The 71,207-nt window shown below is 45.1% G+C and overlaps 1 protein-coding gene across 5 annotated transcripts; it reads left to right on the plus strand.

Annotated features, from left to right (window-relative positions):
- Positions 1–919: 919 nt before the first annotated feature.
- Positions 920–32,083, plus strand: XPNPEP1 (X-prolyl aminopeptidase 1). 5 transcript variants are annotated; one of them, XM_086900374.1, is made up of 21 exons: positions 920–1,158; positions 2,762–2,857; positions 5,517–5,647; positions 11,178–11,241; positions 12,952–13,056; positions 13,319–13,411; positions 14,269–14,412; positions 14,768–14,863; positions 17,080–17,161; positions 18,121–18,331; positions 20,957–21,046; positions 22,351–22,401; positions 23,512–23,570; positions 24,253–24,330; positions 24,846–24,917; positions 26,540–26,600; positions 27,445–27,514; positions 28,655–28,828; positions 29,689–29,765; positions 30,391–30,489; positions 31,536–32,083. In XM_086900374.1, exons 3-21 carry the CDS (start codon positions 5,531–5,533, stop codon positions 31,662–31,664), a joined length of 1,872 nt encoding a protein of 623 aa, XP_086756500.1. In that variant the 5' UTR covers positions 920–1,158; positions 2,762–2,857; positions 5,517–5,530; the 3' UTR covers positions 31,665–32,083. The 5 variants fall into 5 exon arrangements, with proteins under 5 accessions (XP_086756500.1, XP_086756499.1, XP_023785598.2 ...); XM_023929830.2 differs by having other exon boundaries at positions 1,146–1,459; XM_086900373.1 differs by lacking the exon at positions 2,762–2,857 and having other exon boundaries at positions 926–1,158.
- Positions 32,084–71,207: the final 39,124 nt, after the last annotated feature.

The raw sequence follows: 71,207 nt of genomic DNA on the forward strand, positions 1-71,207 counted from the left end.
AAGGAGCCAGGCCCTTTCCAGATGTGTACAGCAAAATGTCACAGGGCAAGCTGCAATGAGGGAAATCTACCTGGGTATCAGAAACAAAGCTTTTTGCTCCAAGGTGGTCAGCACTAGCACTGGCTGCCCAGGGTGGCTGTGCTTCTCCTTTCTTGGAGATACTCAAAGCCCCCATACAAACTGCTCTAGTTTTGAAGCTGGCCTTGTTTTAACAGTTGGACTGGAGAGGTCCAAAAGCTTGCTGCTGCAGGCAACCTTCTCTTGCCTGGACACAGTCACAAAGCAGTTTTTTCTTTTGTTGTAGCCTTTCTTGGTGGTGATTTTCTCATGTCTGCCTTTCTGTGACAGAATCATGTTTCTGTCAGTAGGGTTCACTTAGAGCCCACGTGTGAAAAACTGCCAGGGCAGAGCAGGGCAATGGAAGGGCTTTTTGTTAGGAAGCATGCATGGCAAATAACCAGATTTTCATAGACCACAGAACAGTTTGGGTTGGAAGGGACCTTAAAGATTATCTTGTGTCAACCACAGGCACCGGACCAGGTTGCTCAAAGTCCCATCCAGCCTGGCCTTGAGTATTTCCAGGGTTGGAGCATCCACTTCTCTGGACAACCTGTTTCAGTGCCTCACCACTGAATTCCTTCATAATATGTGATTTCAACCTGTCCACCAGCGTGGTGCTGGGGAGCAGGTGTGAGCCCCCAGCCTCTCCTGTCCTGCCCCGGCTCCTCTCCGCCCTCCTCGGAGCCGGGCGCGCTCCTGAGCGGCCTCAATCGCTCCTCCACGATTTTTGGAAGTTCAAGAGCGAAGCGGATGGCGGAGGCGAGCGCAGACCGAGGTGTGGGACAGGCGCTCCGCTCCGCTGCTCCGGGCTCCACAGCGCCTTCCCCTCACCCGGGACACGGAGCCGCGCGCCCACCGCGGGGCGGGGCGGGAGCTCCCCGCAGGGCTCGGCTGGCGACCACGCCGGGCAGCGCGGCGGTGCCGGTGGCGGTGCCCGTGGCGGTGCCGGTGCCCGTGGCGGTCGCGGACGCGGTCCCGGTCCCGATCCCGGTCCCGGTGCCGCCCGGCCGGCCCGTGACCTCACAAGTGACGCCATGGGGGCGGCCCTGGCGGCCCACGTGGGCGCTGACGTGGCGGCGGCGGGCGGGCCGGCGGCAGGTGAGGCGCGGCGAGCGGGGGCAGCCCCGGGTGGGTGCCCGGGCTGATGGCAGAGAGCGGGATGTGTGCCCGGGGCCCGGCCGAGGGGGCTCGGCACGGCCTGGGCCTGGCTTTCCCCTCCAGCCCGTCCCCGGCGGGTCTCCAGGCCCAGCCAGGGCGCCCAGGCCCTGCAGGGGAGCCAGCACTGACAGCCGGGCCCAGCCGGCGTGGCCAGGCCCAGGTGGCTCCGTCAGTCCTGCGGAGGGCTGGGGGAGGCTTTTAGCCCAGGTGGGCAGGAACATCTCAGTTATGAGGAGATAAGGTGAGAGCTGGGCCTGTTCAGTCTGGAGAAGAGAAGACTGAGATGGGGGGGTCTCATCAGTGCATATAAATGGTTTAAGGGTGGATGCAGGAGTTTGGTGCCAGGCCCTTAGACGTGGTGCCCAGTGACAGGACGAGGAAAAATGGCCATAAACTAAAACACAAGAAGTTCCACCTCAACATGAGGAAGAATTTCTTTACAATGAGAGTAGCGTTGAACAGGCTGCCTGGGATGCCTTGGTGTCTCCTTTCCTGGAGACATTGAAAACCCACCTGGATGTGTACCTGTGTCACCTGCTTCAGGTGACCCTGCCTTGGCTGGGGGATTGGACCAGAGGTCCTTTTCAACCCTAACGATTCTGCCATTCAGTTTGGTGAGTTAGAGGTGCTGCAGGTACTGTGGAGAGGGGACAAGCAATGGGGTCATGCCTCGGTGTATGGCTGCTTGGGCTGCCCTGTGTGCAGCCAGTCCAGGCCAGAGAAGCCTGGCTTTGAGGTGGTGCTGCTGGCTCCCGGCTATGCAAACCGAAGTGCTTATTTTGAACAAGACTATTTATAAAAGAGAAAGCGGAGAGGAAATTATCATAAGGACGAGCGTATCTGAAGAAAACGCTACAAACACTCAGGGTGGTCTAACACAGCAGCCTCTGGCAGACCCAGCTGCAGCCAGCCCTGGCCTCGCCTCCCATCCCCACCGTGGCACTGACACACACCCTGACACAGTGGGCTTGGTGGCCCTGGCTCTGCTGGGGCTTGCAGCAGCCCATTGCTGTGTGTGCATGTGGGAGGCAGGAGGACGTGTCTGGTTCCTCTGGCAGCATTTTCGTGGTTGCTCTTTGCCCCGTGTGTCTGATGGAGATGCTGTCCAGGCAGGATCTGCTCTGGGCTCTTGGAGAACTGCCTCCTGCAGTCTGAGTGAGGTGTAGATAATATATGTCTAGACAGTGACAGATTTTGGGATCCATCTCTGACTCTTGTCATACTACAGTGGTACTTTGTATGCTACTCCTGCTTTGCCTTAATTTCTCCATCTGTAATATGGGGAGTGGCCTCTGACAGAGTGACTGAGAAAACAAATGGGCATAAACCAGCACTCTTGCAAGATTTAATCAGAAATCTTGACAAGCAAATGCCTGACTCTTGACATTCCCTGTTCCCTTATGGTTCACCCTCAGTACATCTCTAATCTTAACCACCAAGAACATAGTATTAATGCATTTTCAGCTCATTGCTGGGGGATGAGAATGTTTTATGGGAGGGCAAAGTTTGTTAGCCACTTCAGTTTTGCACTTTGCTTTCTCAGGCACAGTGGAGCTTATGAAAGCCAAGCAAAGAGCTGGATGGTATTTTGTGTGAGCAGAGACAAGTGGCATCCAGGTGTGGGGAACTGCAGAGACAGGTAACAAGGGAGCCTGATACCTTTGAAAATGTTAGGGCAGGAAATGGGACTGGTTCTTGCACTGCTACACCCACTACCTTAATTTCAGCCATGTTTTGTTTTAATCACTGGATTGATTAAATAATGATAGAAATAATGATAGAGAAGCTGTTTCAACTTTGTAGAAGTTTGTAATTATGGTCAAGGGAGGAAAAGTCACACGTTAAGACTTATAGGGGTGACCAGAGTAAATGGCTGCCAACTACCTCTGAGAAAACAGAGGTAGTTTTATTTCTCTAGAAACTGAACACAATTTTTATTGTAAAGTTTGTGAAGGATATTTTGAAAGTAATTTCTTATACTATGGGGTTTATCCAAAATAGAAGTCCTCCTTAATACGGGTTTTGTTGCTAATCTACCTTACTTGTGTTTTTAATATCGCAAGCAAATCTTTCAACAGTGAGAGTACTTTTTAAATGATTTTTTTTTTGTCCTTGAGCGGATCTCATCTTGCTAAGAAAACCATGGCTTGTCAGTGAGGGACTTTATTAAAAGGCAAAGCCTTGTCATGCCTTGCCTATTTATATGAGACTTCTAGACTGCTGGAGACAAAGCACAGTTCAAGAAAAGAAGCTGTGTCCTTATGAGTTTGTAGAAAGAGATTCTTTTCTGCTGGCTAGTCACTAGGTTGTTGCTCTCTCTCCTGTGTGTTTCACTCTATCTGAACATAAATCAGCAGCAATGTTATAGAGTGTTACAGCAGCTCGCTGTAGAGGACAAACAGAAACAATCACAGTATTATAAAGTTCAGTGTAGCTTGCAAACACTGTATAAAGCCATGAAATTTGTCCTGGAAATAAATCTGAGGTGCAATCCCCAGTAAAGGGATGAGATACCAGTTTGTGGATATAGTGTATGGTGCCTTTTGAGCTTGACTTGCTTATTGTGGTCTGGGTTTTAAAAGACAGTATACCTGTGGGCAGAGTCAGTCTCACACAAGTCTGGTGTGCTGTAAACTTCCTGTGATGAGACATGTGAATGGTGGTCTTGGGTTTTCTTTACACCTGAATGCATCAGATCTTGGCTCAGTTTGTGATTTGGTCACAGTGCTACTGTGTGACCTTGGTCAAATCAAACCTTGTGAAAGGGAGGAAGCTTTTCTGCCTTCCTGTTTAGGTGGCAAACATCACAGGGCAGGGACTGTGCCTTATTGTATTTTGCCGTAAGACTGGAATGTCATCTGGGACTCTTGGTAGCTACTGAGGTGTAAATAGAATAAATGCCTGGATAAGCAAAAAATGTTTGAGACTTGCATGCTGTTTGCTTCTCATGTCTATGACCTGTTTGTAGACATGGCTGTGAAATGAGGTGTGAAATTAACTGGTCAGAATAAAATACTTCATAGCATGGCCTTCAAGCAGCACATAACCCATCTTGCCCTGGAAAGTGATAGCATTAAAGTTATAAGAGTTCTTCAAAATGTGAAGGGAGTGGGGAGAAAACCGAGAAGGAGATTATTCCACTTTGGGCATGCTTTGGCGATATGAGTGAAGAAAAAGGTGGAGTACCTCTGGAAAGGTTTAGGCTGCTTGATTCTCATAGTTTTTCTGGCCAGTCATCCACTGCAGCCATTTCTTGTGCCAACACAGCAGCAGGGCCTGACGCATCATTGTGGCGGGTGCTCACAGCTGGCGCTGGCTGGTGAGGGTTTTGGGGGAGTACATTGAGAGGCTGGTGTTAACTGCAATGCCAAGGACACATCCATTGCAAAAACACAGCCAGGAAGGGTGACTGGCCTGTGCCCTTGTTTTTCCCTCTGATCTGCTGTGTGCCATCCAGACTGAGCCCCACCCCTGCCTGACACCAGCTGAGATCTGCAGAGCATTTGCCAAAGGTATTTAGAGAACATTCTTATAAGCATCCTTAGTTATCCTCTGGCCTTGTGAGAGCTCAATGGGCTGTTCCTCCTGTTACAGTTGTGTTCTTGCTAGGTGAGCTAGTATACAGCCCTGAGGTCAATGTGGCCATTGAATTCATCCCTCTGAATGTCCTTGGGAGCAGATTTCTTTTCTCTGAGTTAATTCAGTTACCAGTTCATCATGAAACTCAGGGCTACAGTAAAACTTCCTAAAAAAAACATTTATAATTGATCCATTTCTGAGTTCCTGGTGTGCATGTCTTCCTCTCCTAGCAGCCTGTGCTCCTGTGGTGTATAAGCTGCAGCATCCCCGGCCCTAGAGTAAAGACTGAAAGTTTCTCTCAGTGCACTTCATAGGTGGGGCTGATTCTGATCTGTGGGTACTTGGCTCTCATGCCAAGACCTTTCCTGGCTGTCATAGGGTATGTCTGAGCTGCTTTGTTCCTGTGCTGTCCACATACAAGAAGGGGTTCACCAGTGCATTAAGGTTATGTGTATCCCCACAGGGCATGCCATCCTTCACCAGGTGGGAAGGATCCTTTCCAGGACAGGGCAGCATTGACTCCCTGGCCTTAACCTGATTTCTTGTTCTCAAAGGACATGAATGAAGGGACAAGACAGGTGAAATTCTGGTCCGAGAGGGATGATGTTGGCAGTGTTGTTCTCAAGGGAAGTTTGCAGTGGAGACAGCTTCTTCCAGCCTGTGCATGTGGGTGATCTGGGATGGCTGGAGAAACACTGAAGTTTTATGCTTTGTTTTAGTTGCAGGTAGGAAGATGAGTCCGAAAATTACAACAGAGCTGCTGAAGCAACTGCGGCAGGTGATGAAGAATCCCAGATATGTACAGGAGCCTGTCCAAGCCTACATAGTGCCCTCTGGAGATGCCCACCAGGTATGGATGGATGCATTATGGGAGTGGTCATACTTACCTTCCCTGCAGAAAATAAAAGCCAAGCATAACTAAAATCATCCTTTGTTCACTTGCCTTAATGGTTCTAGCATAAAAGTCTGGGAAACATGAGAAATACTGCGTTGGAAAACATTTCTGGGGTTTGTTCAGAAGACTGAGGTTTTTATGTTCTTGGAACAAATCAGAGTGAATGTTCCACCAAGAGCTTTTCATCAGATTGTCTTCTGACAAGGAAGCTCACACTGCAGGAAAGGGAGCTTGCCAGGGCACTTTCTATGCCCATCCTGGCTGTTGGGAAGAATGGGTTTACTGGGGGAGGAGGAACAGTCCTTATCTGGGCTTTACTTTCCCCAGTAGCACCTCCTGATAAATACATACTCTCAAGCAAGGTAGCAAAGGTTTAGTTGCAGAGTTTTCTCTTTGCTAGATTCAGTTCTTGGTGGAATTTGTTGCCTTGTGCTAGAGCCCTTCAGATCCCACATGGAGAGGCCTTAGAGAGGCTGGGAAGGAACAGGCCACAGTGACGCTTCCCTTTCCATGCTGCTCTGCGTCATGTTCTGTGCACTAAAGACAGGAGGCAAGGGTACAACAGTAACTGCTGTGTGCTGCTTCCACTGTTAAGAGTTTTGTAGTCCATGATATAAATTTTAAATTGCTGAACTGCCTTTCACCTCCCCTGCTTGCTCATGTGCAAGTTTTGCTCTTCTGTTCATTCTGTTAGGAGACCTAAGAATTGCTGAGGGCTTTTCTCTCCTCAGCCATTTTCAGGAAACAAAAGACCTAAAGCTTTCCTGGCTCACACCCAAAGCTCCCTTTTACCCCAGGGTGCACAAGAGCAAAATGCAACTGAATCAGAACCTTTGCCCTTGACTTGGCACTGGGGTGAGCCAGGTCCAGACTTGCCTGTGCCCTGGGACCATATGTGCAGCATCGTGTTTCCTCATAGGGAGGTTCAAACTTTGGCAGGTAGGGGGAAGGCGTTTTCTGCAGCTGCTATTGTCTGCTGCATTCCTGCCTCAAGCTGCCTCTGTCCATATATAACTCTGGTTTCATTTCACTAGACATTAAATGCTGTCATGTGAGTTGAAGAATGTGACCCTCAGGACTTCTGGGTTTTTCTGTTGCTTTCTTTCCCTTGACAGAGTGCAGTTAAGCAGAGAACCCCATGTTGCTATTTCCTGCCAGGCGAGTTGGTCAGGTTTCTCTGCAGAGGGAATCTATCTGAATAGAAACGATTACTAAAAGCTGCTGATTCTGGTGCCTCCTGAATAGCTGGTGCAGGATTTTTTTCTCTAAGGGTTGGGAATTGATGCAGTGTTTGCCAATGACAGAAACCTCTTGATCCCAGAACAGGCTTACTGATTCCAGGTAAATTGTGATGACCTGTGATTTGAAACTTCTCCATGTTCTAGGCAAGGGTTTGTTTCCTGTGTGCAAACAAGAATATTACAGCCTTGCAGTCAGATTTTGCTCTTAGGCAGCTCCCTCCATGACTCAGAATACTGTGATTTAATGATACCCAAGTGTTTAGTGGCCTAATCCATTTCCTCCCCACAGCCCAAACAAGCTATGTATTGCTGTCCTGGCCTCTCTCAGCCATTCCTGAGGCTGTCCTGGCATCCTCATCACAGAACTCATCAACAAAAAGGGCTTTCCCTCCTGTGGTGTTGCCACAGGGTTTAGATTGGGTGAAACTTTATTCCCTTCTGGGTTGCAAAGGAACCCCTGGATTGGCCTGATGCTGATACACCCTGATGCTGCAACTTGCTGACTAATTTCTCTTTATAACAACTGGGAATGTTGATGGGCTCTGAGTTCTGTGATGCTTTTAATATTGGTTTTCCTGCAAGGCTAGGCGGCTTAGATTATCATACTGCCAGGAGTCTTGCTACCAGTTGTATCCTTTGCTATCCATGTTTAGTTGTGTAAGGAAGTGAAAGACTTGCAGAACTTCTCAAACACAGCTGGCTCTGACTCAGACTTAACCAAGGCTGCCTTGGATTTGTGACTCTTGCACTCAGCCCTGGATGTTGGCTGGCTCCTTTAATTTTTGGAAACTTTGATGCTGGTGATAAGAAGTCAGCAAAGCAGATTCTTTCCTTGGGGACCTGGGTGGTGCAGAGGCTGATGAGAAAGTAAGACAGTCCCAGCCAAAAGTGGAATCAAGCCCAAATAGTCCCCACTTATTTTCATGTGTGCTGGGTGGCTACAGGTGCCATGAGGACCATGAAGGGATGAAAAGCCATGCTTTTAGGAATGAGGCACTTAAGCCCTTTGTGGTTTGGTTAAAAGTGTCAGAGCTTTTGGGATGTTTCAGCAATAAAAGCAGGATCCATTTTTATGTTGAGACTATGTGTGTTTACATTGAATCTGGAGTTTGCCCATATGGGACTATTCAGAGATTGGAAGAGCTGCTTCTTAATGGGAGGGAATGATGTTTGGAATAGAGCTTGGGTTTGGAGCCAGTCAGGGCTTAACTACAGCTGGCTTCACCCTCCAGGCCTTGACTCAAAATAAATTTGGTCAGATTTGGCTGGTCGTCCACATGAAGGAAACACCTGCCCAGCTTAGGGCCCTGTGTTTGGGTTGGCAGAGGCGCTGTCTTCTGCTCAGGGCTGGCTCCTCTGACACACACTTGCGCTGAGCTGAGGAATCAGCTGAGTTATAAAGCAATAGATGGCTTGTGCACAGGTTGCTCTGACGGGTTCCAGATCTCACCAATGCAGTTAGGTTTTTGGCAGTGAATACCTCCCTCCCTCCAGGTACACTGCAGTGTTTATTCTTTAATGACACCAGTGTTGAGACTCTAAGGGTAGCCAGATGCACTTTGCATTGCTGATCTTGGTTGACGTTAGACTGGAATGAACTTCAACCTGTTTACAGCACAACCGTGCAGGCTCTGGGGATAAGCAGGTATTTTGGGTGTTCTTCCTGGTTTAGATGAGGGATTTTTGTGATGTAGCCCCCAGTTTTGTCTATGTGACTGACAGGTGTGGTGAGCAGATGTGAAAGGACTGAGGAGGGCCAGGTTGAAGGCCATCAGAGCTTCAAGACAAGCCCCAGGGAAATACCTTGTTCTCAGCATGCTGTGGTCTGTGCTTTGTGTGGCATACACAGGTGCTTCCCATGTAATTTTAGCTTGTGCAAAACATGGGCTCATCTTTGCACAGTGGGGGTTGCTGCATGGAGCAGAGCAGGTGGGTATGCAAGAATTCAGACTGACAGATGAATGAACTGTCTATCCCTCCAGATCCCTGATACTCCCTTTTAAAGCCCTTCTGCCTCATTGTAAACTCTCAAAACACTCCCTGGATTTGTCTGTGAATGGGATGGCATCAGGTATGTCCATGGAGTCCAGGTCTTTGCTTATTTGGGTCAGCTTTTACCAGACCTAAAATTCATACACTTCTTTTTCTTTTGTATTTTTTAAAAATTGTTTTCATCTTTTTCATTGTTCTATGGTGTTAACCCATGCTATGAATGCGGGGTTGCTTGACTTCACAAGTAAACTAGCCTGTAGTCTCTGCTGTGTTGGTCAAGAGAAATGGAAAAGAAATCACTGCTCTCATTTGTACTAAAATAGATCATTTGGGATGTACTTAAGTGATGTGATCCATGATGGGAAATTCCCACTTACCTCCTGGTGGCATTGGACCCTGGAAGATGATGTCCCACCTTTGGGCTGGAAATCTTGGAGAGAGGAGTCATAGCAGTCAACAGACTGAATAGTCTCTAGGGAGTGTTGAAATGAGGAATCCTCAGGTCTGGCATCGCCTTGCCTTCATGTTCTCTCCCACTGCTCTGAGGCAGGCAACAAGGAAAACAGACAATTGATTCTGTTCCCTCAACAGCTTTGTCCGCTCTGTCTGCTGATGCCTTTGCCATTATTTTAAAGGGGCTCAGTGGTGATAGTGTGCTGTGTGGGGCTGAGAGATCCACCCCATCAGCTGGAATTGTGCCAAGGGCAGTCATCCTTTCCCAAGGTGGATATCCTGACCTACCTTCTCCCCACAGCTGCTGATCATGTCACAGCCCTGTGAGGCTGGACAAGAAAAAGCACAGGAAACTAACTGGGTCAAAGAGGAGGGCACATATAGTCTCCATACCCTCCTTATTTCTGCCAACTTTCACTAGTTTTTGGATAAAATGAAGGATTTATTTGGAGCATATGCCAGGAATCTTCCCTGGCAATTTGGAGCAAAAACCACTCAACAAGATCCTCTTTTGGGCCATGAGATTTACTATCCCAAGGATCAAGTTTCAAAATGTTAATGGTGAATGTTTGGTTGGCTTCTCCCAGGAGGGAAGAGACATGGCTGTTGTGGAAAGGGTTTGGTTGTGGTTTGATTTGGAGCAGAAATGGAGTTGGTTCATTCTATAGTTTGTGCTGCTCTCTCACTTGTGCTTTGAACCCTCTGTCTTCTTTATAACTGTGAAGAGTAAGAGATTTGAAGGGAGTATTTTTTAACAATCAGGTGATACTATCACAGTAGAGACCAAAAGCACCTGAGAATTGGGCTGTGATTTCTTAGCTCAATTCCTAAGATGCTTCTTTTGCCCCAGCACAGCTGGGGGCAGAGAAACAGACTTGGATTTCAGACCATTTGTAAGGTACAAATCCAGGGGTTTTGCAGCTCAAACGTCAGTGCTGTCAGCCTGGATTAAGCTGATTTGCTGATTTGCACTAGTTCATTAACAGGCCTACTCAGCAGTTCTGACCTACAAACTTGCCAGAATGGAATCCCATAAAAAAGTCATGTGGGCCATGTGAAGATTCAGTTGTTCTTTTAATTCTGGCAGTCCCTGTTAATATCAGATGTCTGTGCCTTCTACAACATTCTGAAAAGATGTGTCCAGAAGCACAGGTTGTGACAGATTTAGGATGAAGATGGACTTTGATTCCCTCTCATCCATCAAATCATGGTCTGGTGGTTTTGGGTGTAGTCTGATTTTGAGTAGGCAAGGAAGAAGTGAAAGGATCAGTATCTATTTATGAAAGGTCCCAAGAGTCAGATTTTTTACAGTCTTACCATCTTGATGATTTTTTTCAATGTCAATGTTGCAGGAAAAAAAAAAAAAGTCCTAAAGGAATTCTTATAAATGCCAGTGAGGGGACTTGAGTGGAGATAGTGAATTTTCCAGATTTTATGTACTGATTACCCCAAGATCAAGGGGTACTTCTGTTTTCCCTTCCCTTCATGTTCAGCTTCAAAGGCATAATTTGTTTGTTGCCCAAAGGGGAGGCTGAGTGTGAAATAAACGTCTGCAAACTCTGAAGCACTTCAGTGTTTACAGATGTTTGTGGGAGAAAAGTGCTGCAGCTTAAAAAAACCCACCAGTTGAACATAAATACAGTATAATCACAGCGGAGTAGAGCCCAGGAATTTTTAACTCATTTTGTTCTCTCTGTGGTGTCCTTTAGGAGAAAAAGCTTATCAAAGTATTTGTCATCAGCTGATTGTTTTTTTTTCCCCCGCTGCTATAAATAATTGCTGCCTCTTTTGTTTTCTAGAGTGAGTACATTGCACCCTGTGATTGCAGAAGGGCGTTCATCTCTGGATTTGATGGCTCTGCAGGTACCTTTCCAGAACTTGGGTTCTTGCATAATTCTCCTCTAAAGAAATAGTTCCTTTCATGGCATAGAGGCAGGATGGAAAAGAAAATCTATCCAGCTTGTTTGGACGGTTTTATTCCCATTTCAGCATCTGCAGAATTATGTCTTGGCTACCCGCTGGAATTATGTAATATCAGTGGAATAACAAGTTTTCAGAAAATGTTTGACCCCTAAATGAACCTCTCATAAAGTAAAATCCTGTTAACTCTTTAATGTGATGCCTGTAACCTGCGGTCATTTCTTTTGATGTGCAGCTAGTATGAACAGATTTTTACATTGCCTGTTCGGCCTGGGTGAATAGTGGATGGACTTTAGCTGGCCTTTCTGTTTAAACAGAGCCAGGGCCAGAAACTCTGCATTTGGAAACCGAGCACTGTGGAAAAGTTTGCTTATCTTGCCGAGACAGGATGTTTTCTTGGCTGTAGGATAGGTCTGTGTTTCAAGAGACCTAGTTTTTACCCTAGCTGTACCCTAAGCTGTGCAAATTACTCTGCTCTGTGGTTGTTGGAAAGTCACTTTAGTCTGCTGAAGTTTTTTTCCCTTCTAATTGTATTTCACTTTAATAAATACTGGTACCTATGTTTAGAGGGTTTATTCATCAGTTCCTATGAGCTCTGGGACCTCATTTGGAAGGTGATAAATCCAGGGCTGTGGGCTGCTGTTAATGGCTAACATGAATCCTGCATTAATTTTGCCCCTTCTGCACGACCGCTTCATAACCTTCCTCTCTAATTTGTGCCCTTGTTATGTACTTGGAAGGTCTGTTCCCAGCCTAATGTGCAGCAAATCAGTGAGGTTTCACACAGGGGCTCACCTTGTATTTCTTGCTTTATCTTTTCAAGCTGAAGCAACTTAAAATGGGGTTTATGTTGGCGGAATTTGGTAGAAGACAATGAGTTAATAATTGGAAACTCTGCTCTGCTAATCTGAGCATCAGTTCTTTGTAACAGAGGGTATGGTAAAGATGCAGACTCCAAAGACTTGGATTCAGTTTCAGTTTGTGCCGTGGTTTGTTTTGTTTTATATTGTCAAGGGCAAGGCAGCTTGAGTGCCTTGCTGGGATGTCACTGCTCCTCAGCTGTCTGCTTCCATCCCTCCATCTGGAGTCAGTGGAATGGGACAGAAAATAAAAATAACAGAACTTTTTGTTCATGTTTTCTGTTCAGTCATCTCTGCTAGACTTGTAACACTTGGGAAAGGGGTGCAGCTGACAGCTGGGAGTGATACCCATGTCTGCAGGCCTGGTATCTCAGCTGTGTTTTGTGGGTGGCCAGAGCCCAGACTTCCTCCCTTCCCAAAAGAGGATGGGATGGACTTCAGGGATGTACAGTATATGTTACTGTGACAACAGCCAAGTGTAGACTATGGTTTCTGTTACAGAAGGTTTGGAAAGCCCCACCTACCCAGTTCCACTGGCTGGCTGAGTTTTGCTTAGGTTGAGTTCATATGAGGCAATTCATTAAGGTGCATCCTTGTGCATACTGTCTCCAATAGGATTTGGAAGGTCAGAGTGCAGGGGAAGCAATGAATATCTCCACTGAAACAGGAATAACTTTTGAACAGTGATCAGAAGTGCCTTTTAGGGAATTAGGGTGAATTTCAAACACTGTCCCTGCTGTGTCTCTGCATGGTGGCTGTCTACCCTGAATCACCTTTCTGTCTCCCTGCCTAGGTACCGCCATAGTCACTGAGCAGCACGCAGCCGTGTGGACTGATGGACGCTACTTCCTGCAAGCTGCACATCAAATGGATAGCAACTGGACACTCATGAAAATGGGTATGCAGGAGCCTGGGATACTGCTCCACTGATAGTGGAGAGCACTCTACACAAGTACAGCTTGAGCTGTAGGGGTATCCCATCATGCAGGGACTTAGGGACATACTGGATACACGTCTTCTGCTTTAGTGTCCTGTGATAACTCTTGCCTGTGCATCTAGACATTCATTAGACATATCTGATTAGCTTGGACTTTTTGCATAGTGTGGGATTGTTTCAATGTGACTGCTTCTTTGAACTCTTTTTTTTTCAATCCTTGAAGGTCTGAAAGATACACCAACTCAGGAGGATTGGCTAGTGAGTGTCCTCCCAGAAGGCTCGAAGGTGGGAGTGGACCCTTTCATTATTCCAGCAGGTTGGTTTTACTTTGTATTTGACTCTGGGTTGGGCAACTGGATTTTGCTTCCTCGCTTCTCTGGCTGAGCTGTTGTGTGACTGTGTGCAGCTAACCATGTTTCAGATATAGTGGTGGTTAAACTGTTATGCAGAACAGGTTGGATTTTGGTTTAACCATTTATCATAAGAGTTCCACAGCAGTGCGTTGACTTCAGAGCACAAGGGATGAGAACCACTTTCTAGGCTTGCAGTGACTTTACCTGAAAAGTGGAATCCTGATCACCTCTTTGTCTGTGCTTTGGCTTGTCATGGGCACTTCATGCTGAATGCTGAATGCCTTGGTCAGCATGTGAGCAAGAACACCCAGGCACAATTCATGCTGCTACTCCTACTTGGTGGTCTTGGGATCTCTGCAGTTTTCCCTGTAGGAAGCACAGGGAGGGGTATCATTTATATCAGAGTATCCATCTATTCATGTTTCAAAACATGGGGCACAATGCAAAGGTCACTGGAGGCAAGGGGGATATTTGCTAGTTCAGATGGATTAAGGACCTGTGTTGGGAGCGACACTCATCTTGTCTAGCTTAGATCTAGCATGATTCTGCACTGGGGAAGAGGAAATCCTCAGGGCAGCTTCTACTGTGGCCTCTTCCAGAGACTTCTGTCTCCCAGCTGGAGTAATTCTTCTTCAGCTCAAGCTTCAGGACTGTGAGATTCTGTTCCTGCCACTGGCTACTGTAGCATGTTTATGGATTTTGCTGTCTTTCTTAAGGGAATGGGAAGAAGGGAAGGCGGGAGGGAAAAGGGAAGATTCTGCTGTTGCTGAACTTATGTGTTTCTTAAAGCCACCACTCTTGACTTTCTTCCCTTTGGCAGACCAGTGGAAGAGAATGTCCAAAGCCTTGAGAAGTGCTGGCCATGACCTTGTGCCTGTCAAAGAAAACCTGATTGATACAATCTGGACAGATTGTCCTCAACGCCCCTGCAAGCCTCTCATCACGCTTGACTTGAGTTACACAGGTGAGAAGCTTAACTCCCAACAGACATGGGTTGTTCCTGTTGCCCTATCCCCCTTTTGCTTTTCTCTTACAAAGGAGAGAGTAAAACAGTACCACAGCACAATGTGGTCACTGTGAATAGGTCACTAAGGTGATCAAACCTTAGCTAATAACCTCTCTACCCTCAAATAACCATTTTCTAGAAGCTGGGTGACTTCAAAACAAATTCATGGATATCTAGAGGGCAGTTCATCTGAGATAGTTTGTATCAGTTATTAGAAAGGAGTGAAGAGCACAAGCACCATATATTAGTTTGTGTTTACATCATCATCCCCAGCAAAGCTAGGGGCTGTAGCTTTTCCCATTCTGTTTTGCAGGGGTCAGCTGGAGAGACAAAATTATAGCCCTCCGTTCAAAAATGGCTGAGAGGAAAGTCATGTGGTTTGTGGTAACGGCCTTGGATGAAGTAGCATGTAAGTCTTTGCATCTCCTTTCTCAATTCTTTCTACAAAATAAATGTTCTTCCTGCCTTGGAAAGGAAGAGCCATGCCAGGGTGAGAGACCCTTATGACAGCATGTTCGTTAGACATCAATTAACTTCTTACCAAGAGCAGTGGTGGTAAGAGGTCACAGACAGCAAGCCTGTATTTCTGCACAGTGCCTCATTACACCAGTGCAGCTTCTGAGTGCATTTTTGGCCCAGGAAATGCAGCAAATCACCACCTTTGAAAAACAGTCCAGGCAAAGGGAGAGGAAGGTCACATATAAAGCCTGAGGCTGTGTGATGGAAAAAAAAAAAAAAGACCTGTGAGATTTTCTGACTGTAAAATATCCTGATGCTGCCTCACCCATTGGAAAGATGGAGACTATTTTCTGCTGTGGAGTCTGGGCTATAAACAAAGCAGTGCAACATGTGGCTTTGTATACATAAAGCAAGGGTGGGGTACACCGCATTCACAGTAATCTTCCTAATTGTCACAACTTCTTAAGTCAGTCTCTACCTCTCCAGTGTTCAGCCAATGCCTTGGTTAAAACAAGTATGTCAGGGCTCAACTTGTTTTTCCAGATCATTTCAACCCAGGGTCTCACTAGAGTCCCCTCTGTGTTTGGGGCCCCAGGATGGCTGGGTCTCCACACCCTGGCTCCCAGCCCAGTGTGTAGGAAGGGAGAATGGCCAGAAACAGCAGTGGTTTCCCCAGGACTGCTGTTCCTAGTACTGCATGTCCTTTTTGCAGAAATCACCAGTGCACACACTGGTATAGGGGGAATGTAACACAGGCAGGATGTGAGTGCTGCTGTGCCCCGTGTCTAATCTAAGGTAGAAATAGAGGTGGTGTTTTCCTCACTCCAGCACTGCCAGCACAATGTCCCTGGCAATGGGTAAAGCCAATTTGATGAGGTCTGTGGGCTGTTCTGGATGTGGGACACTGAGCAAAGAGCTTTTTTTGTGAAAGAAGTACTTCTGAGAGTGGTGAATATGACTCCTCCCTGGGGAGGCCTGCATGAGCAGAGATCGTATGTCTCACCTTTTCAGGCGCATCTCCAATTAAATTAATGATAAATTGGTGCCCTGAGGTGGTTTCAGATTAAATGTCTCCAGCACAGTGAAGCTTGGTTATGAATCAAGAGTGTTAAGATGAACCAGAGAAGGTCATGAGAGAAGCTCATTTTTGGGTGCCTGGTTGATTTCTTATCCTAAAGGGGGAAGGGGAGTTGTTTTAATTTTATCCAATTCAGTTCACTGAATTAAACTCCAGACGAGTTTTTGGGGACAGAAAAAGAGTCACAAAGGAGATTGTTGCCTTCTTACTGCATTGGGAGTTGGCTGAGCAAGGAAGTTTGTACCCATGCAGTAAAAAGTTCTTTGTGGCTCTTTCCTGCATTCAAGTGACCTACTGTTTCCCTGAGGAGAATTGAGCTCTATTTTTACTTTCATGGCAGAATTTGCACAGTTCGATGAATACAGTGCTGGGTTGTAATTTAGGACATGTTGGTTCTTTTCCCAGCTGTCCTGCTGGCTGGCCTTATTGGCTTGAGCAACTCATTTCAGCTAATTGGATACCCTGGAGTTTTTATTTGACCCTAAAATCAGGATTTTAGAGATGCTGAACATCTACTTCCCCTCTTGACTTTGTCTGGAGTTGTATGGGCTAAAATCTTTGTGAAAAATAGCTAAGACTGTACAGTCTGAATCTGGGATATTGGAGGGCCCATATGAGAGGCCTTTCTGGGGTATTGTGGTCTTGTCTATTGTGTCTTCCTCTTACCTCAAATGTCAAGAGGATTGGAATGAAATGATAGTTTGTAACTTTGAAGTTTTCTGGCTGTTAAGAAGTGAGCTTCTATTGCCCTGTGCAGACCAGAAAGGGCAGACCCTACTTTTTGTACATGTGTCCTTGTGTTTCCTTGTCTGTACCTGCTTTTTTTCCAAGCCAGCCCTCCTTTAGAAGTTTAACACCAGTTTAAGCACTCGGGAGTATTCACACTGTGGTTCTGGTGCCATCTCCTGGCAGAAACTTAGGATTGCCAGGAATGCAAGGCCGTGGGACAGCTGGGTGGGAGCTGGACTCATGGCCTGCACCTGTAATGTCTCATTGCTTACCTGTGCTTTTGTGAGATTATTTTTGACTTTCTCTAATGTTGCAGAAGATGAACCAGAAGATGAACTGTGGTTTTTCTTATTTTTCAGGGCTTTTCAACCTTCGAGGTTCTGATGTTGAGTACAATCCTGTGTTTTTTGCATACGCCGTCATAGGAATGAACACAATCAGGTGCTTGTATTCCCTTCCTCTCTTCCCAAAGATGCATTTATCTTGGCGAGAGCTGTTCTAGAAAAGTATCTGTCTTTTCAGAAACGTCTATGCTTGGGTACTTTAGTGTCCTTTCTGAGCTCTTTTGTCTCCAACATTAGTTACTCTCCTCCCCTGATCGGAGCTAGAGAGGCAGCCAAGAGCTCTGCTGCACTCCTCAGCACCTTGGCTGGCTTGCTGGGTGACCTTGGGCACGATGGCTGGGTGCTCTGTCTGTCACCCAGAGATAATGTGTAGGGCCCTTGAAGCTCTGGGTTAAATGTGGGTAAGAGCCAAGCCTGGACTGGACATTACAGACTTTAGGGAAAGGTCTAATTGGTCTAATTGCTGGGTCACTTCAAAACTGCAGGGACTGTGCAGGAAAGTTTCAGGGCTGGCTTATAACAGAAGGCTTCTTTCCTGCGACTGCCCCATATATTGAGCCTCAGCAAGCACAGTTCTTTTGGAGGCATCTGTAAGCTGCTACCTAGATCCATCTAAGGTAAAACCTGGCTGAGTGAGTACAGGTTGTGTGTGAAGGTTGAACTGAACTTTTCAACTCAGTGAAAGCCAGAGCAATGTGATACTTAGAACTACAGTACATCTCTTTCCAGATGTTGCTCTTAAAAGTTAGACAGTAGCTGTTACTTGCCTCTGTTACTTTTGTGTTTCAAGCACAGTATTGGAATGTACCCATTTTGACTGTCATACAAAAAGAAATGCTATAATCTCTTTCCTCTCAGTGGGGTGGCACATCTTAATTTTAAGTTGGGATTTAAACTATGTGAAAGGTGGCGGTTAAAATGACATAGGACAAAGTAGAGTGCATAATGCATGATCTCCTTTCTCCCTGAAATGTTGCCAGAATGTTTTTTCCTTCCCTCCTTCTGCCACTGGCAGATGTGGTCTCACCTATTGGATCACTCCAATTTGTTTCTCAGGCTCTTCATTGATGGTGACCGGATGACAGACCCAGCTGTGAGGGAGCACTTACAGCTTGACTCCACCCTGGAACCCGAGTTCAAAATCCAGGTGATGCCCTACGGATCTATCCTGTCGGAGCTGCAGGCTGTTGGTGCAGGCCTCTCACCCAAGGAGAAAGTGTGGCTCAGTGACAAAGCCAGCTATGCTCTGACTGAGGCCATTCCCAAGGTCAGTGGCCCTAGCAAGGGAAAATGCTTTTCTCTTCTCTGCTCATCGTGGTTAGGAAGGGTGTTAATGAGGGCAGCTGGCCTCAGTTTCCCCTCTGCAAAGCCCGATGCAGGCTGGAGCTTGTGCAGAAGGGATCCAGCCATGCTGAGATATCAAGGGGTTGTTAATCCTGGGGTAGCTCCTGCTGGAGCTGCCCTTCCAACTCGCTAAGCCGATTTATCCAAAGAATTGTCAGCTTAAGATAAAACAAGTGCAGTGAGAGAGGGGAGGGAAGAGGCAGCAGGGTGAACTCAGGTCATTCTGCCCACGGGTGGAGCATCAGCCTCATGTGGATGAGCAGAAAGAACTGGAAACTTGCAGAAATTGAAGCAGGAAAGTTGAGCAGGACTTCTGGGAAGGTGCATTTGGCTTGCTTGGAGTGTATGAGGGTGGTTGCCCTTATTTAGTTCAGTGGCTTGAGGATATCAGGTAATATGTGATGTCTTTTACTGCAGGCAGTAAAAGATGACAGAGTTGTAGCAGGGAACCTTGTGAGGACACAGATAATCTGCAGGCACTGGTTGTCCATGCAGCCTTTGCTCTGCTGTGTCTTGCTATTCTTTTGAACCTGGCTGCCTGGGACTCCCACTGTCCACCTAATATTCTAAAAGCCATAAAAGATACTTGGGGAAAGACACAACAGTTGTGGACAAGTGAGCTGGTTTCCATACATCTCGTGTACATCTCTTGTTTGCTAGAGATCACTTTCTCTGGAATACCGTCCAGTTTACAGTGATGTCTAGTAACTAACAGATACTGTGAGTAAATATACAGGGTTTTGTCCCTGTCCAGAGTTAAATCTTCAGACACCATCAAGCTATTTCTAGGCCTCCTAATACAGAATACTGACAGCATTAGTGTCTATGGAACATTCAGGATAAATTGTTGTTCTTTTGACTTCAGAGTAGAAAGCTCCTTGCTGTGGTTGTAGTCAATAGTCTATCCCCAGTTTGGTTAAGCTGCTGTAGTTGGTTTATGTAGAGTATATTATGGAAAAGTACAGAAGCTCTGACGTAGAGAAAGGAATATAATGAGTTGGAGTGGCATTATTTACCCTGTGAGCACTGGAAAAGTGGAAGTTTTGGTTGATAGTGAGTCATTACAGTGCTGCATGCCCTCTGTGTGCAATGGGGAGAGTCCCTGCCTCAAGGAGCTCTGTGCAATAGAAAGCAGGCAAGGAGGACTGAATTATCTTGATTAAAAGCCACTTAGAGACTCTCTGGAAGAGCCAGAGTTTTTCTAGTTCCTCCCTGGCTCTCCACCACTTCAAAGCACTCCAGGCCAGTTGCTCAGCTGGTGTGAAGAACACCAGTGCTGGAAGTCCATCTACTGTCTGTCTCCATCAGAGCCAAATATTGACACTGGCAAAAATCCATTCCATTATTAAACACAGATCTGCAAACCCTTTATAGATTTGTTTACAGCTGCATGTAAATATACTTTTCACAGAAGATTAATAGTACTTACTAGTATCTATAAAGGGCAAGCCAACCTAAGAATCTGTGTATTTATCCTGACTGATAAAAGGACTTTTCTGACTTTCTTGTGACTTCTTCTGTAATTTAGTTTCTGCATTATGTAGTGTAATTATTTTGCTGTTTTCAAGAATTTGGAAATTGTAAGCCTGTAGGATTTTTGTGAATTTAGTCTTTGCAGAGGGTCTATTGGGCCTTTCCTTGAATTTGAGTGATATTTATTTATTTGTATACTGATGCATTTAAAATAGGAAACAACATGTTGCTTGTGCTGTGCTTCTGTGGGTGTCCATCCCATCTCCTGATATATAATGGGTAGAGCAGAGAACTGGGCAAAAGTCTTGGTTCTGCCTTCTTCTGATGCCATGTGTGATGACATTTGGGCGAGCCACCTCAACTGGTGAATTTCTGATGATGGGCTGAAACCAGCCAAGCATTCCTGCTAATCTGAGGACAGCTGGTGTTTGAGGAGGTGTGCAGTACTAAGGGATCAGTTACTGGTTCTTAATGCAGGGTCACCCCATTCAAGCACAGGAAAGCTTTGTCTCAAACCACCAATGTAAGCTCCTTTCAGAACTAGCAGCATGTAAAGCTGATCTTTGCAAACGCCTTTCATGTTTCCTTGAGCCTTGATGTGTTTGTCAGAGCTGCTGATCATTAACAGTGGTGATGCTCAGTGCTTGGTACCTGGGCTGGATGCCCTTTGCTACTTGAGGGTGACTGTCAGGTAACAAGTCAAGGTGGCTTTTAGGTCTGTATCTACAGCCTAAGTTCCACCATAGCATCAGGGATTAGTGTTTCTCATTGGCCTCTGGGCCTTCAGTGTTCATCAGCAACAGGAATCTATGGCTCAGACATTGATGTAGATACATGGTATTTATGATATCCAGATCTTCACCCTGTTTCATGACAAGCTGTTGTTTAGTTCTTTGGATTTCCCTATGGCTGTTCTTCCTTCAGTCAGGGACTGAAGCATTGGCAACCAGCATTTCATAGTGCTGAAGGTTGAGAGAGGCTGCCAAAGTACAAATTGTGGCCAGGCTGAGTTATTAAATCTGTAGGATTATGTAGTCTGACTAATCCACAAGTAATCCCTGTCCTTCTGCTGCAGGCTTACCGATACCTCACCCCATATACCCCCATCTGCATTGCAAAAGCTGTGAAGAATGCAGCAGAAACAGAAGGCATGAGAAGAGCACATGTAAGTGAAGCCTTGAGTGTCTCCTTGCACATGGCACCAGGTTTGCTTTACCTTTAGGGAAAGAAATAACATTTTCTTTTCAGTTTTAATGTTTTGGATAAAAAGCAAATAAGAATTTGGATGGCAGGATAAAAAAGGTTTTCTGTCAGACATCTACTGCTCTTGAAGCAGGTTTTTTGCTTGTTTTGCGTTCCCTTGAAGAACAACATTTGCAATAGTGTGAGGAAACAGTCTTGCTCTGTGGGAAGACTGTGTAGACTTGAGAAGTGTTGTTTGCAGTGTGGGCTCTTAAAGGGATGTTCTTTCCCCTTTGCTCGTTCTGTTGTGTTTGTCAGTGGAGTTTTCATATCGTTACCATTTGAATAAACACAGCCTAAAGAACACGGAGAAATTCTTCGACACATGGTGCAAAGCACAGGCCAAGATGCTCAGAAGCAGCCAGAGTCCTCAAAGCACTCTTTAGTCTTGTCTTCATGACACTGGAAATGAGTCTGATTTCCTAGGAAGTTTCATATTTTTAAGCAAAGAAGCTGCCTGTGAAACAGGTTCATGGTGGGGCTGAACTTTTCTCTTATTTATTTCCTGTTAGTTTTCAAGCAGTAGTTTCCACAATAAGAGAAATGTGCCAGTTGAAGCAGGGCTGGCAGTTTTGGGCTTGTCCCATATTTTCTGCAGCTTCTTGGGAACCAGTACTTTCTATTTCAATGCTTTTCTCTCCCTGTTAGTTACGGGGAAGTAAAAATAGTTGTACTGAGAAGAGGAACTTTGTCACCTGCCACCTGAGGACAAAATTGTGCCTTGTTCTTGTACACATCTCCTGCTTCTTGCCCCTACATGCTGCAGGCATGTAGAATAAAAAAGGAACAAAAATGAGGGTCATAAGGCAAGAGGGCCAGAAGCTGTGTGACAGAGACTGCGTGGTGGGCGTGTGCCCAAAGGACATGTTCCCCTGTCACATCACCAGATGTGTCTTGTGGTTGCCTTCTGCGATCTGAGATGCAAGATAAAGGTTTATCTGTTAAAGCAAAATAGTCTTGAAAGTGATGTGTGGGGTAAAGCCAGACTTCACACAGTAAGATATGTACCAGCAGTAATTACTAACATTCATTTAACTCTCCAGATACATTTCCAGGGTTTATATTAATTACAGGGTGCAAAACCTGAAAATACCTCTTGGATAATCTCTTAGTTTGTGTTTCTGAAACTTACAGGTTGAATTCTTTTGCATCAAAACCTGTTTATACTGAGGCTTGATAAGTCTTTCTCCTTCTCAATTCCATTTTCTTGTCCCTATTTTAACATAGATTAAAGATGCTGTTGCCCTGTGTGAGCTCTTTAACTGGCTGGAAAAGGAGGTATTGTATAATTTTTTTTAAACTTGGATATTCTATTTCTGTGTAAAATTCTTCATTGGCATAAACTTTTCATTAGACTTTATAGTGCCTTTAATAAAAGTGGGGAAACAGTTGGGGGTTTATCTGGTGGTTTGGGGTTCTTTGCAAGGATTTCAAACATGCTTTTATCCAAGGCTTTGTTTTTTTGAGAACATTCTCCCATTCATTTTACACAGACCAAAGCTTGAACAAGTGAGAAATGACCTGAACAGGGTTACTGTAGTGTTAATGCTGTCTTATGCTGGTTTGGTAGTGTAAATCATGAAATAATATTCAGCTTCATACAATACTTTGGAATTATTCTCATGATAATCAGTGTTGTCTGCCAGTTTGAAAAAATTTGGCATTTATGAATGGGAGGTGCAGTGAAAATGGGATAAAAACAAATTACTTGTGTATTCACAGACTTAGAAGTACACAGTGGATGTGCTAGAGTGCTAAGTGTTCCACAGCAACTTAGAAAGCCATGCCACTGCATGTCTGAGTCTATTGACTTAATTTATTGAGAAGGCTTGATGACTTCCAGAAGGTGCCTTTTTACATGTCTGAGTACCTCAAGAAGTCAGCCTCAGGGGTTTTGTAACCTAGCTCTTACCCTGCTTCGCCTGTTTTCCAGTCCGGGGAAAGTTGTGTCACAGGTTTGAATTTATCAAATGCCTAAAGTAAAATTTAACACACTTTGTTTTTTCTACAACTACTTTCGTTCCTGATTTAAAAGGATAAAATTTCTAACAGTATGGGCTGTTGAAGAGAGCTACTGAAGCTTAGTGCCACCTGACTGTGAAGTGATGTTGCCTTGTGAGATGTTACCTCTGCACATCTCAGTGAAGTTAGTACTGCACTAACTGCTCCCTAGTCAGGGTTCAGCAGTCTCGCTGTGATCGCCTCCACTTCCTTCTTCTCAAGTGCCCTGCACAGTGGTGCTGGGTTTGTGTTTGTCATTCCTGAGGAATGAGGACAGAGAACCTGGAAAGAAGCCACTTCCAGGGTTTCATAAGGCACAGACAAAACCCATACAGCATTTTCTTTGCTTGTTGCTGCACTAATCCAACTCATGTTGTTATCCACCAGGTTCCAAAGGGAACAGTAACAGAAATAGTTGCTGCAGACAAAGCTGAGGAGTTCCGCAGGTAAAAAGTAAATCTACTCTGAAGAGGTTTTCTGGGTGGCATTTTTTATCTGTTGTTTTTATTTTATTCTTTAGAATAAAATTTAGAAAAGTATCTCACTTGCAGATGTATTTTACCTGAGGACAAACCTTTACTAATGGATTTCTTTGAAAACTTGAAAGAGTTGGATCTTGTGGGAGATACAAGTCCCAGCCCACTGGATCCTGTCCACTTTCCTTTTGAGATAGCAATGAGGAGTGCTGCAGGCTAGGACACTTAAATACAAGATGGTTGCTTCCTTACCACAATGTATGTCAAAGCTAGATTTCTTCCTCTTCTGATAGAGAAGGAACACCATTTATTTTGAGAATTACTCCCATGGGTACATCAGCAGGACCTCTAATGCCTTTGAGAAAATAAATAACAATGTAGAAAATGTTCAGCACATCTCTTCCTGGCTGATTTGGGTAGTGAATTTTATTTTAAGGAAAGAGAAGATCTGGAAAACAGGTTTCCACATGGTTGGGAGAAGAGGGCTTCAAATTCTACATTTCTTCTACCCTAATTTGCTTGTCCAGGTGGCTTTCAAGGCCAAGGGGAAGGCTGAGGTGATGTGGAATTGAGGATGGCGCACTCCAGGTGCCCTAGGTGCTTGGTTTGCTCCTCTCACTTGTGCTGTAGTGATCACAATCTTTTCTTTCAGTCAGCAGAAAGACTTTGTTGAATTGAGTTTTGCTACGATATCAAGCACAGGTCCAAATGGAGCCATCATTCACTACAAGTAAGAGAAACACAGCTTCTCCTTTCATCCTTCAGCAAAAGTAGTTGGAATGAGCTGTCTTGCCTCATCATGGAGTCACAGCAGAGTTCTCCAGGGAGATGTTGCTTGCTATCTTTCTTTACTCCACACTTACTAAGTAAAGATCTTTCCCTACTGGCAGCATGTATGTATTATGATGATGATGATCTGCTCAGGGCCAGAGAAAAGGGCTATTTTGGGGCTGGAAGTCTGGGAAGGATAAGTATGAAGTGCCACAACTCTTCTGGAATACATCCAGAAGCAGATGTTGAGGGTTTTGCTGGAAGCAGCAAAGCTCTGTACTGTAGTGCTATTTGCTGTATACAAATCCTCTCCTTGGTATGATCCCTGGCTCAGCATGTGTGGGATTTCCATCACTGCCACAACAAATCAGAGCTGGCACATCCAAGCTTTCACTTAATAGGGTTTCTGGACTGCAGATGTGGGCTGGAGATCTTAAAACTGTGGAACAAAAACCTTTGTGTTTAACTGAACAGGCCAGTTCCTGAGACCAACAGAACGCTGTCGGTGAATGAGATCTACCTCCTGGACTCAGGAGCACAGTACAAGTGAGTGGATGAATGGTGCTGAACTGCCATATGTTCTTTTACCCATGACCCCTGCAGGGTCAGCTCACATTTGCCTTGGCAAGCAAGGCAGTCTGGAGTTTGGAGTAGACAGCAGGTCAGGGCTGCTGACAGGCCTTGCTGGGGTCAGGGGCAGGATGTCAAAGTACAGTTCCCATCTGAGTGCCATCCATTCCCAGTGTGCTGGGAGCTGTCTAGCTGGAGGTTTTGATATGAAGTTGCAGGAACAGGAGCAGGCCTGACTGCCCTAGCTTAGCCTTGGGCTGCCTACTCAGCAGCCTGCACAGCTGGGTGAGGCACCTCACCTACCCTGACAGGATCTGCCCTGTGGGTAGACTGATACTGAGGTCAGAACAAGGTGGGGTGAAGAAGCAGGACAGCAGTGCCCCATGGTGCTCTCTGCCTTTTCAGAGAGACTCAGAGTCAGGGTTCCTCATCCCAGTAGTCACTTGGGTCTTGGGTATGTTTTTGGGAAGGCATCATGTCTGAAAACACACTCAATGCTATTTTGACAGTGCCTTTCAGTGGCCTCAGTTCCTTTACTGTGGAACTCTCGACTCCATGTAAAATAAAAGATCTGAAGTTTTTAACCAGTGTAAATAGATGAGAAGTGGCTTGTTCAGGAAGATGCAGGACAAGCCTGGCTGCTCCTTTGAGATGAGCTTTGTCTTTAAAGCTATGCCTTTTTGTTATGTCAGTCAGGAAGAGCTTTGAAAAAGAACCATACAGACATCCTTTGATAAGATTTTTACAAGGAGATCTTTTTTCCTCCCCTCTGATGGACTAATTAACGATTTCCTTAGTGCCACTATGAAAAGCAGCCCTTTGGATACAATGTAAGCTGGACATCAATGGCACTTACCACAGCATTGTGACAGGGATGCTTTGCTTGTCCCTGCTGAGAAGTTAAACCGTGAGTTCTTTGTGACCACGGCCTGTGTGTGCTGGGGAAGAGCACAGGGACAGGAGTGAGCATTTCAAAGGGAACTCATTATTTCAAGAGCCATTGTGTTTTTGACAGCAGGCTCAAAACGCTGTTTGCAGAAGGAACTTAGAGATAGTTTCTGACGTATTGGATTAACCCCTATCCACATGCAGGATGATTTATAGAAATCTTAGCAGAAGACATCCTGAGGATGAAAGGGATAGTATCTCCCCTTACACTTCCCTTTACTGAGCTGGTAACTGTCATTTTTGCAAAAGTGTATGTTTAAAGCTGTTAATGAATCGCCTTCCACACAAATAGGCTAAATTTGGCCTGTTCTCAATGGACATGTACCTGTTGCTAAACCTCAAATTAGCATAGTTTTATGAGCAGTTTAGATTCTAATTTGGGAAGAGCTTTGGGATGCTTATGGTTGAAAGGTAACAGTGTGAATCGTAAATCATTATTGCTACATCTGGGGCATTGTGTTCAGGAATTTTTGAGATTAGGAGTGGTTATCCAAGACACTACATCATCAGTCTTGTGTAGCACAGAGCAGATGACTATCCATTTATGAGCTCGGTTTGCTGCAGTGTGACTGGGTTTCCTGTGAATACTCACTTTGATCTTTCTTTTTCCCCCATCCCTTTGGTTCCTGCATCTTTCTTTGCCTCTGAAGAGATGGTACAACAGATGTAACCAGGACAATGCATTTTGGCACACCATCAGCCTATGAAAAGGTAAGTTGGGATCACAGTGTGGTTTGTGAGCTGGCCCTCATTATTCGAGATACTTAAATTAGTAATGTGCTCTATTGCTATGCAGTCAAAGCTCTCTATCGAGTTTACCAGTACGTGGCAGCATTTGGCTAAGGATTAAAAAGGAGACTCTCATACTTCAGACTTCCAAAATATAAACTGTTTCCAAGAATTGACACCTTTCTATCTTAAAATTCACAGCTCTCATCTGCAAAATTACATGTTTCCTCTAAGAAATAAGAAAATCAGCAGTCTGAGGATAAACATTACTGGTTTGTCCAATAAGGGATCCAGGGGGATCTAATTTAGTGCAAAGCTCAGTGTTTGATGCAAGGCTCCAGTCAGATAGTGCCTAGTGTACAATATTAAAAATGAGTCTCAGACTTACCTGAAAAGGTCTGTGTTGGAAATTTAGCACTGTAATTTTGTTTATTTTAAATTGCTTCTTTAACTTTTTATTAGTCTTAGCTGAAACTAATTTCATTATTATAGTTCACATAGTGAGAAAAATATGCTGTAGGGTATGCCCAGGAAGTTAAAGTACAGCCACAAAGAAAATCAGTCATGTAGATCAGGTGAATGCTGATGCTAAACCTGCAGTCTGAGTTTGTGATAGTCTGTCTGAAGTTACTGGAGAGGGATCTTCAGAGAGATTTTAACTGCTTCTGCTCAAGGTTTGTTTTGGCATTACCAGCCACAGGAGAGCATGACCAAGTTTTTCCATATCCTCTGCAATTTGCTACAAGATGCATCCTTTCTTTCCCTTCTTGGGGAATACAAAACTTTTCCTTTCCCTCTTCACTTACAGCACACATTTCTTTGACAGGAATGCTTCACATATGTCCTGAAGGGACATATAGCTGTGAGTGCAGCCATCTTCCCAAATGGAACCAAAGGTGGGTTGGTGAGTTGGAGTGTTTTGATCTCTGAAGAACTGTTAGGTGGTCTGAGAATGTTATGATTGACAGGCCTTGGCAGATTAGGCAGATATTGATGTAACTGTCTGTTTCCATCACAAGAGTTTGAATTCTGGGTTACTGATGCCTTCTGTCTCAGTATCAACCAGTGCTGAAAATTCTGAGGGGGACAGTGTGAAGGATGTTGGTGGAAGTGCTCTGGCTCTAGGCTGATAGTGACTTTCATCAGGCAGTAGCACTCTAACACATGTACTTGGAGGTTGTGTTCTTTACTAATGGCCCTATCAAAGAGAGAGGTCACTTTCCAGCTTCTTAAGGACTGGCTAATTCTCTTCCAATTACTGTGGAACTTCTTGTATCAGTGGGAAAGTACATGGGAAAATGATACACAAAGGAGCTGTTTTTATTTTGTGCAGGGAAAGTTGTGACTTATCATCAACCTCTGGTGAATTTGTTACAGAATTGTTTTCTCCCTGGTCACACCTTATACAAAACGAGCTCTTTTTAGAGATTGCCTTAGTTTGCATTCTTGGGTAGGCAAGAGTTAGAAGCAACTGCACAGTGCTATGAGAAACCCAAACTGAAAATGAAGGGTATTTGAACTTGGATACATGGGCTTGGTGTTCACATGCAGCCGTCAGAAATTCCGTGCCCTCTGGTTGAAACTGTGAAATGAGTGGCCTTCCAGGCAAGAAGCCTGGCTGATTAGTTCCCCAAATACGATTGGCAGGTCTCCTATTTTCAGTTCAGTAAGTGCAGCTCCTTTTAAGACAGGTACTGAATTTTCTGTGGAACTTTTAACCATTAGATTATTTCATGAAAATGTCAGTGGAACAAGCAGCAGTGCAATATTTCTGTTACAACCATCTCTTGAAGACCTGTAATGGAAGAGAGAAGGGCTTTTTAGCTGAGAAAGGGATTGAATATCAGAAATGCCAGATCTGCCCTGTGACTTCTAGCCATCCAATGACTTGCTTTCTTTGTGGGTGATGAGGCTTTTTGAGGAGCTGGTGGTAGTTTTCTTTTTGCATGTTTTCCAGGTTTGAACCTTTAGTGTGATTATCAGTGTCCCTGAAGGAGCCTGACTTGATTGAATTCTTTCTCCTTGTCTGTCTACAGGTCATCTTCTAGACTCCTTTGCACGTTCTGCCTTGTGGGACTGTGGCTTGGATTACCTGCATGGGACAGGACATGGAGTTGGCTCTTTCCTAAATGTACACGAGGGTCCTTGCGGCATTAGCTACAAAACCTTTGCAGACGAGCCCTTGGAGGCTGGCATGATTGTCTCTGATGGTATTTACCACTGGTGATTCTCTCTGGTCACTGGGAAGGGACCAAACTCTTCTAGATGCAGAGGGAATAAATGTGACAGTCATGTAAAGGAACGGCTGGATCAAAAGCTCTGGGCCTGCCTCCCCAGCTTGCTGTTTTAGTTATCATTTAAGCTCTCTAGATAAGGACCCTCACATTAGCTTTTCACCTTCCATGATGATGCACCTTTGCAGTGGGGTGCTGCAGGACTGCTTCCTGCTCTTTACAGCACAGGTCTCAGAAAAACTGTGTTGACCAGCTGGCTCTGGCACACTGTGGAAGAGCTGGCTGCAGTACAAGGTGGACACCAAGCTTTCAGTAGCTAATCCTGTCTTTGCTATGGGCTATTCGAGGCAGCTGTTAAATCTTTGCATGCCTTATTCTTCCAGTAGTAAATTAACAGCCTGCTGGGGTTTGTTGAGAGACCTACATTCCTTCAGGGCTGCAAAGTCCTCTCAGGAAGTCAGGATAACAGTCTCTAAGAGAGTGTTTTGAGGAAGGGGTTACCCACCTGCCTTTCATGAAGACATTAATATTTTCAGTGTTTCTGGTATTTGAACACAAGTATTCTGTGGTCTCTCTTGAATTCCAAGGAGATTCTGAAGCTTGAGCGCTGTCTGTCTTGTTTCTTCTCTCTGTGAGAACTTCTGCTGTCACCTTGCTTGGGGCTTCTGTGCAGATTTTGTAGTGTCAGAAATTTGTTTGCCTCTGTGGTTGCCTGGTGTCAAGATTGCTTAGTGACTTCAGTGGACTGAAGACATAGAGGGGAAGTTTGGCCATAGGGAATAAGTACTTGCAGAGTGCAGCAATGTGGCTTAGTTAATTACTGTCTGTTTCTGCAGAGCCTGGCTATTATGAAGATGGGTCCTTTGGGATCCGAATAGAAAACGTCGTCCTTGTGATCCCTGCTGAAACCAAGGTGAATGACCTGCTCAGGATGCACCTTTCTCCATGACTTGCTGGTTATAAAACTTGAAGTACTGGAACTTGAGGTGGGACCATGCTGCAGACAGTTAAATCCTACCCAAGATTTCTGGTCTCCAAAACCCCTTATTGATGAGCACTGGTTCTAACGGGAAGACAGTTTTGCTTCTGCAGAGTTTCCATGGGTTGAAATGTGTGTCTGAGAGTTGTTTTAAATTGTTTTCAGCCCCTTGGAGTCATTGCTGTAGAACTGGTTGATCTCAAGTTGGGATTTGCCTCTCTGGTAGGGAGCCCTCAGTGGCAGTAGAAACAGACAGATTTTGACATTATAGTTGCCAGTCTGGCTGGGTTAGGCTTTTAGAAATGCCAGACTGAAAATGATCATATAGTCATCAAGCTGAAATCCTGTACAATTCTGACCTTTAGAAAGTGATCATTGAAAGAAGTAACTGAGGTTTATATCAGGATTCTTTGCCTGAGCTGTAACAAAAATTATACCATAAGTTGCTCATCTGAATGTTACCTTGGTTATTCTGTAGTGATGACACAACCAAGGAGTAAGTGTGATCTGGGTGGAGCTATTTCTAAAATTGTGCAATCCATTTGTCTTTCTGCTGCAGTACAATTTCAAAAACAGAGGGAGCCTGACCTTTGAACCCTTAACTCTGGTTCCAATCCAGACAAAAATGATTGATGTTAATTTGCTGACAGAAAAGGAGGTAAGTAAAGCGGGATTGCATTGCCATCTTTGCACTAGAACCAGATTATTCTCTTCTGTTTGAAGGAACCACTGGCCTTTGTTCCTTTTCGTAGATCCAGAGAGCATTCCTGAGCACTCAGACTTATTTTTAAGCTTGACCCATTTTGAAGTGAGAGGCTGGACTAAACAAGCTTTTCAGATGTCCTTCCTATCTATGTTATATGATGAAGACAGGATCTCACCAATTAGGTTGTTTTGGTAGTTCCCTTGATATGATACTTGCTGCTATCATCTCTATTCCTACTCCTGCCTTAAGTTGCTTCTGTCAAATGTCTGTCTTGCCATGCTATCTCCCCAAGGACTATAGTAATGACTGTCCTGTCTTGTTTTCTGCATCTGCTTGTGACCAGGCCCATTCAGGCACACCCCATGCTCAGTACATATGAACTCTGAGCAGACTCCTCTGATACCTGCTCAGCAGCATTTATTTCCTGAACAGCTTCATACTCTAAGCTTCTGTTTGTTTCCCACTACCTTCTCCATGGCATATTTCATCCTGTTTTTCTACCATACTCCTTATTTTACATCAGCACATGCTCCTTTTTGAATGATAATGCTATTTCACATTTCACATTTGCTGAATAGGGTTGTGAAGGGTACCAAGATCTGCCCTAGGGTTGCCTGTTCAGATCAGTGGGGCAGATTGTGCCTCAGGAGTGCATTGTCCAGTTACAATTTTGCAGAGCTATGTATTAAACTGTGCCAAGGTAGCTATTCAGACTTGCTGGAGGCAGTGATTTGCAGAGACTTTACTCGTCAGCTGAATTGACCCTTGGCTCCTCTGAAAACCCAGGATGAATTTCTTCAGTTCCTACCCTCATCAAATTTACAAGTTACTTCCATAGAATAGAGATCTGTCTCTTCAGGACAGGATTCCATGCCAGCCTAACAGCTCAGACCCAAAGAGCACGAGGGCCTACAAATGTTTTTGGCTGTACGTAACTTGTAAGATCACAAACTCTCTTCTGTGTTCATGCTGAATGTCCTACCCCTCCCTTTCTCCAGTGTAACTGGGTGAATGAGTACCATCAGAAGTGCAGGGAAGTGGTTGGAGCAGAGCTGGAGAGGCAAGGCCGGCACGAAGCTCTTCGGTGGCTCCTCCGGGAGACGGAGCCTCTGGCCCGAGTTCAGTAGCACCACCACTGGCTGTAGAGCATCACGACAGCTCCGTGTTCCGATCACCTGCGTCTTCCTGGAGCTCGGCGCCACTGGGAGGATGTTTTCCAATAAGCATTTGGAAATCAGGAAGGAATTTCATGTAGTGTTTCTTGCCCCACAACATGTCTGGGTCATGTGGGGCTGAGGAGGGTTACTGTCTGAGTAAGTGTTTTGGGGGGAGGGGTTGAGCATAGAAAACAAACGAAGTAAATAAGCACGTTGCCTTTGAAACAGGGGTCTTATTTCAATAATGGTTCTAAGAGGCAATACTGGAATATTTTATACTGTCTGGTTTTTCACTGTGAAAACTCAGTATTTTTGCATACTTGGGTTCCAGTTGCTAAGATGTTACCCACACAGCAGGACTGATTACTGAATAAAAGATTCCAATCCGCTGCTTGCTCCATCTGTCTTCTCTTGCAGTCAGTGATGTGTTGGGTTTGGCAGCTTGAAGAAGGACAGGAACCTCATCTTTCCACCCTTGTGAGTGCATCTAACTCAGGCAGGAGACAAATATGTTTAGAACTGCCTGGTGCCAGGCGCTGGGCAGAGGTTATGGAGAGAGCTGGCAGGAGCAGTCAGTTCTTATTTGTGACAGGTCCTGGAAGGATATGGAGACACTCGGTAGAGGTTTGTGTGCACAGAGCGCCAGGGCCAGTACTTCTGTCTATTGTTATGTCTTACTGAGTGCTTGTGTAGCCCGCGGCAGTGCAGGATGCGTGGGCAGTATCATGGAATTGCAGCTCTTCCTGGACACAAAGCAATTAGTAAGTTAAAATAAATAAATATGCCCACAATGGACAAAGGACGCTCCGGGCAGGGCCAGCGCGGCCGGGCAGGGCGCAGGGACACCTGGTGGCCGAGCGGGGTAGTGCAGCTGAGCGCTTTCCTCGGGCACTGCCGCTTGTGCTGCAGGCGGCTGATGGAAACAACTTCGGTATCAGATGTTAAAGGAGCAAATCAAATTCCTGATATTTCAGAGAAACTTCCTGAGCAAATGGAAATGTTTGTGTACACGTAATTTTCTTTCCCTCTTCCCTCCCCTTGCAGAATTTCTAAGGGAAATACTAATCTCTGTTAAATGGCATGAAATAAGTATTTGTCTCAAATCAGAAGGAAAATTCAGAGGCAGTATCATGCAGTCAAATGAAAAAGGACTGGGAAGAGGAACAAATTTCCTGGCCTCCTAGCTCCTTTCCAAGGAGGTGATAAAACAGAAGTGCACTAAGTGCTTTAAAAGGTCATTGTCACCTCCAGCCACTGCAGACAGGTACATGTATTTAAATATTCAAATGGTTTGTCACCATCCGCTGGAAGCATCAGCTTTCAGCTCAGCTGTGTTTGCAGAAACCCAGCTCACACCTCAAGCACTCCCAAGTGTCTCATGAGTATGTGTTGTCACTTAAAACAGAAGGGGCTAAACCTTTCTGCCGAAGGAGCCTGTTGTCCCTGTGTGTACAGGATCAAAGGACAAGCGGGGCATCTCTAGCCAGGCTGTGCTGTGACAAGGTGGGCCTTTCCCAGGAAAATCCAGGTGTGTTCAGTGAGGCTGAGCTCGGGAGGCTGGCAGCCCAGTGCTGTGGAGCTGAAGGAAGGCAGCTGCTCTGCAGGGCAGTGCTGGCAGCTTGAGCAGGCTCTGCTGCTCGCCTGTGGGGGGATTGCACTGCTCTCCCAAGTGTTCCCAAGGTGATTCAGCATCCCAGATCTCCTGGCAAAGACCCAGCCTGGAAATTGAAAGGGCGGGTGTTTCCCACAGGAAGGCGGATGAGGAGGATTTGTGCCAAACAGAGAAACACAGAAGCCAGAGGCACTTTTGTCCTGGTAGCCTAAAGCCAGTGAGGCTGGCTTGGACACTTAGGTGTGAAGGGGAAGCACAACACCAAAAGCAATTTTCTGGGATTGAATAGCTTTATTAGACCTTTTAGACCTTATTAGACCTTACTCACCTCAGTACCCTCCTTACAGCCACATGCCCTGGGACCATTCCCATACAGATCACAGAAATTCATGGCTCATTCCCATCCCGAAGTCTTCACTGGGCAGGACCAGAGGTGGGGCAACCCATACTTCTCCTCTAGGCACCAGTCCTGAGAGTGTCAACAGATCCCTCCCACCATTCACTTCCCAGCCCACCCTCCCACACCACACAACCCTGTGGGCTTTCCTTGCAGGGAATCTGGCACCAGCTCTTGGTCAGTTTGGAGATCTTTGCCCCTTTCTCAGCTTTGGCACCTCGGCAGGGGGACACGGTGTTTCCTAGGGCAGGGCTGCTGACACATTCCTAACTGAGGCATTTATCTCTCTCCCTATTCACTCTTTGAAAACACGACTATGTTTTGGATCCTGTCCTGTCTGAGCTTTAGGTTTCAAATGGAAATGAAACTTGGATTCTTTTTTTTTTTCCCCTTCTTTCAGGTTTTGATTTATCCCATTAGTGCCTGCTTTTCCTGAGTGGTCTCTCCCTTCCCCTCTCCGGGTGGAAGGAAAAAGTTGAATGGCAATCAATGGCAGGTTTAGGTTTTATTTTTGTATGAACCATCCATGGGAGCAGCCACAAAATTATGTTCTTCAAGTGAAAAAATTTATTTAATTCTGAAAAAAACCAAAATCCATGGAGGCTTGTTTTTGTGGGAAAGCAGGAAGGAAGGAAGGGGCATTTTCGATAACAACGTACTTAATGGTCTATTTTACTGCAAAACCATTTTCTTTTGCAGTACTTTTAACCTAGTGGGCATCTTGCAGCTTTAGATCATGCTGCAAAGCACATTTCTGTGCTGAGATAACATCTCTTACAGGGCTGCTTACAGCCCATCCAGTCCTATCCCCACACCAACCCAGGAACTTGGTGGTTGTACCTCACCACCACCATGTGATCCTCTTTCTACCCTTGGGGCACGACTTCAGCAAATTCAAGCCATACTCAAGGTCCATGTGGCCACTCTGCTTTATGTCACTTCCCTCTCTGTCCCCTTCCCAGCTGTTTGTTAATGTTTGTGCTAGAAATCTCCAACTACACTATTGCTGTGTTTTGGGGCTCTGGAATTCTTTGTTCCCTTGCACTAAAAATGTTACAGCAGGAGACAGACCTTATTTTCCCGTGAAAGAGAAGCCACCTGAGCTTCACAGCTCCATCACGAATCATGATGCATGCATTGGCAGTGTGCCTGTTGGTGTACAAGGCTTTTGAGGCAAATAAACCATTTCTCCTTGAGCTGAGGGATTAATATTCATTCATCACCAGAAACACATGCTCCTTCCCTCCATAGGCCAGGTGACTGCTTGGCTTCTCCAGTCACCCCTTCTACCTCAATCTGTGTATTACCTTAAGTGTGCTTGGTAGCAGTAAAATTTAGTTGTTTTTTAACTTAAATGGTTCATTACTCACCTATAATGGAAACCCCACTGTTGTTTGCATGACTATTAAACTGGTCACTTCCCACAACAGCTGTTAGAGAAAGTTTTGATTTACCCCAGCCCAGCATTAGAAAGAAGAAAACTTTTAAGAACACAGTTGCTGAGGGCCTCCTCAGCAAATCCATCAAACCAGCCTGATGTGCAGGCTGCACACAGGGAAATAGTGAAGGGCTGAAGGGTGTGGGACATTGGTGCTTTTTCTTGCGCTTCCTTCAGCAGCTGACAGTGAGAGCCAGGTGGTGGGAGCTCTCCTGAGCTGGGATCCAGAGATGCTGTCTCTTTCCTTTGCCACTTCTCTTCCTCAGGAGTCTCCTTTGGGTGGTGTGAGGCAGAGGACAGCATGGAGCATTTTGGAAGATACCTGTGGTATGCTGAATAAGGCTCTGTGGTCATTCAGGCAATGGATAAAACCCCCACCAGCTTGTTGTCACTTGGTCCCTGCAGAGGACCTGTCTTTGCCCAGCACCATCTCCTGACACACAGTGGGAAGACTTGGCTGCTGGTGCTAAGGACTGTTGACATTTGTTTTTGTGGACTTGTAGCAATTCACACCTTGTTCCTGGAGTCTTCTGGCTTGTTTTTGGAGAAGAAACTGCAGGCCTGGACATCTGGCAACGGTGTCTGGAGATCAGGAGTTAAATAACTTGCATGGTGTCACTGCCCTCAGCTTGTTTTACATGATTAGGACAAAACTCCCCATGGCTTTGGATGTAATAAGAAAAAAAAAATGAAACAAGAGCCTCTGGAGGGCAGAAATATGAACTGTGTTAGTGCTTAATTAAGTTGCCTATTAACAGTTGTGTAGTGGCCTGGAAGAATTTTAATGTACCAATTAAAGCAAGGAGCTATCTCCTCAGCTTTCCACCACCTCTAGGGACGCTGTCAAGAGCCGGGAGCTTGCAGATCAAGTGTTGTTTATTTTGTTGCTTCCAGCTTGTTAAAAATTGTTCTAATTTTGGGAAGTGGAGGATGCCCATGGATGTGTTTGCTTCCACGAGGCAGCAGTGATGTGTGTCTGATGGGGATTCACATGGAAAAGAAGCAGGGTTGTAATGCTGTCTGACCTCATAAACCCCCTCTTATTTCTTAGGGTTCCTCTGAGTTGCTGCAGGAGGAGGAGGGGGCTGGCAGCCTTGGGCAGCTCCTCACTGACACTGGGGCGTGCTGGTTTGGCACATCCAAACTGGACATCTGGGTGTACCAAGTTATCCTGCCTGCTCCCTGGCTGTCCCATCACTGTGTCACACTTTTCAGGGGTTTCCCCCTGATTTAAGCCACAGGGATGGGATTTCCCCCTGCAGTCTTGTGTGAAGTGGTCAGAAAGTGTGGCTGCTCTGATGCCTAAGATGGCTCTGATTTACAGCCAGAAGGTACTTAAGGCTATTTCAGTGCCAGCAGATATCAGCCTAAGACATAGCAACAGACAGAGAGAAATGCAGTTTTTTAAATTTTAATTTAAATTGCTTGTATTTTACTGGCCTGAGGGCTTGTGAAGGTTGCAGGAGAATTGGTTCATCAGGGCTGCCCACTGCCACGGGCTGCTGAAGAACAGTGTTGCCCTGCTCCCAGGAGACACCATGTGCACAGCTACCTCCATGCTCAGATGGCATTTGAATTAAAAAAAAAATCCATTTCCGTCCACTTTTCATGTCCCTGCTGATGGATAGCTCGCTCTGGTGCCTGGTGTCAGGGCAGGGTTTGCCCACAGAGCCTGAAGGTGGCTGGCCTCCCATGTGAGTGCTTGGCTGTGAGCCCTTTCTTGCAGCACTCAGGGCCTGTGACTGCCATGCGCAAACCTGCGTTGGGCTGATCCTGCTTAGAAACCAGGCTGGGGCCAGCACGTTGTAAACATCTCCCAAAACAGAACATTACCCAGCTGGAGGGTGCCTTCTCTGTGCCTTTGGTATCCCCCTGTCTCTCCAGCATCACGTCAGGCTTCCCTGGCTGGGCATCTCTGGAGCTGGAGCCCCACTCACTGCACGTTGTCCCTCTGTGCATCCTCTCTCCTGCACAAATGCTGCTCTGCCCTCTGTGGGAACAGACAGTGCCCTTTGCTTCCACCTGCTCCTGGAACACATCTTCCAACAAACACTACCACCTTCCTCTTGGGGTCTGAATACAAAATGAGCTGGGGAGTTCCAGACAAAGGCAGCATCAGTTTGGAGCACCATGGTCTTCCAGGAGGGGATTTAAGGAGCTTAGAGTGGTTGTGAGAATATCTGTGCTTCAAATCCAAACAGGCAGCTCAGTAAGTGCAAAGCTGAGGAATGTGTCCTCTTCTCCTTGTATTCTATTAATATTTAGGGCTGGGCTTCAATTATTCATTCCTTCAGGGTGTGCTTTTATCATCTCAGTGCTACAGCATTAGCTTGTGCACTGTCTCTGGGCACTCAGAAAAGACCTTTTCATAATATTTGTGAAATTTCATATCTGAGAGGCCTTTTGCAAGCAAAATGTATGCTATGCCATTAGTCAGAAAAAGCAAATCTTCCTCATCCCCACCCTGGGCTTTTTTAAGCCCACACAGAGCTCAGCCTCTGTAGACACACAGGAGATAGCCTTGGCTGGGGATGGGCTAATCCAGCACTTGTTGGTTAGAGATTATTTCTTTTTTTGTACAAAACCAAGGATATATGTAATGATATTAGATAGACCCAGACCAGTTCCATACACACCCTTGGCACAGGCAGCTCGTTTGTCTGAGCTGAGGACAAATTGAAGTGTGCTGTGATTAAATACTCCAAATTGTTGACATCTGTGCTGTAAATACCTGACTTGTTAGCAACCTATCTTCCTGCTGGGGCACAAAGCCTGACAGTCAGTTTGCTCAAATGAGGATAATCAGATCACATGTTTCTGACTGCAGCTTGATCAGGGCAGGGTCTGGGAAGAATTCTGCCTTATTTGCACAATATTATTTGGGCAAGAATATTTTTATTTCATTAAGTAAAGCCAACCATGAAATTAGCATTCCCCTTCTCCCTTCAGGGGCCTGATTGCCCATGGGAATTCAACACAGCAGCAATTTCAGAATTGGTCAAAACATGGAACAAACAGAACATCTTTCTTTTTTTCTGCTTTTTGAAAATATTTTGTAGGTCTATTCCGTTTTGGGATGAGATGATAAGGTTGTGAAAAAATTTGCTTACAAAAAGCATGGAAAAATTATTGAGCTGAAAGAGTCACAACCATCAAGTATTTTAATTTTTATTATTATGAAGATTATTTGTAAATACTGACTATTCTAACTAAACTGAAAAGATTGGATTAGTTTTCAAAACAATAGGAAAAATATTAGTTAGAGTATTTCCATTTATCATTTGTTGAAACAAGGTAGCCTGACATTTTTTGAAACAGCGTTAAAATATTTTTTGACATAAACCTGATGAAACCTGGCCCTAAACTCCTGTGTGGGCTGAATTTTGAAGAACTTGAACTTTTCAGATAAGAAACACAAAAGCATAAAAAAAAATCCCCCGAAGTAAAACATTTTGATGAAAAACTTCTGGAGTGATTGCACTGCTTCTGAGAAGAAGGAGTATGAGCTGAGACATCCAAGTGTGGGTTCATCCTGTCGGGGCCATGACCTTGTGCTTGCACAAGGTGCAGCTTACCAGGTGAGCAGCTGGCTGCACCATGCTTGTGGCCAGCAGCTGTTTGGGCATCCCTGCTGATGCTGAGAGCTGCTGTGGAATCTGGGCAGCCAGCACCATGTGCCAGCACAGACCCGTGAGCAAACTGCATCATTCCACCCCCACAGCTGAGCTATGGCAGCGTGTGTTTTGTCTAACCTCTTGCCTAGATTATGGCAAGGCAGTTTGAAAGGGCTCCCCACCTGGGGCAGAGGTAGCAGGTGCTGTTACTGTCTTTGGGTTTGGCACAGGGGAGTAAGGCCAAATGTTTCTGCTTGGCAGCACAAATAACCCTGGGCACTGCTGCTTCTGTATTTCCCTTGCTGAAGGCTGTGGGCACCTGCACACCTCGCAGTGCAGGGATGGGATGGAGATGTCTCATGCAGTTTGCCTTGCTGCTGCTGCAGAGTGGAGGTGATGGGAGGCAGGTGTCTGGGCCATTGCTTACAAAATAGCCCCTCTTCACCCTTTAAAGAAAAGTGCACTGGTTTTATTATTACCACAGGAGCAAAGCTGTGTGTTTCCATACACCATGAGGGGTGAACTTGTGTTTGTCTCACAAACACAAAAAAAGAAGTCAGCAACATAAACCTCTTCCTGGGCAGGAAGCAGCAGGTGAGACCATGGCTATTTTGGGGCAGCTAGTCCCTTATGTAGCCAGGCTGAAATACAACATCTCTTGCAAAAACTGCTCTGAAAGCACTGTGATGGAGATACACCCATCAGCCTCCATCAGCCTGATGGAGAGATATCCAGCTCCCTTGCCTTTGCTCACAGGGTCTTTCCACCAAAAGCTGCAAACCCATTTTATATTAAAGGTTCTGCACAGCTACAAGGAGGCTCAGTGGGACTCAATTTTCCTTTGTGAAATATCAGTAGAGGCAGCTTTTTTGCATGTTCTCTGCTGTTCCTGCAGCAATGGCTATAATTTCTTATCACTCTGGATTCTGCAAGCAGCCCCAGCTGAGCACCAGGGAGGGGCCAGCATTAAAGAGGGGGCAGTGTGAGCCCCAACAACAGGGTGGAGAGCAGGAATGGTAACTGGCAGTAAAAGCTGACAACCATAAATTAATGTTCCTTTTAAGAATCAGCTCTCAGTAAAAATAAACCTTGAATCCTACCAGGCATAGCTGTAAAATTGCATGCATCTCTCTTTAATTGCCAGCTGAGCACCCTGAGTTCTCTGCTGCTGTCTCGGGGAGGATGGCACAATGCCCGTCTGTCTCATTTAATAAAAAGTGGACATAATGTGAATTCAACACTCTAGGAAAGGGTGTTGGCACTGTCCAAATGCTGGCTGCCCCCAGGGAACAGTCTTGTCCAGGAGCAGTCCCAGTTGTATCAATGTGGCTGCTGTGTCCCGCCACTCCTGTTCTGGGATGGAAGATCAGCTCCAGGGCAGGGCTTACCCATCAGAGGAGTGTCTCCCTGCCTGTGTTCTTCCTCCTGAGCTGTGCCAGCCATCCTAAGAAGGGTTGGGACACCCATCTTTTCCTTGAGCCTGAAGATATGAAATTAATTGCAAGGTGTGTGATCACAGGCAGTTGTGCAAGATCTGGATAAATGCTAAAGCTCCTGAAAAAGTAGGAGGCTTTTCTGCAGGAGGAAAGTACAGATACTGGGACAGAGGAGGCTGTTCTAGAAGGTGTTCCAGCTCCATTTATGCAGCTCTCTGTGTGCAGAGGGACATCACTCAATCACAGCTCAGATATTCTTTGTAGGGTGAAACATCAGGGACACAGGGACGTAGGGACAGTTAGATGTGCAGCAGGAGAAAAGAGTTCCCAACGTGGGGTGGAAAAACTGTAAAAATTCAGAAAAATTCAAGCTGCTGAATCAAGAAGTAACATGCCATGTCACCAGATAAGCAGCAGAGTCACAACCTACCTGGTAATGGCCCTGAGTAGAGCAGGTTCTCTTTACCTTTAAAGAACAAAGCAAGGGAGTGTTCTGCTGCTACAGCCAAGCACTTAAAAGTGCATTTCATAAACACAGAATTTTTAATACAAGCCATCCCACCATTAATGACAGTCTGCCAGCATTACAAATTGCACAGCAGATACATGGTTTTGCCAGTTTTGAAACATCAGCTAATTTAGTTTTAATCTGCTGTAGAGCTAGAAATAGTCCCTGTAAAGATGACACTGTTTTGCATTCAGTGCGTTTATTGAGATGAGAAACCCAGCAAGCATTAATTTAAAGTGATTAATTCAGTAACATGCAAACGTGAAGGCTGTGTGGAAGCAACAGATCAAGTGCTGCAGAACCAGAGTTTGGTTCCTTGGTTCCCCTGGGTTCAGCACCCCAGAAAAAACCTCCTGCACACAGGGAGAGAGAAAACACAGTGTGAAGGAGAAGTGCTGATACCAAGGGGGGATCCAGGATGGGGTTTGTGTTGGCACCTGGGTGGCAGAAACCCATCCAGAAGGGTGCTGGGCAGTGAGCTGGACATAATCCTGGCCAGGTGGGACACTGTGGTCCAGAGACTTCGTGCACAAGTGGCCTGAAGTGCCTGAAGTGAATCCTCCCCAAAGAGAGTATGGGGGCTCTCCTTTTAGGAGGAAAGCAGAGTGACCTAGCCCTGCAATGTATATTGCATATTGAACGTGACTCTTAGCTATCTGTAACATTTTCACAGGACTTGACAGTGCCAAACTGCTCTTAAAAGAGAGGAAACAGCCCAAGGAGAGGAGCCTTTCCACAGCCCTCCTACTTTGCTGGCGAATGGTCAAGGGACCTATGTGAGCTCTGCCCTGGTGAACGGGGCAGCAGTAGATTCAAGCCCAGCACCAGCTGGTCTCCATTCCTTCTTGTTCCTCAGGCTCAGGATGACTTTTGGGCAGACATAAGTCTTCTCCATCCCATTGAGAACCCTCTCCATCCTGGCTGAAATAAAGAAACCACTGTAGTGATTTGCTCTCCACTTCTGAGAACGAAACCTTGGCTTGGTCTGTAACACACGCATTCCAGCTGGCAAAGACAAACTGGGTCATTAAGAAAAGAAAAACAACAAACGTATAGAGAAACATGAAAAAATGACCCTGGGATGCATTCACATTTTATGCATTTGCTGGGATAAAACCTTGAGTCTATAATATTAAATCAGAATGTCAAAGAGATAGCTTATGCTAATTTAATTAAAGACAGCATCCTGGCGCACATGGGTAAGGACCTGAATTAATATTGTGCACCACCCACTAATTTTGCCTGCTGTGGGTGTGCTAAGGCTGGGTTGTCCTGATGTGCTCTTGGCTTTGTTTTTTCTGGACAGGATGATATCCCTGCACACACACGGTCTACCAAAATTAGACAGAGTCAAATTTAACACTTTTAAGTCCCAAAGATCATGAAATCTGTGATAATTGCACCTTTAGGCACCTGGGCACTAATTTGTCCACCTGTTATAGGGAAGTGGGAAATGTTGCCTGCCCTGGCTTCCTGTCAGGGGAAAAAGAGAGGGGTTTCTCGAGGAAGCCTGAAGTTAAGGACTGTGAACTCCCACCCCCTGTCCCTTTCCCTAAGTATGAAACAGCATTGAACCCTCCTGGAAAAGAAATCAACTTGTTAATGGAGTTTGAGACATCATAAACATATTATAAGCCTTCAGTTTCACATTTCACATGTCTATATCCTAATTTTGCTTTGGGCATATTCTCTTCCTTCATGTGTTTTGAAAAATCATCCTTCAAGAGCCACTGTGGGGCGTGATTTTGGAAAGTTTGACCTTTACCTAGGAGCCAAGATAGAGCTTCATTAGCTGGTTGGCAGGCCAGGGGATGGTGAGCTCTGCCATTTGGGTGGGGAGATGTATCCAGCCACTGCTCTCCTCCCTTCCAGGCCTGTCCCCCACTCCTGGCAGTCAGAAATTACAGGTGTGGATGTCCCTGCTATTTATACATCCACAAAGCAGGAACAAACACCTCACATCCTTATATGCTGGACCTATTAAAAGCTAGGGGATTCTTTAGGAAATAGTCTCTGAGTGCCACTCAAACCTCATCCAAGCTAATGGGAAAGTTTTGGTGGACCTCAAAGGGATATGGATCAAATGGATCCTTGTCCCAGGGTTGGATGCAGAAAAGAGCTCATAGCTTCTTTGTGCAATACACTGCAATGTGCTGAACTTGCTGAACGTGTTGAAGTCCCTCAAAGTTTCTTGGTAGCACAAAAGCTGCCAGACAGCTTCTGAACTGCCAGGTCCTCACTGCTTCTTCTTTGGCATGGTACTGCTTGTGAAACAAACCTATTTTTCTTTCCCAGCCTGGGTTGTGAAAAAGGACAATAGGCAATTAAAATATTGTTGTGTAAAGCCTGGTATCAATCCATAATACTGATTTCACATTTGGATCTTCAAATCTTCTTGCAAGGATTTTGTTGAATGCTTTTGTCCTCTGCAAATCAGGCAAAGAGCTTGAGTATATTGCAGATGGAGCTACTTGGGGCTGAACCTGTAGACTAATTTGAGCCCATCAGAATCAGAATCAGAATCAGAATCAGAATCAGAATCAGAATCAGAATCGGAGGCAGTGTGTTTAGCAGGGCACAGGCACTCCTCCAAAGTGCTTGGTGGTTAAGGGTGCCAAGAAAGTGGAGTTTCATTACTAACTGTGAGAATTGTGGAGGGAAGTGCATCTCTGAGGGTGTGAGGATTGCCTTGCTGGGGAATAGGGCTGTCCTTATAAGCTTAACTGGGACAAGTTTTGATGAGAAGAAAGTAAAATAGGAATAAATTGCAGTATAAAGTTTCCTCTTAGCACTCTTTTTCTAGGCAGAGGAAGCACTAAGCATGAGTGTGCTGTAAGACTGCAGTAATACCTTCTGCTGATAAGTAATAAGAAGAGCAAAGCATTCTCAGGATGGCACCTGTAACTCCTCTCTGTTAAGCTAAAAATGGCTTAGGGATGTGTAAGTGCCTTTGCAAAGGCAAGTGCTTGTGTGCAGAGATGTGTGTGTTCTGCAGCAGACTCGGTCACAAGGCCAGCCCTGCCCATTAGCTGTGAGCATACTGAAATGAGTTATTGTGGAGCAAAGTGTCCAGTCCCATGTGAGGGGCTAAGACTGAGCTCTAAGACAGTCCAGGTGTCAGTGGGAATGAGGGGTCTTTGCCACCATCAGGGATATTAAGATGGGACTTTTCTGGAGCATGTCACTGCTGGAGCACAGCAGCTCCCTTTGTGTGGTCTGTAGAAGAGATGCCTCAGAGTTTTCTGAGCTGCCATCCTCCCTGGTTTGTAGAACACCTTCCTGTTGCCTTATAGCACTGGCAGAAAGCTGGCACACTGCCCCTAGAAAAAGTGCAGCTGCAAACATCTGCATTCAGCAAACATGAGGACTTTTATTCTTCCATTAATGCTGAGCTACTCAGGTGCTATGAGAGCTGGAAAAAGCTAATATGGAAAACCAGGAATGAAATCTGAAATACTTGGGACTTGGATTTGCACTTAGCTCTGCTTCCCACTAAAGGATGTGAATGAAGCAACTTAATAACTTACTTGTCTGAGGAGTATGTAATGTAAGACCCCCAGAGGAGTTGGAAGGACTCCTCTCACCCCTCGAAATTTCCTGCTGGCTACCAGGTATCCTTTTATCATCACACTTTAAAGTGAAAGCACTCTACATTATTTCTCTATGAACTGTATTGCAGAAACATGACTTGGGAATGACCTGAATAGGAAGGTCTGGAGATTGCTTTTTCTAAAGGCTCTTCAGGGAAAAAAGCAGATATGACCCTCTGCTAAATTATACCTGTGTTGCAGTGTATTGCCACTGCTATTGACAACTTTGCACCTGGCTAAATGAGTGTGAAAGAAGGACTGGGACCAGCATCAAATTATTTTCCACTTAGCAGAATTGCTATGGTCTCCACTAAGCCCAGGGGAGTTTAGGAAATCCTCCTAACCTTCTTGGTTCTGACCTCCTTCCCCCAGGTTTGACAGGTCATTAGAGATAGTGAATCATCCTTATCTTCAATACTGTGATTTGGGACACTTAGAATGTAAACAGTGTTCTAAATAAGATTTCATTATTTTGGATTACATCAGTGGGAATGTGCTGTAGATGATTTGTGAGAAAAGTATTTGAAGACAATTTGTTGGGTATGGGCTGCTGAACTCATGAAAATTGCTGTTGGTCCATCCCCTGCCCACTACACTAAGATCATTCATCCTTTTCCCATTCTGCCTTTTCTTCCTGTGTGGGATTTATGTTTGTGTCCCTGTTGAGGGGAGGACTTATAGATTCATTTCCCTAAGGCTGGGGAGGAATAGTGTTTTCCATTCATGAAAGTTCAGATTATTTGGCAGCCTGAAAACCTGAGTGCAGGCTCAGTTATTGTGTTTTGTGTTTGGGTTATGACCTGCTGAGGCCCTCCCTGCTCGGAGGTGGAGGAAAGGAGGCTGTGGGGCCACACTGCCACCTGCACTATTGTAGGAGCAAGTAATGACCCTGGGCATGGGAGTGTCTGCACTGTCCTGGTACTTTGCTGCCTGCCCCAGCGGGCTGTGCACCACCATGGGATCAGATCCCACACAGACACAGAACCCCATCTTAAAATCACAGAATCATAAAACTGTTTAGGTTGGAGAAAACCTCTGAGATAATTGGTTCCAACCATTTACCCAGCATTGCCAGGACCGCCACTAACGCTGTCCCTAATCACCACATCTACACTTCTTTTAAACGCCTCCAGGGATGGTGACTCCATCACCTCCCTGGGCTCCTATTCCAATCCCTGACCGCCCTTTCGCTGGAGAATTTTTTCCTATTTTCCTATTATCCAATGTAAATCTTGCCTGCTGCGACCTGAGGCCGTTTCCTCTCATCCTGTCACTTGTTACCTGTGAGAAGATGTTGACCTTCATCTGGCTACGCCCTCCTCTCAGGGAGTTGTAGAGACCGACAAGGTCTCCTTATTCTCGTTTCCTTTTCTCCAGGCTAAGCACCCCCAGCTCCCTCAGCCTCTCCTCGTGTGATGTGACCCTCCGCCGGCTCGCTGTGCTCCCCTGCGCGCTCCGGCACCCCGGAACTTCCAGCTCTAGAGCTGAGAACAAGCGCAAACACAAGGGAGGAGACCGGGTCCAGTGCTGCTGGAGCGGGGGGCGAGCACAGCCCGGGCTGGGTGCGGGGTGCGGGGTGCAGGGACAGGGTGAGGGGTGCAGGGACAGGGTGAGGGGTGCGGGGACAGGGTGAGGGGTGCAGGGACAGGGTGAGGGGTGCGGGGACAGGGTGAGGGGTGCAGGGACAGGGTGAGGGGTGCGGGGTGCGGGGACAGGGTGCGGGGTGCAGGGACAGGGTGCGGGGTGCGGGGTGCGGGGACAGGGTGCGGGGTGCAGGGACAGGGTGAGGGGTGCAGGGACAGGGTGAGGGGTGCAGAGACAGGGTGAGGGGTGCAGGGACAGGGTGAGGGGTGCGGGGACAGGGTGAGGGGTGCAGAGACAGGGTGAGGGGTGCAGGGACAGGGTGAGGGGTGCGGGGACAGGGTGCGGGGTGCAGAGACAGGGTGCGGGGTGCCGGGGCTGGGTGCGGGGTGCCGGGGCTGGGTGCGGGATGCCGGGGCTGGGTGTGGGGATGCCGGGGCTGGGTGTGGGGATGCCGGGGCTGGGTGTGGGGATGCCGGGGCTGGGTGCGGGGCTGGGTGCAGGGTGCAGGGACAGGGTGCGGGGTGCAGGGACAGGGTGCGGGGTGCCGGGGCTGGGTGCGGGGTGCCGGGGCTGGGTGCGGGGTGCCGGGGCTGGGTGCGGGGTGCCAGGCCGGTCCGGGAGCCAGCGCAGCCCGGGCTGGCCGGGCAGGTAAAGCTCAGGGACATGCCCAGCTCCGCTCCGCTCCGGCCGCCGCCGGTTCCCATCGGCAGAGGGACCCCTCGGAGCGGCCACGGGAGCTGCCGGCCGGGAACACATCGCCAGCGTGTGCGGGAGCGACACAGTGCGGGAAAGACCCGTGAGTGGAGGAAAAACAGACGAGGAGGAAAGGAAACAGCGAATAATCAAGTTTTCCCGGTCACCTGCTGTTTTTTCAGCAGTTTTCGTCCACAAAGTGTTTGAAATTATGAAGGTAGTCTTGATAAACTAAGGGCTGTTGCAGCCAAGCTTGTTCTGTAAGTGTTATTCGTGATTTTGTGGGCCCTAAGACACAAGCAGGGAGTGATTACGGGTTTAGGTGGATGCAGGGTGCAGGTCTCTGCTCGGAGAACAACATTTGCCTCTGCTGTGCTGGTGCTTCAGCAAGTTCAAACCTGTCCCCATCCTCTCCCTCCAAAGTAAAGGAAGAAATGTCCCATTGATGTCCTGGAAGAAATAAATAGAACCATGGAATCATTAAGGCTGGAAATGTTCTCTAAGATCATCGAGTCCAACCATTATCCTAAATTAGCAATAAGAAAAAAAGTGGAGCAATCAAAGGGCATCTGCTGCATCCTAAGAAACTGCTGGGCTCCACTATGCTAAAAGCTGCAATTATTAATGTAACAGATAATGGGGTTGATTTGAAACCTTTAGTGAAGTCAGCTGTAGCATTTCTTTTCACCCCATCAAGGCTATGAAAATAAAATATGAATTATGTGCTTGCAGAGAACAGTTTTTCTTAGAGGGAGTGCAGCTCCTGGTTTTGAAGGAGAACACAAATCCCCAGCTCCAGCTCTCTCTGAGAATGGCCCTTTGGAGAGGAGTTTGCTGTGCAGCCTGAGGGCCCTGTGCTTGGGCTGCTCCAAGAGCTCCCTGGGCACCCCTATGAATTCTGCCTCTGAAAATGCTTCAGAAAGTTCTTGTCTTTCCACTGTCCTTCAGAAACTGCCAGTTGGAGGGGGAAGAATTTTAAGTACATTGATCAAGATCTTTTCGGGAAGCCAAACACTTTTTTCAGCTTGTCACTTTCTTTTTGCGAAGGATTTCCTTTCTTTCACAATCGCCAGCTGCAGTGCTGTAGGTGTGCCTAGGAGATGCCAAATACAGGTAGACAGACCTGAAGCCTGAAGCTTTATACCCACCAGAAGTGGGAGATGGGTCCCTGCCCTGGCTGCTGGAGTCATCTGTATTCATCTATGCTACAACAATCCTTCCTGCAAAGCCAGCCATATGCCCTCGGTCCAGCTGCGTGACTAATCCTTAAGTAATCGTTTATTTGGGGAATGTCACCTCTGGGTGTGCAATTTATTGGTCCATAATGGTACATTTTGAAGGGAGCAGGTTGAAATAATCTAATTAGCATTTTCTGAAGGGGGGTAGGACCCCTTCCCCCTTTCTCCTTGTCCCCAGCAGAGTACAAGGAGTACACGGTGTGCATGTGAAGAGATGGCAATTTGAGTTTCAAGGAGATGCGGGGTGTCTGAAGGCTGATTGCAGTGTGAAGGACAGACCTGGGAGGAAACACAGTGTGGGAAAAGCTGCTTTGCCTGGCTGCTGGAGCTGCCAGCTGTATGGCAGTGGAGTCCCAGAGTGCTTTTTGAAGATGTGGTGGGAGCCTCGCTGTGCCTTGCTGTGGGATGCTCTGTGGCTGGAGAACACCTGGGCTTCTCTCTCAGGGGCCACATCATGGCCACGCTGTGCTGCATGAGCTGTATGCAGCACAAACATTTCTAGTACCCCTGAAATGTCCAGGTCATGACCCTGCAGGTGGAAAGTTCTCTGGTGCTGGTCCCTCAGGCCCTTTGGAGAGCTGGAGGAGTGTAGTTTGGTCTAGATGTGTCTCTCCTGCTCCAAGCTGGTGTGTTGGGAAGGTCACAGCACAGCCAGCTAGTCTTTAAGGGTGCTAGGAAGTCTGACAGCTAGGAAGGATGTTGTACCTGGCACCAAATCCCGTCCCAGCAACCCCCATGGAGTGGATAAATTACCTTCTCAAAGGCTGGATCCTGAACATAGTGCTCCAGCTTTCATGCACTGCTTAACACCAGTGAGAAGAACACTTTCAGTCCAAATTCCTCTTCTTTTTTTTTATTTTCTTTTTTTTTACTTCATGTCTTTTTTCTCCTCTTATAGGACAACTTAGGAATTTATCAGCTTGAAAAGGAGGGTGCTTGCAGTCCTTGGGGCTGGTCCTTTGCTCTGGCCTGAATTCCAAGACATGATTTGAGCTGTTGATAAAATTCAGGGAAAATCCAGCCCATTGCAGGACTGGTTGCTATGACATTTTTTAGATCACCATATCAGGAGCTATTGGTGCAAGAGTAACCTACATTCTACTTTGTGTCTGATTAAAGCCTTTTTGACAGGAACTCTATGTGTTTGACATGAATATGGATGATTTGGGCTTCACAAACCTCTAGAAAAATCTCTATTTACCCAGTGGTGGTAAAGTACAACTCCTTTGGGATGGCTTTGGGGTCCTTATGCCTTTTAATGGGTAAGTTAAAAATAAAACTATTATTTATTCATCTGTTGCTTCCTTTGGCAATAATATTCATCACTTACATTTTGGCACAGTGGGGAAAAATTTCTAGGTGAAGATTTGATCTGAAAAGTCAGAGGAAATGCTCCTACAAAAACTGATTCCCATGAAATGAAGATTGGGCTGTTTTTTTCCTCTAGTGTAAGACAAAGAGATCAAAACTGGGCACTTCCAGACAAGGCTGGAGGTATGTTTCTGCCCTGCTCACTAAAACCTGGAGATGGTCAATGGGTCATTGGTCAGTTGTCCCAGGGGCATTACATGTAAGACAACTTTGTTGACTTTCAGTCAACCTCCATAACACTGCTGCAGTGAAGGAAAAAATAGCTGGTTCAAATGAGGACCAAAATCTGGATGTCTGGTTCCAAGAGGACTTTTAAGGCAATGCGAACGTTTCTTAAGGCTGTTTTTTACATTCTAGTTCAAACTGCTGTCTAATCCTGTGTAGCATCTGGTACTTCAGAGGAAGGAAGGGAAGAATGAAATGAAACCTCCCTGTAGACCCAGACCAAGTAAACTGCAGTTTTTCTTGTCTTACAACAAGATTAGAAATCATTAAAAGGAAACTGACAGAAGAAGAGTGCGGGACTGTGGTCATTTCCATGAAGATATCGATACGTCCCTAGGCAATACTTCATTTTCAGCACTTCCCATTAAAATAAAAACCTCAGTGGGGTCACCATGAGGTCACTGACATTACATGCATTGGCTGCTTTTCCCAGCTGATGCTATTACCTACTTTGACTTTGCCCTTTGGCTCGCCTTTGGCGCTTGGACTGTATTAACCGCTGGCGATATGAATCAGCGCGCAGGACTGACACTCACAGCCACTCAGGCAAGCTGGAGATGTGCCAAATAAATAATCAAAACTCCTAATGAGGCTGCATAATGCTGGGGGCTTGCAGGGAACTTTCTTGTGGTTGTGTCACAGTTATTTGAGAAGAAGAGGAAAAGCATAATGTTTGTTATGGCAGAGGGAAAATCCAACTAGAATATTTTAAGTCAAGTGATGAGCAGCTATGGTGCTGTTTGGGTTTTCTTGCTACGTGGTTTATGATGTTTATTATTTATTATAGTACTGTTGGAGCTGCAGGGGTATGAAGAGAAGGGAAGAAAGGTTTTTAGAAGAAGTAAAAGATTTTAGTTGTAAAGAAGCCATTGCCTCTATCTAATCCCATTTTTTTTCATGGTTTTCACTTAGGTGTCCACATCTGCAGGGTGATTGTGCAAATTACAACCAGATCATCTGCTTTTTCTGGTTAGAATGATTCCTCAATACGGAGTTTGAAAGCTATGGGCTTACCTCCTCCAGGAATTTCCATGTGTTAAAACATCAATTATCAGCTGGAACTTGTGGTAGCCTATTGACTACTGGGTATGCTGAGGAAAATCCTGCTTCTGCACTTCAGGTTTACCAGAAAAGTGGAAAGAAAGGAGATGCAGAGCTCTCATGCAGCACTGGGAACAAACTGTAGCAATCCTCAGTAATCTTTACTACTGGAACCTGCTGTCCATTTTCTGGAGGGCCAACATGGTCAGGTCTTGCTATAACAAACTACCCCTGAGCACATCTTTCCTCATCTGGCCAGGCAGTTAATCCCTGCCTGTCCTCAGTTTTATGCAATCTTGCTGAAAGTCATGGCCAGGGGAGGAGGAGAGAGTAGGAAGCTTGTCCTTTTCTGCAACATGTATTTTCAGCCTCTTGGTCTCTCTCCCCACCCAGAAATAAAGTGGAGGGGGGAAAACCTGATTTGATAGAGGTAACTGGAACAGTTTTCCAGATAAAAGCCTGTGGAATAACAGGCACACTTCACCATTTCTCTGCAGGAATTTCTCATCACATTTTGAGTATTTCTGAGAATCCTTTTCTCTGTCCCCATCTTTCTAAATGCTGAGTTTGGAATTTTACAGCCCTCCTTAAAAACCCCTCAAACAATCAGATGTGCTATATGGTGCCCTCTCTCCTTAATTCTGCAGAATTTTGGTTCAGTCACAAGGACCATGGTCCCTCCTCACCCACCCTGCTGGGAGCCTGCCAGCATTGTCATTTCTAAACCCACCTTGGTGCTTCCATGTGTTGTGAGGGATGGAGGACATAACACAAGGGACATCCTTGTCCCCCCCAGCCCAGGTCTCAAAGGACCTGGATACCATTTTGCCTGGCTGATCCAGGGCACGTTGCCTTTGGGAACAGCTTGCAGAGGCCAGACAAGTGAGCCAGAGCTACCAATCACTTTAAAATCCTCAGGCACCTTATCCAGAAGCCAATTAATTATTCCCCAGCATCAAAATCATTAGTCAGCAGTGGCCATTTTTTTTTTTCAATTATGGGGTTTAAGGGATTACTGAGTCATTACCCTGAAGTATTAATAGCTGCATTGCTTCTGAAACGATTCAGGTAAGGAGGTGGTGCAGCAGCTGCACCCAGGGCAGCAGGGAGCTGGCAGCACGACCCTTCCTTTTAGTCTCTAGAGCAGAAGTGGAAGGAAAACATGCCCTTGTGTTAAAAATTCAACTCATTCCACAAGCTTTTCACTTTGTCTCTCGAGGGGTCAATTAAAGCTTCACGGTCTTTCCTGCCACACTGGCAAAAAAAGATCTTCATCTCCCCTTCCTTTGATTAACTGTGTTGTTATAAACAGACGATGCAGCACAAGCAGGAGAAACTAATATGCCTTCCCCCCAGCCAAGGTCCTTGTAAATGAATCCATTAATTTGAACCAGGGCACCCCTGTGTTTGAAAAGGTGCAAAGCTGGCACACAGCTAAAATCCTGATGAAGTCTAGGTGTTGTGGGGGCAAGCAGCCTCAGATATGGGGGGCCACCCCTGCACACACAGACTTCACACACACACCTGGGCATGAGCTGGCTGAAGTGGTTTGATGCAGATCCTTCCCCCAATTTGGCCTCTTAGTTCCACAAAAAAGGTGCTCAGAGCAGGCATTTAAATTTTTATGAAGTGCTTGCTTTATTATCTTAATAAATCCTTGTTTGGTTTGCAGAATGCATCCCCATTGAAGTTAAGAGTTTATATGAAAATTAAAACAGCACTGTATCTTCTTAATTAGACAAACATATAGATAAAAAGAAACAAATGTCAGCTGGCAGTGGAATTAACTTTGCTGGGAGGGCTATTTTATATTTCTCTCTCAAGATGCTTGCAGAGGTTAATGCTGGTCCTGCAGGCATTCAAAGGGACAGCAAAACTGCCCCTTATCAGTAGGCAAAACACAGGCACAGCCCGTTCATCTGTGTTGTGACTCTCATCTGTGCTGAATTATTTACTTCCAAAAATGAGTTACATAATTGTTATCACATAAAAATTAAGCATATTTAATTTTCACAGGTGATCAGCCAAGGCTGAGCCCATGAAACCTTTGCTCTGGCACATTATTTAAGGTGCACTAACTTACAGGCTTAATTGGCGAAAAATGGTGGGAGAATATTGATCAATTAATTTTTTATTCAGATTGTTTTTGGCTTTCAGAAGCAAGACATTTAAGAAGGAGGTCATAATTACTTACATCTCCTAGAGGCTCCAGCTGTATATCAAGGGGAGTCATCCGATGTTTTCTACAAGAGAGCTTTTTATTTTTTTGAAAGAGACAGGAAGCAAAATTAAGCTGAATTGTGGGAATAGTTTTTACTAGCTCAGAGCTGGCTGCAGGGTGGATCTCAGGCTGCATTTGCTCTCTTAGCTACACATGCCAGAAGAATATCTGGTTCTCAGAATGGGACATAGTGGGAGAAGCTACTGGGTTATAATGTAAATTCTTGCAGTAACTGGCTCTGATGTCCAATGGGTTTTGTTCCATGTAATAGGTTGGGATAAGTGCTATTTTGCAGCAGGTCCAGTGCAGCAGAGATGGGCCTCTTCTTTCTTGGGATGAGGTGGATGGAGACTCAGCAGGAGGCATCAGTCTGGAGATGTCCTACCAAAAGGTCTGAGACTTGGTTTTAAAAGGAGAGCACTGGCTTCATAACCCTGCCCTGAAGCATGAGGATACCTGGCAATGCTGTCACTGCAGTGGCTGAAATAGGGGTAGGAAGCAGAGAATAAAAATGTAATACAGAGTTTAAAGAGATCTTAAAGCAGATCAGATACTTTCTGTTCACTGTACAACTCAAAACTATATATTAAATTATCTATTAAATTAAATTAACTAACTAACTAACTAACTAACTAACTATTAAAACTATTGTCAACTAACTCTGCTTAAAAGGTTTTCTTTCTTGACTTCTCATCTTTCTTTTAAAACTTTCTAGATTAGGGAATTTGATTTGCTTCTAAAGGATACATAACAGACTTGAAGAGACTTTCACACTTATAGAATGAAACCAAGACCATCAAAACAAAAATCCTTGGTTGGGGCAGTGTTCTTTGTCTAGCAGAAGTCACAGGCAGGAAATTTAATGTAGTCCTGGTAGTGGCAGAGGGAGAGGAGACCTGCCAATGTCTCTGTGCCATGGGGTATGTTGGTAATTCATCAGCCTCGTGGGAACTGGGGCAAATTCCACAAGCACCGAGAGTCTGTGGGCAGGAGTCACTGATCTGCCAGGCCTGGGTGCCCCTTGCTTGGAGGACAAGTTCTGTCACTGCTGAGGGTGAGCAGGGGCTGGTGACTGCTCTGCAGGATGTTCTGCTGGGCTTGGATGTGCTCTGGGGAGCTTTGTGCTCTGCAGGACATGCTGCTGGGCTTGGATGTGCTCTGGGGAGCTTTGTGCTCTGCAGGACATGCTGCTGGGCTTGGATGTGCTCTGGGGAGCTTTGTGCTGTGCAGGATGTTCTGCTGGGCTTGGATGTGCTCTGGGGAGCTTTGTGCTCTGCAGGATGTTCTGCTGGGCTTGGATGTGCTCTGGGGAGCTTTGTGCTCTGCAGGATGTTCTGCTGGGCTTGGATGTGCTCTGGGGAGCTTTGTGCTGTGCAGGACATGCTGCTGGGCTTGGATGTGCTCTGGGGAGCTTTGTGCTCTGCAGGACATGCTGCTGGGCTTGGATGTGCTCTGGGGAGCTTTGTGCTCTGCAGGACATGCTGCTGGGCTTGGATGTGCTCTGGGGAGCTTTGTGCTCCAGGAGTTTTTTGCAGGAGAACGGCCCACCTCAAATTTTGAAGAGTTGAGCTGTGACCCCTCGATCTGGGGCTGGGCAGGAACTGGATGTATTTGCTGCCTGGGTTATTGGACTTTCATCTCCCCTGAAAGGCAGGATAGAAGCAGCAGGCTTCTTAGGGAGAGCAGCCTTTTTTGGGAGATATCCTCTCCCAGGCACACAGCAGCAGCCATCATTAGTTTTGTTGCAAGTGTATCTTCCAAATGGGGAGATCAATTCTGAATATTTTATGGCTTTAATTACGCCACCCTGCATGTGATGCAGAGAATGGGTTATTAGGCTGCTGGATGCTAATTTCCTTCTAGGATGAGGGTTTTTCTTTCCTCATGCTTTTCCTGCTTTAGATAGCAAAATATTGTATGCAAGGAGGCAAAGATTCATGGCTGCATTGAACTAGCAGTTAGGTTTAAAACAGGAGCTGGCAAAGCAAAAGGTCTCCACTCTTTTCCAATATGACTCAATAGCTGAGTTATCAGCAGCATATGTATTTCAAAGGGCAGGGAAGGAATTACTTATCACAAAGTCATTCATATCTGCTGCCAGAGAGATTCCTCTGCAGTACAATCAAAAAGTTCCTGTGTTTTGATCTAACACCCAGGACACATGGATGAGGACAGGTGAGGATAATCCAGGCCAGGGGTGTTGCCTGGCCCTTCCATACCTGGTTCAAGGAAAGAGACCAAGCTTGCTGCTGCAAGGTGCCACCAGACTCACTCTTAGCAAGCACAGTCAAAGCCTGTGTGTTGGAATTACACGTAGGGCTGAGTTTTTAGCAGGAAAACAACAGCAGTGGTGTAGCAGCTTTCTCAGACAGGGTCTGGACTCTTCATGCTGTCTCAGCTCACCCGCAGGCAGGTCAGTCTGTCTATGCAGGGTGTGCAAGCCCTTGAAAAGCCAGCTCCAAGGAAACAATCAAGACACTGTGAGCTCAGATCAGAGCTCTGATGAAGTTTGTCTTTTCTCATCTGAGCCATCTGTCTGCCTCTCTACTGGTATCTTTTACCAGATCTTTCAAAGCCATTTATTTTGACAGTCTGCACGGTGACATGATACAGCAGAGGCTATCTGCTCCAGCAAGTAATGACTTCAGATATTTTGCTTTGCATATGGGTGCAAAAGGCCCCAGGCTGGATAGCTTGGCCTATCATCACATCAAATCTCATAAATGAAACAGGATTGAATCATAGAATCAGCAGTTTTTCATATTGAAGAAGACCTCTAAGATTGTTGTGTCCAGCTATTAACCCAGACTGCCAGGTTCACAACTATCTTGTCCCTAAGTGCCACATCTACACATCTTTTCCAGGTGTGCTGACTCCACCATTTCCCTTTGCAGCCTGTTCCAGTGCCTGATAACCCTTTTGGTGAATAATTTGTTCCCAAAATCCAATCTAAACCTACCCTGATAATCTTAAGACCTTGTCCTATTGCTTGTTACTTGGGAGAGAGGACCAAAATAGACCTCACTACACCCTCCTGTTTCTGAGAGTTGTGAGGTCTCCTCTGAGACTTCTTTTCTGCAGACCAAACTACCCCAGCTCCCTCAGCTGCTCCTCACAGGACTTGTGCTCCAGACCCTTCACCAGCTCTGTTGCCCTTCTCTGGACATGCTCCAGCACCTCAATATCTTTCTTGTTGTGAGGGGCCCAAACTGAGCCAAATATTCAAGGTGTGGCCTCACTGGTACTGAGCACAGGGGTCCAATCCTGCCCTGCTCCTGCTGGACACACCACTGCTGGTACAGAGCAGGTGCCTTTGGCCTCTTGGCCACCTGGGCACACCTGGCTCGTGTTCAGCTGCTGCTGACCAGCACCTCCAGGTCCTTTTCCCCTGGGCAGATTTCCAGCCACTCTGCCCCAGCCTGTAGTGCTGTGTGGGGTTGTGTGACCCAGGAGCAGGACCCTTTACTTCCCTTTGTTGAACCTCATTCAGCTGGCCTTGTCCCATCAATCCAGCCTGTCCAGATCCCTCTAGGCTGACTTCATCTTAACCACTTCCAAGGGAGTGGATCTGGTGCTTTGCAGGAACCATACAATCTCTCCTGAGACTAAATTCCTGGTCCTGAACAGCCTGAGAAGGGCTACACAGCCACATTTGTTCTGATATTTCCAGCTGTTACAACATACCCACACACCTTTGGGCAACCATGGGCTAGCTAGGGGATCCACCAGGGCTCCTGGAGCATGGCACCTGCTCCTGGCCCATGTGTGAGTGCTTGAGCTGCTTTCCTCTGCACAGCAGTCCTGCTCTCCTGCTCTTTTAAAAGGCCCCTGTGCTGCCCTGGCAGAGGCTGTGCTTCAGAGAACAATGCTTTCAGGATTGCAGGAACTGCTTATGGCTGGAAAAAAACTCTTCTCAGTTCCATCATTTATCAATGACACATTGCACTTATCTTCTTTGGGAATGGATTTATAGGCTGATAAAGTAAATGGCGGTCTCTTTGTTGACTTAAGAGGATTTTTGGGTTCACAGTTAAGACTTGATAGAGTAAAAGTATACTGCCTTTACAAGTCAAGGAAAAATAACTGATATTAGACTAAATTTTACTTTCCTAAATAGCCTGCAGTCTTGTTTTTTGGCACTATTTCACATAACTGCTATATTAGGATGTCTATTTTGTAATTGTGCAGAACAGATAGGTCTTTTCTTCTCCAAATAACTTTCAAATACATCTTTCAGTTGTGTTTTTTGCTCTTCATCCAGCACAACTGAAGGCTTAATGCACACTGACCTTTAGCAGATCTGCCTTTTTAGGATCTGCTTGACTTCCTTTGTGACTATTCTTTGTGGGGCAAGGAAATGACACTTTTCTTAAATCACCTCCTATAGCAGGGATTTCTGCAAAGTGTGGGGTTTCCTTCCCTTTCCACGAAACCTGTGTGCCCTCATAGACCCTTGTGAACACTGAGGGGTCTGTGTGTAAATCAAGTGTGTCTTATTCACATCTTTAGAATCCTCAGTCTTTTCCTTTTTCCAAACAGTATTTTTTCAGGAGTTCTTTACAGTCTTGTGTGAATTAGCTGTGAATTTGGAAGCCGAGTTAAAAAGCTTTTAGAGAGTAAATCTCTAACAATTTGCAGTCTGAGGTTCTAATCTTGGTTACAGTGTTGAGGGAGGGGGAAATTCCAGAGTATTAGCAGAAACTTGGGAAGTTTTCTGAGAAGGAATATGGACCAGTCTCTTCCTCCCATCTTTCATCTTATCTCCAAAGGGCTTGATACTGTGGTGTCCATGAGAAAGCCATGATTATTATTTCTTACAAACAGGGAATCAAGATAACAGGGAGGTTCAGCAGCATTCCTAATTCCCAGAATCATGTAGTTTCTCTTTTTTGTCAAAAAGAAGATTGTCTTTCCCTGTAAGTCTTCCCTCTCTTCATTGATCTCCTTTCGTGGTGCAGCCAGGGGAGAGGAACAGGTGCATTTGCATCAGTACAGATCATTTTTTTATATCTTGAAGATTTTCTATTCCAGCAGAAGAGATGATCTCCATCTATGCTTATTGTTAATCTCATTCCCCTGCCTATGATTCCTTTTGTAATTTCATTAAGTGTCCCTTATGCTTATCTCAGTAAATTTAGAAGAGCACAGAGAGATCCATGTGATGAGGAGGTGATGAGAATGTGTGCTCTCAGAGGTACATATCAGGTGGGGAAGAAATAATGATTGCAAGATATGTGAATACTATTGCTATGGGGGTCAGAGTTAAGGTTAATTAAATGTCTTCATTGTGCATTGTCTTCCCCTTAAGGTGTTTGAGAGCCTTCTAAGAGAACCATTAACTCTGGGCAGCCAAGGCTTTTAATGAATATTTTTATTGATTTTACCTGCAACAGGTTTGCTCTTAACTTACCTCTCTGTATTCCTCATGTATTTTGCCTTGAAACTATATTTAAATTTTCCCAATTCAATATTACTAACTGGTACATTTTAAATCAGATATGGCATGTAAATATTCTTACTTCTTTTAAGAGAAAGTCATCAAAGTGCATATAGTCCTCTTTTTTTCAGTCTTTCTACAAACATGATGTGAATAAAATATTCTAGAAATTACATGCAGATAACTAATGTGGCTCCTACTGAAATAGGCAATTAAACTATCTCCATATGAATGGCTTGGTGATATGCAAAAGTATATGTTTTAGCATTTCCTGCATTATACAGGATTTAAGATTAAAAAGAACATTGCATCTAGATAAAAATCTGAAAATTGTTGGGTCTCCTGTTTATAACCTCCATGTTGCTGTGAGAGATTTAGGTGGATATTAAGTATGAGCATTTGTGATTCATTTCTTCTGTATGTATGAGCATTTCCTTTCAAAATGCCTGCTTCTCATTTTGCATGAAAACTACTGTTTCGCTGCCATGGAAATGAGAAATAGTGAGAATTAATGGAAAGACGAATCTCCATTGCTTGAAGACTTTCAATCAAGGCTGGCTGTCTTGAAGAGTTATTGTTCTCAGTGTAGGAGGAACTAGAGGAGGTAGTGACCTATGTCTTTCTTTAAAGCCCTTTTTTGGCCCTAAAATGATGTCTCTGATGCAAATTTCTTTTTTTATACCCAGTCTAGCCAAATTCCCTGGAGGTCTCAGCTCCTGCTGACAGTGCTCTGTGTGTCCTTAGGAACGCTCTTGACCCCACACTGGCTTGGTTACAGCTCACTTAGGATGATGCTATGGGTCTCCTCCATGATATTTTGGTTTCTCACTTTCTGCAAATCTTCACACAGCTGCATTCTTTGTTTAGACTGTGGGGCACATGACCTACACAGAGGTGTCCAGAGTCCTTATCACTGATTCTCCAGCCTGAGGATCCAACTGGAGCATCCATGCTGCTCTGTGTGCCTGTTCAAAAGACAAATGGGGACAGGGAGAGGGAAGTGGAATTTTAAGCTTGCTGGAGGTTTTGTGTGTTACTCATCTGAAAAAACTCTCAGGTCTCTTTTGTATTTACAAAAGGAAATGTTCAGTTCTGCTCCTGTTCCAACAATCTATCAGCTCCATGTTATAAAATACAACAGTACAGATCTGAGACCATTAGTTAAAGACATAAAGAATCACACCCAAAGTTGTAAACATAAATTTGTGTGAATTATTTTTTTATTGAAGTATGTTCAAGAGATTTGCATATAGATTAAACCCTAAATGTACCAAATGTCAGTCTGTTTACATCCTGATGCCTTCATGTTGCTGCTGTGAATGGATTGCATTTGGAGTTGGAGCATTCTCCTCATTCCCTCTCTAACTGAAATGCTGCAGCAGTGAGGGTTACAAGGGATCCTTACAGGTCACAGACATGCTTGGGAGATCTTTGACTTGTTGAGACTTCTGTATGAAATTGTCAGAATTTTAATGTATGTTGCCAGGAAAGCTAATGAGGCTTCATCTGGAGTCTTATAACTGATTACAGGCTCAATTATTTCTCCTACCTGAATAGGTCAGTCCTTTGTTCATACTTCTATAAAAACAGTAGCAGCAGCTCAGTGACTTCTCCTCATCAGAAGGAGGTATCTTTTGCTGAAAGCAGTTATTCCATGGACTTGTACCCCATGCAGGCAAGTTTTTTGTTCTTCTTCCTCTTCTTCTTTGTCTTATTCCCCTCTAAATTTCATTTCCTGGGCATTTTAAATGCCTCTTCCCTCAAGGTGACCTTGTAGTGGTTAGCAGTTCATTGGGATGGATGTACAGACTATATCGATATCCTTGCCCTCATGGATGGGGCAGTCTAATCTAATAGCTGAGGCACCTGAGGGGTCAGAGCAATGGGATAATGTGGGGTGATCACTTCTAACTAAAATGTGATAGCACTGAAGGAGAAAATAAAACCTTATGGGGCAAAAGAAGGTAAAAAGTGCATTTAAACTGATTTTACAGTGATATAACAGCAGGAACATGCCCACAAAACCTTGGTGACAGAGCCTGACTGTCAAGGAAAAGGATTTGAAATCTGCCTTATAGACTCACTATTTCCTGCTGCAATCCCCTTCTTTCCTCTTTCTGTCTTCATCTACCAGATGATATTATAATCTGACAAACAGAGGTTGTGCACAGCACTTGGTCTGTAAGAGGTCAGTGCTGTTTGGATCCCAGGATCCTGTTTGGTCATAGGAGAGAGGTCGAGCAGAGGTGATCATGGCACCCTGACTATCTGGAGCAGTTCACTGCAGGATTTGTAAACCAGAGGGAATAGAGGAAGTTCCTAAAAGATCTAATAACTCATTTGGGGATTTCAGTTCAGATGTCTTTCTTATGGGCACTTTGATTTTGCAGGATACTGATTGTAACATTTTTCTTCCTGTCCTTGTTGCTTTGTTCCCAAAGCAGTAGCCAACCTGTTCTGGTGACCAGGGTCCTCTCCAGCTCTGTAGGGATGGCATATCATCACTTCTGCAGTGATTTGGGCTGGGCCTATGCCAGCCTCTCTGCGGGGTGAGACCAAGGTCACTGAACCATGGCAGGCTGACAGGGTGACAGGCTGCAGTCAGCAGCTTCAGCCATGCAGAAAAAACTGGAAGATCTGTGTCAGTGAGGGAGCAGGGTCTGCACCATAATGAGACAACAGATACAGCCAGATGATGATGGTGGTGATGATGAGGGTATTAAGATCTGTGTCCTGCTTCACAGGAATGTAAAAGTGGTTTTTCACTTGCTGGGGACTGGAGGAAACTGTTCTGTGCCAACAGTAAGTACTTTAAAAGAGATGAAAAAAAAAAGAGAAATTTTTGCTTGCTTGGATAAAACATCCATCTGAGATGGTAACTACCTGTGCCTGGCTCTTGCAGACAGCCAGAGAAATGTCCCCAGGTCTTCAAGGCAGCTGTGAAATGAAAACTTTCTCCTAACAGATGATACATTCCCTTTATTAGTTACAGCCTGGTGGCCACTGTCAAACACATATTAATTATTTCTCTATTTTTTTTCCTTTTTAGCACTTGCAAGAAGCTTTTCCCCTCCATAAGCAGCTCCTTATTGACCAGCAGTTTGTTATTGATTTCTATATTCAATAAAACCCATGGTAAATGGGGACATTAAATTACTCTAGAGCTATCACTTTTAAAAATGCAAAAGAAAATAGGACACCGTGATGTGTTATGTTAACAAATGCAAGATAGAAGGAGAAACTTTGCTGGGGTGGACTGCCTGGAATTTCTCTGGTCTGGTTACAAATAAACAAAATTGATTTGTTGCATGTGTGAGTACATGTGATTACATGTGCACAGAGCATCATGTGCACAGGATTGTCCTGAGAGGACTGTAAGTTGTCTCTCATTTGAAACCCAAGTCCATTCATTCTCATTTGGATGAAAAATCATTTGTAAGGCCAAATTATGACACTCATTAGGCAGAACCTTGAGAACAGTCTCTCAGCCTGCTATCAGACCAGTCATGCAGTGTGATGTGGGGCAGGACTGGGGAGTAATTTTAATTTAGGTTATGGCCCTTTTGTTCCCTGGATAAAATGAGGCCTCTCTTTTTCTCAAGTTTCCGTTCTATGTGATTCACTGTTCAAAGCCCCTCTCAAAAGCATCTGGACTGTGCTTGATTTTCTGTGTGATTTTGTTTTTTCGACAAACAGGGAGATGGAAAGTGGGTCAGGCAGTGTAAATGCAGCTAAGCAATCTGCTCAATGGGCAAAGTCAACTGCAGGACAGGGGTGTCTCTGGGGGCCTCCCTGAATGCATGCCCCTTACTTCCACTGAGTTTAGGACTGAAAAAAGAAAAAAACCCAACAATATTGCTTTACCCTCTGCTTTATTTTTTCCCTTTTAGCACTCTGACAAAAAATATGTGACTCCTGATTCCCCTTCCATGCTTGTGGCAGTCAGGACATATTGGTGTTGAGCTCTGTGGAATTACATAGGAATGGGGGTAGGGAAATGAAATGTTTCTTTTCCTCCTGCTCTGGTCTTCTGTAATTCTTCCCAGTCACTGGATTCTTGGATATCAGTTAAGGAACCAGCTGTAATGACCTGGCTTTGCTGCTACTGCTTTCTTCTCTGGAAAGGGCTAGATTACCTTTCCAGGCAATTTCTCTTTCCCCAGAGATACTTTCTGACATCTTGGAGGTTCTCAGCTCAAGGCTTAAGAATGACATTGTTGTTTGCACTGTTGTGTGAAGTTGGGATTTGAGACACTGACTTCCCTGTTATCCACTTCACATGGATGCTGGCTTTGGTATTGCACCCATTCCTCAAAGGAGGAGAAGTAGGGAAGGACTGGCTCAGACTGGGCTGCAGCTGGACCCTCTCTCTGTGGGCAACAGGATGCAGCCTGCTGAATTCCTGCCTTCCCTGAGCACTGAAATGGAGGCACAAGAAACAAAACTAAAGACCATCTGAAGGTCTAAAAGATTGAACTGGTCAGGCCTGAAAGGGAGTAAAACCAGGACAAAAACCTGTTCCCTTATTCCTGAGTGACATGATTGGTGTTGTGGTGGGCTGCTGAGGGACTCCTAGGACCAAACTGTCCCATCAGCATGTGTTGAACCCCGTGTTTCCAGGGTGTGTCTTTGCAGTATTTGGGGCCTGGGGAAGAAGTGGAGAAAGAGGACTACAACCCTGCTACTCCTTCCATCACCAGAAGGATCCCCAAAAGGCCATGGCATCACTGCTGTGGTGTTAGTACTGCTGACCTGCTGGGAATGTCCAGGTCCCATTGATGCATCTTCTTCCCCTGGAGGCAGATGTGAAAAGATAAAAACAGGCCACAGCACCTGGTCTCAAGAAATGCCTGTGCTCAGCCCAGCCTGCACAGAAGTGGGGATGAAGAGTGGGGTTTGTACCCTGGTAGCTCCACAAGCTCCAGCACACTTTAACCCTCCCTCCTGGGGCTTGCACTGCTTATCCATCTTTCCTTCAACAGGAACCTTGAGCCTTTTGGGCCACTTGTCATTTTTTATGAACACACCAATTCACTTGGAATTCTCCCACACTTCTTCCTCCCGGCTCTCTCTCGGTCCATTTGGTTGATTGCCGCACGCTCCTGTTAGTGCCGTGTTGGGCTGCTGATGTATGTTTAGTAACTCTCTTTAGCAGACTTGTTCTAAAAAAAAAAAATAAAAGACAGTGTTAAGAATTTCTGACACAGTGAGCTGAAGATATGTATTTCAGGGTGAAGCCCTGCTCTTGGCCTCCTGCCCTCTCATTGACACTGCACGGTGGGATTGACAATAGAAATTTTTGTTCCGTGTCCCTGCATTAAGGTGACTTAAACAGGGCTGGGTGTTTGGCAGTTAATTATAGTTTAGCAACCGTGCTTTGTGATGATTGGAGCAGCCCTGCATATAATAGATGTACTCAGGTAATTACCTCGTCTGTTTAAAAAGGCCTCATGGACAAATACATTTCTCTTTCTCTTTTTTCCCCTCTTTCTGACAGGAGGGGAGGAGAGGAACGCTGAACAAACAGTGGGTGTATTCTGACAGAGCCCTGACCTACCTCACAGGCAGCCTGACACACAGGCATGCAGAGCAGCAGGAGCTCTCTCCTGTGCTGTGTGGTGTGGTCAGACCCAGGATTCCCACCCTGCGGTATCGTCACGCCACAACCGCGCTAAGTAATAGCAAAAAAAAAATTACCTTTTAATGGGTAACGCTTGGTGCTTTCATGATATGAGCCCGTCAGGCTCCATTTCCTTCCCACACATATCGTGCTGTTTTACAGCTTTCTCATGCCCTGGGTGAGAATAAGCTTCCTCTTGCTCTCAGCTTCAGCTGTGGAACTGTTTTATCTCTGGCCTGCAGCTCTCCCGGGCAGGGAGGCTTGGCCAGCAGCTCCCTGCTGGCACTGGGGCAGCCCCACAGTGTGGGGGGATGAGAATGGCAGCAGCAAGAAGTGCTCTGGGCTGCTGACCCAGTGTGGGCAGGGACAAAATCACACAGGTCTGGGTCTGCAGGCACTAAATGGGGTCAAACTGCTCCTGCTGAAGCGATGGCTCCGCTGGTGGTGCAGGAAATTGCTCCAGGTTGGGTTTAAAAGGGAGAGAGCTCCTTAGTGGCGTGGGAAGGAGCGAGTGCCTTGCTGTCCGAGGTTACCTTTGAAGGATCCACCTCTGCTGGCAGGGGCTCGGATCCAGGCACATTCCCATCCTCTGGGTCAATGGCACTGCTGAGCAGCAGCAGTAGTTATTCACAGAGCAAGCTTTGATCCACACCTCGTGTCTTGCACCTATGGCACCGTCCATGCCGTGGATTGCCAACAGAGTGAATCGGCCAAAAAGCTTCCACTAATTAATGCAATAAGTCATTTTCTACGTTCAATATAACCACAGATACAAAATTTTACATCTGGGACTAGAAGAAATAATTTGCTGGAATTTCTTTCCTTATGATTAAATTTCTAATCTTGAAGTCTCCTTAGGAAAGGGAGTAATTATGAGAGGTCATTTGTCAAAAAGGGTTCATGCATGTGATTAATTTACTGCACTTCAGCAATTTACCATGTATCAGCTGGAAGATGGAGACTATTTGTGTGTGCCTCGCCCTAAGCAATACATGGGGCTAGGCTGACTTGAATTTACATAATAATGTATTTCTATGGATGAATTTTCAAAACTGTAATGAAAAGCCAGGGACTTTCCTGGAATTACTTTTATTTTTTGTCAATTACTGTTCTATTACTGTATTGCTATTTTATTAAAGAGCTCACTGTAGCCTGGCAATATTTCCTAAAGGTGGTAGTGCTGTTGTTTAAATCAACCCTCCCTGTAAGATGCTTTTCAAGCCATATCTTATTAGCAGATAAGGTTTTGCCCCCAGCTGCCAAACGTTTCAGCCTTGGTTTCATGAAGTCTCTCTGTCCAGAGAAATTCTCAGTCATAATATAGAGTAAAATTTTTACTCCAATTAATTTTGATCCCCTACTGTAACAAATAACTCTCTTGTCAATGTTTAATACTTAAGAACTTTTTCTCATTTCACTAACTTTGTTTTGATGATTCTTATGTAATATATGCAATGAAATGCCCTGTGCAGGGTCATTCTGGGAGAGTTTTGCAGTAAATGAGTGAAGGCATCATCAATACAGTTCTGCTGAGTTCACAGAGCTTTTGGATCTGTTCCTAACTTTGCATCCAACTCAACTGACTTCAAGAAATTCCTGTTGTTTTTGATCTTAGGAATTCATACAGTTTTTCCCAAGACTTTCCTTTATGTGTGGTTTATTTGCAGAAGGGGGAATGCTGGTGTGTATAAACACACAAACACACACATGCATATATGCACACGTACACAAGTTTTCCACACATAAAATGTATCAAACTGACTGGAGAAAAAGACAGCTTAAGGTGGAAATACCAGTTCCTCAAATATCTGGCACTGGTGATTGGTACACAGTCTTATATCAAGTCCTTTTAACATTTACATTCTTTACAGGCATCACACATACTGCATTTAGCTCCATGTGTGCAAACAGTTCACCAGACCTGTCTTGAAGCCTGTGAGATCATTGCTGGAGCCTGATAAACCAGCAGTGTTGTCCCCTTACTGCAGGTGGTCCACTTGAATCCTCAGGTCAGAGCAGCCCTTGGAGCTTCCAGCAAAGCCAGGAGCCACCACCAAATGGTTCATTTGCAGTGGACTTAGAGCCATACTGATAATGGGAGACATTATGCATTCCTAGCATAGGAATACATATTTTTTTTTTTTGTCTTTCAGAGTGTTGTTTTATTGCTCTTATGTATTTTTATTGCAGCAATGACTAAATACCCTTTAGTACTGGGAGATGACCCAAAGAATGTACATTCTAATAAGTAAAATAGAGGAAAAGGAAATATGGTTATGCATATTTTAAGACGGTGAACTTACTCATAGCGAGTTTAAGTGGCCTTTCCGATATCAGGTAAAAAGTGAATAATGGGCAAGTAGTAAACAGAGATAGCCAGAGTCTCAGGCTGGAATTTTAATCACAAGATCATCTTTCCTGGTCTAGTTGCTCCCCAGAAATAAGAAAATTTGCCACTACTTCTAGACATCTCAGGGCAATTTTGTCCTTGTCACTCTATAAAGGAAAGTACTTGCACTCAAGGGCTTCTCTTGTGTAGGGAGATGGTGGTTTGGATGGGAAGAGGAATCTCAGCCTAGATTTTTTGGATAAATATATACATTTTTGTATATAATTCTTCCTGATTTTCCATATGGAAATGGAAACTTCTCCCAACCCTGTGGGGCTTGCCTCTCCATTATAAAGGTTAAAAACCCAGCAATTTTGTGTCCTTATAAATTCATGAGGCTTCAGCTGCTGGAACTGCATCTTCCCTATCCAAAAGTACCTGTACTCCTCAGTAAAAAAGTACTTACTCCTGCTTTACACTGGGGTATTGTGCTTGTACTGAAATGTCATCAATGAAACCTGGGCCAGAAGAGACTTCTTAGGTTATCCTGTAATTGCCCACTTCACCTTCTGAAATGACCATTACTGGATGTAGTAAAAGACTCCTCTGTCACCTTTGTTCCTTTTGCCATGTCCCCTGCAGCAACCACAGGATGAGCAAGAGGGTGGGGAAGCCTCAGGCAGAACATTTTTGTGACTCAGAGCAGCTGTAGCTTTTCAAGCAGGGTTGTGTGATATGGCTAATCTTCTTCTGAGCTTCTCCAAGCTCAATCCAAGTGGGAATTAATTGAAAGTGTTGATGATGTAAGGTCTATTTTACTCATCATTTGACAGTGATGATACCAGGTTCTATTATTAAATAATTTTGCATCACTTCCGAGTTGATTTGCTTTAGGACAGGACACCTGGTGGGAAGGGTTTAGGATTTGATTTCTCTTGGTGAAATAACTTCCACATCCTGCAGGGTCAGAAATCACATGCATAAAAAGTGTTGGCTAGGGTTTTCAACTCCTCTCTTTGAGCTGAGAGGCCAAGAAAAAACATGTACACATGTGTGAGAGGCTGAGAGGATTTAGCCCAGACAGGTTTGAGCTCTCTAAACATGAGGACCTCCAGGAACTTTCTTGCCAAGTCAGAAAGTATTGCTAGATGAGAGTGGCCTTTTCTGCTGCAGGAAAAGAATGTTTCCCTGCATATTGCTCTCCCTTTTTCATGACGCAGAAGCCAGGTCAATTAGTTGGAGGAGGCTGTAAGCCTGCTGGGAAATCTGCAAAACTAAAACCAGTGTTTAGAGAGTACTTAGATAAATTGCTGAATCTGCACTCATTAACATGTAACAAAAACGCTTAAGCATGAGTTTAGGCATGGTAAGCTTAAGGGACTTGTTAAATTACGTAAACTCTAGGGCTGCACAAGCACTCTATCTCTCCTTGGAACAAAGATGACTGTGACAATAACAAATAGGCAATGTTATTAAAGTTCATTTTTTGCTTAGTTGTATTAATCATACTATTTCTTGACAAGAAAAAGAGCAAGACATTTCAGGATATTTTGGTTTATATTTCTCACACCTCAGAGGTTCAACATGGAAGTAAAACTTTGCCTTTTGAAGCAAAGTATGTGAACAAAAAGAGACAAAAAATCCATAGTCAGGATTTTCAAAAGTCTTTTGAGGACATCATTGAGCTAACGACAGGCTCAAAGGTTTTCAATTTCCCCTATAATTTTGCAGATGGAGGAAATATGATTAGTTCAGAGATGACTGAAGTCCCAACATTATTGCATTATTATTTCACCTAATACAAATCCAAGATCCCTGTAATCCTCATCTATCCCTTTCCTCAACAAACAGGAAAAGCAGACAGGTGGTTGAGATCTGCAGTTATGAGCAGACACAGAGCAGTGGGGTTGGAAATTCGGTGATTCAGTGTCTCTGCCAGCTGTTATCATAAAGCTGCATGCAGTACAATAATCCCATGTTTTTTCCCGTTTTTTTGGGAAGGTATATCCTCACCTGATGTGGGTGACTGGCTCAGTGCATTGCTGTCCAGGATACTTTACATGTGAATTGTTCTACCTGCTGCTGTGGCTCTGGGGGATGAGTCAAGCACCACAGCCTTGCCCAGCTGGACCAGTCCCAGGAGGGGGCTGTAAAAAAGCAGCTTGTTTTCAGGCCAGCAGATACAGCAAATGAGGCATTCACTGGATGGTGGTAAAGCTGGAAAGGATCACTATGGATAGACTATTTGGAAAGTTGACAGGTTCAGCTGGACTCTTAACACGAGAATCCTGACCACACTGGATTGCACCTAACTCTGGGACTATCCAAACCAAACCAAACCAAACCAAACCAAACCAAACCAAACCAACACAACCAAACAAACAGAGAGCATGCAAAAGACTTGTTACTAAAATAAGAAAAGGAGACAACAGAAGTTGTTTACCAAAACAGAGTGAAACAGTATCAAAACAAAATGAAACGACAAATATGTTTGTGCATATATTCCAGGATGTTCCCTTGTGTGCTCATTTCTCTTGCAGCCTCACCTCTGCTACTTGGATGATGACACATGATCTTATCAGGAAAGAGGATCACACACCTGTTGAAAGTCACCATCAAAATATCTTCACTGTGATATATTACTGCTCTGAAGGCAAAGATATACTATGACAGCTGTGTCTTCATTTTGATCTTAAAAATAAATAAAACATTTATAGAGTAATATTTATAGGCTTGAAATTTTATCTTATTTCTGTTACCTGCAGTACAGAAAAACCCTGTGCCCTCTATGTTATGCACAAGGAATGATGACTAACCTGCTCATGATCAGAAGAGACATTTGTCTCTTTTATTTGCCAATGAGCTCATAAAATTGCAAATATTTCGGTCTGCCTGCTAAGTCTCTATGTAAAGACATGTGTGCATATTTGTTTTTAGAGTTGACTGAGTAATTGGAAACAAATCATTTATTTAGCACGTTTTCCTTCAGCTGAATCTACAAAGAAATGCAGCATAATTGGGAAAGCAGCTCTGTGCCTCCCAACACAGAGAACCTTTGAGTAGGATTGATGGAAAAGTTGTCAGAAAGTCATTTCTAAAGAAAGTGTCCTTATCAAAAATCAGGGAAATTAAATATGTTTTCAGTTTCCATTTCATTCAAGTAAAAGACTTTAATTAATTGTTTTATTTATTTCTTGAGAAAGCATCAGGAACAGAGGACTGAGAAGCAAAACTAAACAATTAATTTTTAAAGGCTGGGGTAAGGAGCTGTTGCACCAAGGAAGAGGGGACCCAACTCTGCAGTGAAACTCCAGACAAGCTGTCATGTCCTGGGGTTTTGGGACAGGATTTGGATCCCTCCTGCAGTTAGCAACCTGCCAGCCACTCGTAAGAGATCCTCACACATCTCTGATGGGGATGTGGCATTTGGCTTGGAATAATGCTTCTCTCTGGTAGAACACAGCCCTGAGAATCACCTACCACTAGATTAATTATAAAACTGAGGAAGAATATATTTGAGGAGTCACCTTACATCATTGGTGTGTAATGTCAGAAAACCCAGTTATTTGTTTAAAGCACTTCTCAGCTGCAGTGGATCCTTTTTTACTGGAAATTAAAGCTCTCCATCTCACACCAACAAATACCTGCTGCTCTTTGATAACGGGGTCACTCTTCTGTTTCACTGCCAAAAACTGCTGCAGGAACTGTTGACTGTATGGTATCACCAAGTTGCTAAATGTGGAGCTCCACAGTGAGTGCACAGGATAAATGTGACTGCTAATTCAATATCTCTGCTGGTTTTGAGCTTCCTTCATGTTGCCTTTACCTGGTCATGGTCCTTCTCATCAAAATAATATCAGTTCATTAAAACAGGACAAAATTACATATTCATATGTTTAGGAAATAGCTTAGCATTGAGAGTGTTTTATGCATCTCACTGAAAGTTATTTGCCATGCACTCCATTGTCTGAAAAATTTATTTGGAATGATGATTATGATAATATCTCTTGGGGTCCATTTATCATTCATGCTTCTGAAGCGAGTCCTGTGGAAAACAGAAGTTGACATATCTGTTTCCCTGTTCAATTAGCAACATTAGCTGCTTTTAAAATATTAATCTTAGAAGCTAAATTGCAAAAGAATTTGTGGAAAGAAGACTGTCCGGAATTACAGGGATGCAAGAATGCAAAATCTCTTTGCAATGGTGCTATAATTCAGAGAGGAAATATTGTTAAGAATAAGCATGCTGCAGTTATTTGATACCTTTTGTCTTGGGGTTACAAAGCATCTCAGAAGCCTCAAATCAGTGTTCATATTCTCCTTAATGTTACAAGGCCACATAGAGACAAATGATGGATTCCAGATGGTTGGGAGTTAGAGAAAGTCAAATCTGCACTCCTTGTCCATCAAACTCACTTTTCTCACACTCCCTGCTCTATTTATTACTTGAAAATACGCCTGCTCCCTCATTTCACCCCAACCTGTTCTTCATCCCTTCCACTTGTGGGACTTTCTGGACACCTATTCAGCTGACTTTGCAGAGGGTATTCAGGGACATGGCCCCCTGCATGTGACACAACTGGGACGTGTTGCCCACAGCTGGGACATCAAATATAAAGTTTGCTACTCAGGATGTGGGGATTTCAGGATGTGGCACTTTGAAAACCAGATTTCTTATTTATAAGACCAAAAGTAGAAACACATTCCTTATATTAACTCTGATGTAAATTAGTTTCATCATCTTAGGCCTGGCTTGAATGTATCCTGTGAGTGCCAGATATGCAGGAACTTCTTTACTTGGACACACACATCCAACTAGTGGTTGGTAGCAGTGCTACATGATTCATGTGCTCTGAATTCCCATGCCTGTGTCTGATTATTGAGAATACACATGTGTATGCACCTTTTCTAGAAAGGAATCACTGGCACCCTCAGCATTGGAAGACACAGAAAATAACAAAATTGAGATTTATTGATTTATTTATTGAGAATTACTGAACTTTGGGTACCATTCTCAGTTGCATTTGGTGGAAGCATGGCAATACTCAGGCTTCTGATGTGCTGAAAGCAATGTCTCAGTGCTGACCCAGATGGTCACTTTGCCTCTTTATATTCCTTTTTCTTTTATCTGTTGTCTTACCAAGGAAAGTGCTGAGGGC

Source organism: Cyanistes caeruleus, chromosome 8 (assembly GCF_971803275.1).
Source record: "Cyanistes caeruleus chromosome 8, bCyaCae1.hap1.1, whole genome shotgun sequence".
Taxonomy (NCBI): Eukaryota; Metazoa; Chordata; class Aves; order Passeriformes; family Paridae; genus Cyanistes; species Cyanistes caeruleus.

What these genes read in the sequence shown, in the direction of transcription:
- XPNPEP1 (XM_086900373.1), top strand. Translation starts at nt 1,095, where the DNA reads ATGGGGGCGGCCCTGGCGGCCCACGTGGGCGCTGACGTGGCGGCGGCG. An exon ending in GGAGCCATCATTCACTACAA is followed by an intron (nt 24,331 to 24,845) that starts GTAAGAGAAACA and finishes TTAACTGAACAG; the next exon opens with GCCAGTTCCTGAGACCAACA. An exon ending in GACTCAGGAGCACAGTACAA is followed by an intron (nt 24,918 to 26,539) that starts GTGAGTGGATGA and finishes TTGCCTCTGAAG; the next exon opens with AGATGGTACAACAGATGTAA.